The 72089-nt window shown below is 36.2% G+C and overlaps 3 protein-coding genes across 4 annotated transcripts; 2 read left to right on the top strand and 1 right to left on the bottom strand.

Annotated features, from left to right (window-relative positions):
- The first annotated feature begins 5227 nt into the window (after positions 1-5227).
- Positions 5228-7611, top strand: LOC132625979 (uncharacterized). Its single transcript, XM_060340674.1, has 2 exons — positions 5228-6719; positions 6953-7611. Exon 1 carries the CDS (start codon positions 5529-5531, stop codon positions 6651-6653), a length of 1125 nt encoding a protein of 374 aa, XP_060196657.1. The 5' UTR covers positions 5228-5528; the 3' UTR covers positions 6654-6719; positions 6953-7611.
- Positions 7612-36601: 28990 nt separating this feature from the next.
- On the top strand, positions 36602-51156 carry LOC132625977 (transcription factor IIIB 60 kDa subunit-like). 2 transcript variants are annotated; one of them, XM_060340672.1, is made up of 20 exons: positions 36602-36834; positions 38297-38370; positions 38489-38570; positions 39190-39265; positions 40513-40598; positions 40667-40743; positions 41984-42040; positions 42529-42641; positions 43330-43409; positions 43520-43606; positions 44139-44219; positions 45035-45202; positions 45284-45427; positions 46701-46773; positions 46863-46984; positions 47367-47444; positions 47829-47966; positions 48981-49070; positions 49595-49648; positions 50528-51156. In XM_060340672.1, exons 2-20 carry the CDS (start codon positions 38309-38311, stop codon positions 50738-50740), a joined length of 1881 nt encoding a protein of 626 aa, XP_060196655.1. In that variant the 5' UTR covers positions 36602-36834; positions 38297-38308; the 3' UTR covers positions 50741-51156. The 2 variants fall into 2 exon arrangements, with proteins under 2 accessions (XP_060196655.1, XP_060196654.1); XM_060340671.1 differs by having other exon boundaries at positions 38288-38370.
- Positions 51157-53358: 2202 nt separating this feature from the next.
- On the bottom strand, positions 53359-55280 carry LOC132625978 (UDP-glycosyltransferase 92A1-like). Its single transcript, XM_060340673.1, has one exon. It carries the CDS (start codon positions 55053-55055, stop codon positions 53559-53561), a length of 1497 nt encoding a protein of 498 aa, XP_060196656.1. The 5' UTR covers positions 55056-55280; the 3' UTR covers positions 53359-53558.
- Between the last annotated feature and the right edge of the window lie 16809 nt (positions 55281-72089).

Below are 72089 nucleotides of genomic sequence, written 5' to 3'. Positions count from 1 at the left end.
TTACTTATTTCTTTTCATAATCATAGTAATAACAATAATAAAACAACTATCTAAAAGGTCCACGAATTTTAAGTAATACCCATGTGGAATAGTTGAAATGTCAAAATTTTGATTGTGAATTTGGACAAGAAATTTTAAGTTTTTTTGTAATAAAAATTTATATATTTAGAGATTGCGTAAAAAAAAATATAAATGACAACAATTAACAACTTAAAATATTTACAAGACATATAAAAGAATTGGTCAACGAAAAATTTGGTTGACACTAAAAATCCAAAAGGTACCATTAAATTGGCAGAGGCAGTAATAGAAATAGGATTATCTATCTATCTATATAACTATAAAAGCATGAATATAAATGTTGGGTAACCAAAATATCCTTTAAATATTGAACGCCTTTTATACCCTTAAAGATAAATAATGTCTTGGTAAAATAATTTTATATTGGATAAAATTGTAATATTAAAACTTTTTCTAATGTGAATTCGTGCATTTCTAATTTTAATCAACTTACAACATGTTTTAGAATTAGTGTCCTACTAATGGTGAAGTTTTAAAGCAGCCCTACCAATTCAACGTGTACTAAGGCTTTTGATAATTTTGTTTCCTTGAAAATGAATTAAATTTGGTTTATTGTATTTCATCTAATATCATATTATCCAATATTTTCATTCCTTTGAAGAAGAGACCCACTGGCCACGTGTACGGATACTTAAGCTTATGATCTTTTTAAATCTTTGAAAATACATAATAAATTTCGTAATTAAAAAGTTGTAGTAATCATCAATTTTGAGAATTGGAAATCAATTGTTTTAAACAATAAATTTGGATGAACTCTTTTTCAGGATTTGGAATCTACTACTCTGAGTTTTTCACTTAGAGTAGTAGATTCATAAACGTGGCATTAATTCCAGTGTGGCAATTCATAAACGTGGCATTAATTCCTTAGGATAATTTTAACAATATTGTTGAGTTATACTTAACTTTAACAATATTGTTGAGTTATATTTGAAAGAGGGATAACTTTTTATTATTTTCTGTTTTAATCGCCGTAGGAATTTCAATCAATATTTTGTATCTATGATTCCGTGTTGGATAAACTGTGTTATTCTTTCATATAAGAAATGCTAAATAATACTCCCACTATTAAGTAAGTTTGTAAAATAACTAAATAAGCAAAAATTGTTCTGCTAAATAATCAGTGATTTGACTATTATTTGATTCAAGGTATTTCTTTTCAAGTTGCTTGTCAGCAGAGAAAAGAAAAGATTACTTTGTAGTATAAGATCCCATAATTAGAAAACGGAAAAGGCTCATAAATACCCCTAATCTATTGAAAAAGGCTCATAAATACCTCCTTCCACCTTTTGGTCTAAAAATATCCTTCCATCCACCTTTTAGGTCTAAAAATACCCTTAAGGTTTGTTTTTGGCTCAAATATACCCCTCAAACTAACAAGTTAAAATTAACTCTTTAAAAAAGCCAAATGGCATTTTGTAATTGGTCAATAATAAAGTTCCGTAATTTAAAAAAAATATGGATTTTTTTTTAAATTACGGAATTTTATTATTGACCAATTACGAAATTTTATTATTGACCAATTACGGAATTTTTAAAAAAATCTGATTTTTTTTAATCTGATTTTTTTTTTAAAATTACGGAATTTTATTATTGACCAATTACAAAATGTCATTTGGCTTTTTAAAAGAGTTAATTTTAACTTGTTAGTTTGAGGGATATATTTGAGCCAAAAACAAACCTTAAGGGTATTTTTAGACCAAAAGGTGGAAGGAGGGTATTTATGAATCTTTTTCAATAAGTTAGGGGTATTTATGAGACTTTTCCGATTAGAAAATTAGAGAAGTCAACTTTTAAGGTTCTAATATGCCAAATATATTAGATATTAGGTGATCACACCACATGTAAGTATTATTAGATATTAGGTGATCACACCACATGTAAGTAAACGATAAAGAATATTCGGACAAAACACTATTGAGAGACTAGTTTCCAAAAAAGAGCGAACTCGTTAAAATTTATGGCCCCTAGTGACTAAATAGATTTTTCGGTTCAGTGGTATTTGTTGTTGTTTCTAATCGATGAGGTATTGAAACTGGCTAGCAAGAGTCTTAATTAGTATTTTTAGTTTCTCATGTATTTATAGCTCTGGTAGATGAGATCATTGAGGATACTACACTAGATCCTGCTGCATTCTTATCTATGATTGGACAAGGACTAGAAATGAATGAAGAAGGCTCTATACTACGCCATGTTTCTGTGCATGCTATGAATGGAGTTCATGACTTTAGGACCATGGGAGTGACAGCTTCTGTTGTGTTAATTGATGCAAGAAGCACTCACAATCATAAAGAATAATTGTCTTCTCTTCTTACACACATGACCAAAAGAGTATATTTTCATCACAATTAAAGCAGAGCCCTTGTTTCCTCCTCCCATCCATTTCAGCAAGAGTGAGCATCTTAACATTCCTTAGGATGGTTTTCTGGTGGTGGTTTGGAGAATGAATTTGAGGTTCTAGTGTTTTGAGAATGAGAAATTTTGTCTAGTAACTAAAGGTGATGAGAAATTTTGGAATCTTGGATTGTTTTTTGGGTTAGGTAAGACGGTTCTAAAAAAACTTGTTTCTGTACTACTAATGTCTGCTCCTGGATTCTAGCTAGACTAACTGCTTTAGCTAAAGTTCTAGGCCCTAGCATCTTAACAATGAGTCCAATTTCTTGTTTCAATCCCCTCACAAAGCAGTTAACAATATATTCTTCAGTAAGAAGCAACTTATCAAATAGATCTACATAATCTTGGACAGAAGCTACCTATCTCAGTTCCTTAAAATCACCCATTGGATCTGAACCAAATCTTGCATACAAACATCTCACATATTCCCCCCAACGAGGCCAGTCTCTAGTCAACCTTTGTTTCATGAAAGACTGATGCCACTGAAGTGCCTTGCCTTCTAATTTGCAGGAAGCTAGTCTCACCTTGGATTTTTCAGGTGTTTCATTAACATCAAAGAATTGTTCTGCCTTGTACAGCCAATCCTTCAAAGCATAACCATCAAATTTTGGAAATTCGACTTAGTAACCCCTAGTAGGCAACTGATAATTCTCATTCCTTTGACACACACGAGCTGGAGCTACATTCTCCTCTAAATTCACCATCCGAGGACCAACTCTATTTGCAGTAGTGTTATCATGGTTAGGGTTTGTATCAGTGTTCATATTGTTTAATATCATCCTCTTAATCTCCTCCATAGCTTGTGCCACTCGACCATCGACTGCACCACGAATCTCAGTCACAGAATTCACCACACTTTCCAGTGAACCCTTGAGAGCATCAACCTCCTTGTGTTATGGTCTCCCATTGGTCAGAGAATCAGAGCTGACAGACTCCTTTCAATTGAATTACAAAATTGGGACAGAATTGACAACCTAAAGAACAATTTGTTCTTGAACAATTGCTCAAAAGTTCAGGTGAACTTGAATGGAACACAAGTGTAATGGATTTCTTATTGATCTTGATATTTTCTAGATAGCTATTACAATTGAGGATTGGAGGTATTTAATGGCACAATTCCCTCCAATTGCGCCAGTTTCCAGAAGTTAGTTAGTACAGTCTGTTAACAGAAAAGGGGACCACGTGCGTGTCATGTGCCCAACTAATTCTATCCTAATAAGCGAACTAACTGCTAATTAAGCTATTAACTGAAAAATGGAAAGTAAGGAACACTTAACTAATTAGGATCGTATAAATAGTGCCAAGTGACTTTTGATATTTTTAATTGATTCAATGAGACAATTAAAATAAAGGGAAAATTACGGTCAAATATCATTTGGTCATCACCTACAAGGGTGGCTCAGTTGGTTGAGCATGAGGCTTTCATAATGGAGGTCTCAGGTTCGAAACCTACGACAACAGGGGTTTTGTCTTGTGGGTCGAGCTCGTCACATGGGGCTTGCCTAGTGCTAGTTATCTCTCCTGTGTGGTTTGCGAGCTATTGTACAAGAGCTTGGTTTATCTTGTGTGCACCCGAAGGGTAGCGGCTGAGGGTTCCCATGTCATTAAAAAAAATATCATTCGGCCATCTATGTTACAGAATATGTACACAGTGTATAGATAGTGTTAGTGTATAGTTTATACTAAATATTCATATAATATACATACCTATGTGGTCCTACTTTGTTTTTAGTTTCTCATGTATAGATACCTCCTCCTAATTCTAGTTTTTAATTGATTTAGGATAAATTAGAATAAATTAAAAAGTGCCAACTGACTTTGATTTTTTTAATTGATTCAATGAGACAATTTAAAAAAAAATTGGAGGGGGGGGGGGGGGGTGAGAATTACAGTCAAATACTCATCTAGTTTTCAAAATATGTATATATGTAGTGTATATTTTATGCTAAATATACATATAATATGCATATCTATACCGTCGGCAGTATAGATAGTATATCCTTCAGCCATGTTTGGTAAATTAGATGACTGCAGGGTATATTTTTGTAAATTTCCCTTAAAAAAAAATAGGTTTATAGTCATAGATTAGATGTGGTGTGAGACAGTAAAATAAGTTTTAAAAAACAGAGAATGAGCACTTTACTGAATTGAGTTGTTTGTCACTTATACCTTTATAGCTTGTTTGGATGGTTGTTAAATAGGGTTTGATAATGTATAGTATTGATTGTATTGTATTGTTTCCTGTTGTATATTACAATATTACAAAGATGAAATAGGTTACGAGGTGGAGTTAGTTTAGAAGAAGGTAGGTTCCTTCTATTCCAAGAAACGTTCGAAACAACATGCTACAAAACTACCAAGCAGGAGTAAAATAACGATAAGTACATAATAGAATTATTCAATAATAACAAGGGCAAGATGAAAGAAATAACAACGTAACAGCGCGATTACACCAAAATTGATCATTATATAAAATTGCACTTTTCATTGTTACATAAGAATAAATTTGACAATACGATACAACAAAACTTAAGTAACAATCAAAATAAACAGTTGTAGGGAAGTAACAATACGGTATAAGGCTAGTAGGTAGTTGAGTGCTGCCCATGAAGTAATAATACGGTACAAGGCTAGTAGGCAGTTGAGTGCTGCCCCCTTACATATTAGTAGTGGTAGTACTACACTTGTAGTTTTTTAGTCCTTCATTTTCTATTATCGTCTCTCTTCTTGTACTTCGACTTTCGTATTATTCTGTTGTTGTTAGAATATGTAATAAGTAAAATATATTTTGTAATATTTTGTAATCTTCTATTTTAGGATAGCATATGTTAGTATTATTTAGTTCCTAATTTGTAGCCTACAATTAGGTTGTAAATCATGTATATCAACCCATTCATGGGAAAATATGATTCAGGGAAAACACTTTCTTACATGGTATCAGACTAGGTTATCCTAAAAACCCTAGCATCCTAAAACCCTACCCTTCAGCCGCCAACCCCCCTTGGCCGCCGACCCCCTCCCCCCCACCCTCTCTCTTCGTTTTCCTCCTATTCTCCATGGCTGACACCTCCAAGTTGCATCCTGCGACTACCGTCACCAATATCAAATCATGCATTCCTATTGTGCTTGACTACGAAGGAAGCCAATACAATAACTGGGCTACCCTCTTCAAGCTCCATTGTCGTGCCAACTTGATGATCGACCATATCCTACCTACTGCCTCTCCTGCCGTGCCACCACTGGCTACTGCAGCCGAGAAACTTGCTGCTAAGGCACTATGGGAACGGCTGGATGACATTGTTCGACAATGGATATATGGCACCATCTCCAATGATCTTCTTAACACGATCATTCATTCAGAGGACACCGCCGCCGAGGCTTGGGATCGCCTTGTTCATCTTTTTCAGGACAATAAATCGTCTAGGGCTCTCGCTCTTGATGCGAAGTTCACCAACACCAAATTGGTGGATTTTCCGAATGTGAAAGCATACTGCACCAGGCTGAAAGTTCTTGCAGACAACCTTGCCAACGTCGGTCACAAAGTTTCCGACGAACGACTTGTGCTTCGCCTTCTGCGTGGGTTGTCGGAGGAATATAAGACTTTTCGCACAACGGTGCAGCACCGTACTCCTCTCCCGTCTTTTGACGTTGTCCGGTCGATGCTTGAGCTTGAGGAAGATAGCCATGCTGAGGACGCCATTCATGACGCTGGCTCAACTGCTGCTCTTGTTTCCCACAATGTTACTCCTCCGCATTTCTCAGGTAATGGACAGCCCCATAATTCTGAAAGTAACGCCAACAATCGTGGAACTTCGCAAAATCGTGGCAAGAAAAATAACCGCGGTCGCAGCGGCGGCAACCGCAACAACCGCGGTGGCAGCGGCAATGGACAAAGCAGCGGCGGGGGCAGCCGCAGCAGCAGCAGCAAGGCCTCGCTGCCCCGTCGTGGTATTATCCACCATGGGCAGCTTGGGGGCCACAGCCGTGGGCCACCCCACCTTGTCCCTATCCTACGGCGGGCTGGCAGCAGCCCCGTGGCGGGCAGCATTCGCGTCCAGCTCACTCACAGCAGGGAATTCTTGGTCCTCGTCCTCCACAGTCGTTCTACTCGTCAGCCTCGTCATCACATGGCGGGTATGCACCCACAGATATTGATCAAGCTATGCACACAATGTCGTTGAATCCGCCCGATGACAGGAATTGGTACATGGACACCGGAGCCACATCTCATATGACCAACTCCCAAGGTACTCTCTCGTCTTATTATCAATTGAGTAAAAATAATGGCATTGTTGTTGGTGATGGTAGCATGATTCCAATTCGTGGTTATGGTCAGGCTTCCCTTCAAGTAAATCCCTCTTTAAAACTGAAAAATGTCTTACATGCACCTAAACTCATCAAAAACCTTATTTCTGTTCGTAAATTTACTATAGATAATATGGTTTCTGTTGAGTTTGATCCCTTTGGTTTTAATGTGAAGGATTTACAGACGGGGAGCAAACTCATGAGATGTGAGAGTTCGGGTGATCTTTATCCATTCTTCCCAATCAATCGAGCCATCTCGCCATTCGCTCCATCTGCCTTTAGTGTCATCTCTCCTCATATCTGGCACTCCCGTTTGGGTCATCCAGGGGATGTTATTCTTAGTTCTTTACGTAGTAGTAATTTGATTGAATGTAATAAGGCTCGAAACAATGTTTGTCATTCTTGCCCTTTGGGGAAATTAATTAAATTGCCTTTTTCTGACTCTCTTTCAACTACTACTATGCCCTTTGATATTGTTCACAGTGATGTATGGACTGCACCTGTTCTTAGCTCATCCAGTCACAGATATTATGTTTTATTTCTTGACAATTACACAAATTTTCTTTGGACTTTTCCACTCAAAACAAAGTCCCAGGTTTATGATGTTTTCTTGTCGTTCCGGAACTTCATTCGTACTCAGTTTGAAAAAGAAATCAAAACTTTTCAATGTGACAACGGGCGTGAATTTGACAATGGTCCTTTTCATAAATTTTGTGAACAAAACGGGATGTGTTTCCGCTTCTCTTGTCCCCACACTTCCCCCCAAAATGGTAAGGCAGAACGGACCATAAAATCGATCAATAATATTGTTCGTACACTCCTTGCTCATGCATCTATGCCCCCCTCCTTTTGGCATCACGCTTTGGCCATAGCCACGTACCTACACAATATTCTCCCTTCTAAACTCTTAGCATATAAGACACCCACTCACATTCTTTATCAAAAGAATCCATCCTACTCCCATCTTCGAGTTTTTGGTTGTCTATGCTTTCCTCTCTTTCCCTCCACACAAATTCATAAGCTACAATCTAGGTCCACTCCATGTGTCTTCCTAGGATACCCTTCCAACCATCGGGGGTACAAATGTTATGACTTATCGAGCCGAAAAATAATCATAGCTCGGCATGTGTGGTTTGATGAAAATTCCTTTCCTTTTTCACAAATGCATACTCTATCTCCTACCTCATATGATTTTTTGGATGATGATAATTCCCCATTGAGAATCCACTTGTTGCATGATCAGGACGCTGCTTCCCCAATACACCACCCGATCTCCCCTACCCCTTCTCCTTCATCGCCGACTGCCCAGCAGTCCGCCTCCACTGCCCCCACGGCAGTTCCCCCGCTGCCAGCCCTTCCCTCTCCCACACTGCCCCACCACGGCAGCAGCCCCCTCCCAGCCAACCATCCACCCATGCATCGCATGACTACACGTAGTCAACATGGGATTTTTAAGCCGAACTCAAAGTACCATAATCAAGCCTTAAGTGTCACCACCAATTCCATCTCCCCCATTCCTCGGAATCCCGTTGGTGCCCTTAATGATCCGAATTGGAAGAATGCTATGCAAGATGAATATAATGCTCTTATTGATAGTAAGACTTGGGAGTTGGTCCCTCGTCCTCCAAATGCTAATATTATTCGGTCTTTATGGATTTTTCGGCATAAAAAGAAATCTGATGGTTCTTTTGAGAGGCACAAAGCCCGTCTTGTAGGTGATGGCAGGTCTCAACGGGAGGGTGTTGATTGTGACGAGACGTTCAGTCCGGTGGTCAAGCCGGCAACTATCCGTGTGGTTCTTACTATTGCTTTATCTCGCTCTTGGCCCATTCACCAGATTGATGTAAAGAATGCTTTCTTGCATGGCAATTTGAATGAGATTGTCTATATGTATCAACCTTTGGGGTTCCGGGATCCAGCTCGTCCTGATCATGTTTGCCTCTTGCGTAAATCTCTTTATGGTTTGAAGCAGGCACCACGGGCTTGGTATCAGCGTTTTGCTGAATATGTGGCAACCATTGGTTTCTCCCATAGTACATCTGACAACTCTCTCTTCATCTTTTGTCGTGGGAAAGACATTGCTTATATTTTGTTATATGTGGATGATATTATTCTAACTGCATCTTCAGACTCTCTCAGACTCGGCATCATGTCCAAATTAGCTACGGAATTTGCAATGAAAGACTTGGGTCCGTTGAGCTATTTTTTGGGGATTGCAGTCTCCAGGGACAATAATAGCATCTTTATGTCTCAGAGTTCCTATGCAGAGGATATTCTTGACAGAGCCGGCATGTCACAGTGTAAGCCCTGCCCCACTCCAGTTGACTCAAAGGGCAAACTCAGCGCTTCTTCAAGCGCTCCGTATGAGGATCCTACGAAGTATCGTCGTCTGGCTGGTGCTTTGCAATACTTGACATTCACTCGGCCTGACATATCATACGCTGTCCAACAAGTTTGCTTGTTTATGCATGACCCCAAGGTCCAGCATATGGAAGCATTAAAACGCATTTTGCGTTACATTCGAGGTACGATTGACTTTGGCACACAGTTATACAAATCTCCTATACAATCACTCCTATCATATACAGATGCTGATTGGGGAGGATGTCCAGACACTCGACGCTCCACGTCGGGCTATTGTGTCTATCTTGGGGATAACTTGATTTCTTGGTCTTCCAAGCGCCAACCTACTCTATCTAAGTCCAGTGCTGAAGCAGAATACAGAGGGGTTGCTAATGTTGTCTCTGAGTCTTGTTGGATTCGTAATCTGTTGCTTGAACTCCATTGTCCTATTCGTAAAGCAACACTGGTCTATTGTGACAATGTAAGTGCCATTTACTTGTCTGGAAATCCGGTACAACATCAACGTACCAAGCATATCGAAATGGACATTCACTTTGTTCGCGAGAAGGTTAGACGTGGCGAAGTTCGTGTCCTACACGTTCCGTCCCGTTATCAGATTGCTGACATTTTCACCAAAGGTCTTCCGCGCGTACTATTTGATGATTTTCGCGACAGTCTAACCGTTCGTAAACCTCCCGCTTCGACTGCGGGGGTGTGTTAGAATATGTAATAAGTAAAATATATTTTGTAATATTTTGTAATCTTCTATTTTAGGATAGCATATGTTAGTATTATTTAGTTCCTAATTTGTAGCCTACAATTAGGTTGTAAATCATGTATATCAACCCATTCATGGGAAAAGATGATTCAGGGAAAACAATTTCTTACAGTTGTAGCTACTGTTCATTTTTTAGATTGCTTTGACATGCTTTTTTTTTCATTGTTGTTATCCATTTGCTTTTATTTTAGCCGAGGGTCTATCGGAAACAACCTCTCTACTTCCTAAGGTAGGGTAAGGTTTGCATACACTCTATCCTCTCCAGACCTTACTTTTGGGATTACACTGGGTATGTTATTGTTGTTGTAACAATACGGTACAATACAATAGGAAAAAACCATCCAAACAAGCTGTATAGGGAAATAAAGCGTCTTCTTCAAATAGATCAGAAAATATACGGAAAAGAATCAAAAGAAGTAGCTTATATATATTTAGAATATAACTTGTAAAAGAAAAGGAAACCCCCTTTATACTTCTAGCAGCTATGTTTGCATCTATTGTCATTTTAGCAGCCTCTAATTGGATTGTTATGGACTGTGTAGTGGATGAAGTGGTAATTAGCTCCTTCACGTGCTCTCAATGATCTCATCCTTTTAAGTCGATGACGAAACAGCCATGTTTAGTACATTCACTAATGACACTAATATTTCTCAGACACTTCACTCACTTTTGGACTCTGGTTCAACTGAACCAAAAGTACTTGGGACTGTCAAATTCCAGCATGTGGAAGATTATTACAAATAAAGCATTCACATCCACCTTCGTGCACATTGAACAAATTTGCAATGTCTTTTTATTTTATTTTAAGTCATCATACTTGGAATTATTTGCTAAAAATGCTTGCTGTAGACGATCAAAGTTAGAATTCTGTGGCAGTTTTCAACAAATTTTAACAAGATGAGATATTCTCTTAGTTGATTCAGGTTACTTTGAGCATGGTTAATGTTCAGCCTAAAATACATATATTTGCTATTAGCTGCTTCACATTGTAATGCTTTTAATCATCTTTTGAGTGTTATTATATTGTTTTGTGTTGAATATTTATTATATTTTACTGTGATTTCGATATGAAGATAAAGAAATTTAGAGCAAATTTGAATAAAAAGCTAATGAAAAATAAAAGAATAAAGATAGGGGGTTTGGGGGGGAGGGCGGGGCGGGGGGACCGGACAACTAAAGGAACACTATAATTTTTGAGTGCTATTATATTGTTTTGTATTGAATATTATATTTTATTGTGTAAAAATAAATTGTTATGATCATAAAGAGATTTAGAGCAAAATTGAATAAAAAGCAGATGAAAAACAAAGGAATAAAGATGGGGGACAACTAAAGGAACACTATAACTTTTGAGTGCTATTATATTATTTTGTGTTGAATATTATATTTTATTGTGTAAAAATAAATTGGTATGAACATAAAGAGATTTAGAGCAAAATTGAATAAAAAGCAGATGAAAAACAAAGGAATAAAGATGGGGGGACAACTAAAGGAACACTATAACTTTTGTGTCCCATAGGTTGAAGACAAAAATTAAAAGAGAAAAAAAGATAAAGGAAAGAAGGAATTAGCTGGCAGCATGGCATCCGCGGAAATAAGTGATGAGAATATTACCCATTGGAATTGTTGCTAGCTCAATTGGTAAGAGGCGCTTCCCTCCGTGGAAGACAAAGCCTCAGTGGTAGCGGGTTTGAACCTGGGCGAAGGCATGCTGCGGGCATGTGCTACCCAGGGCATGCTGCGGGCATGAGGTGTAAGACCGTTCGAATTGGCAGGCACTGCTGAGTGGACAATACCTTTGCGGAGGGGAGATCCTCACACCAATCCTTTCTGAAAGGATTTCCAGAAGTTTGCTGTAAACTGAGCACCACGATCTGAAATAATTGACACTGGTGTCCCATGAAATCTGACAATCTCATTAACATACAGCTTAGCATAATCTTCTGCTGAATATGTGGTCTTGACTGGCAAAAAGTGTGCTGACTTAGTAAGCCGGTCAATGATCACCCAAATAGAGTCATGTCTCCTAGCTGAACGAGGTAAACCTGATACAAAATCCATGTTGATCATTTCCCATTTCTAGACAGGAATATCAATATTCTGAGCCAAGCCACCAGGCCTCTGGTGTTAGGCTTTCACCTGCTGACAGTTCAGGCACTTAGCTACAAAATCTGCCACATTCTTCTTCATATCGTTCCACCAGTAAATCTCCTTGAGATCATGATACATCTTAGTAGAACCTGGGTGAATGGAATACCTGGAACTGTGAGCTTCTGACATGATTCGCTCTCTGAGTCCATCTACATCTGGGACACATAATCTGCCTTGTTACCTCAAGGTACCATCATCTCCCCCTTGTTCAAAAGCCGTCGTTTTATGCTTGTGAATCCCCTCCTTCAGCTACAATAAATAGGGATCACTAAATTGTTTCTCCTTGACTTCAATGACTAAGGAGGAAAGAGCATTATTCTGAACAACTACACCACCATCCTCGGAGTCCAAAAGTCGAACTCCTAGATTGGCCAAACGTTGAACTTCCTTTGTCATAACTCTCTTATCCACGTCCACGTGGGCTAAAATTCCCATAGAATGCCGACTAAGAGCATCAGCTACAACATTGGCTTTCCCCGGATGGTAGAGAATATCCACATCATAATCCTTAAGCAATTCGAGCCATCTCCTCTGTCTAAGATTTAGCTCCCTTTGCTTGATGATACACTGCAGGCTTTTATGATCTGTGAAAATATCAACGTGAACTCCATATAAATAATGACGCCATATCTTAAGTGCAAAAATTACAGCTGCCAACTCTAAGTCATGAGTCGGATAATTCTTTTCGTAAACCTTGAGCTGACGAGATGCATAAGCTACAACCTTGCCATGCTGCATTAAGACACATCCGAGACCAACTCTTGAAGCATCACAATAAACCACGAACCCTTCAGTTTCCTCTGGCAAAGTCAAAACTGGAGCAGAAGTCAATCTTTTCTTCAACTCTTCAAAGCTTCGCTCACAAGCATCTGACTATTGGAACTTAACTTTCTTCCATGTCAACTTAGTCAACGGAGCAGAGATAGAAAAAAATCCCTCTACGAAGCGTCGATAATAGCCTGCCAGACCCAAGAAACTTCTTATATCAGAAACTGAGGTGGGTCTGGGCCAACTCCTTACAGCGTCAATCTTTTGAGAATCAATTTTAACACCTTCACCCGAGGTCACATGGCCTAAGAATGCCACTAATTTAAGCCAAAACTCACACTTTGAGAATTTCGCAAAAAGTTCGCGATCTTTAAGAGTCTGCAATACTATTCTGAGATGTTCTGCATGATCAGCCTCATTACGGGAATACACCAAAATATCGTCAATGAAGACGATGACGAATAAATCGAGATAAGGCTTGAATACCCTATTCATAAGATCCATGAAAGCAGCTGGTGCATTTGTCAACCCAAATGACATAACAAGAAATTCAAAATGGCCATAACGGGTCCTAAAAGCTGTCTTCGGAATATCAACTTCCTTAACCTTCAACTGATGATAGCCTGTTCTGAGGTCAATCTTGAAATAACATTGGGCGCCCTGCAGCTGGTCAAATAAGTCATCTATTCTAGGAAGAGGATACTTGTTCTTAATGGTGACCATGTTCAGCTGACGGTAATCTATACACATACGTAAGGAACCATCCTTCTTTCGGACAAATAAGACTGGTGCACCCCAAGGCGAAACACTAGGCCTAATAAACCCCTTATCAAGTAGATCTTTCAACTAGGCTTTTAACTCTTTTAACTCTGCTGAAGCCATTCTGTATGGCGGAATAGATATCGGCTGAGTATCGGGAAGTAAATCAATTCCAAACTCAATCTCCCTGTCAGGAGGGACTACTGGAAGATCTTCTGGGAACACTTACGGAAAGTCATTTACAACTGGAACAGATTGAAGAGTTGGAGTCTGAGCATCTGAATCCTTGACTCGAACTAGGTGGTAGATATAGCCTTTGGAAATCATTTTTCTGGCTTTTAGGTAATAAATGAATCTACCCCTGGGTACTACTGAATTACCCTTCTATTCTATGACTGGCTCATTAGGAAACTCGAATATTACCGCCTTAGTTCTACAACATACTATGGCATAACATGAAGCTAACCAATCCATACCCATGATCACATCGAAGTCTACCATATCTAATTCAGCTACGGTTCTGCGGTGATAGACTAAAACTGGGCAACCCCTATACATCTGTCTAACTGTGAGTGATTCCCCAACTGGGGTGGACACCTCAAAGGGTTCATGTAACTTTTCTGTTTCAAACCCAAATTTTTTAGCAACAAATAGGGTCACATAAGATAAAGTGGACCTGGGTCAATAAGGGCATATACGTCGAAAGTGAAAACTGTTAGTGTACCTGTGACAACATCTGTACGAGCTTCTGTATCCTGACGGCCTGTCAATGCATACAAACGGTTTCGCCCACCACTTGTGTTTCTATACCTAGCTGCATTGTCCCCCCGCTGGGCCTGATTATTACGATGGACTGTTGGATTCGTGGGTTGCGCCATGTTACCTCCGGTACCTTGCCTAGATGACGGACAATCTTTCTGAAAATGGCCTCTCTGGCCACAACCATAACATATATTCATGCCCATGCGACACTCACCTGAGTGTCTCCTATTACACTTGCCGCATATCGGATGAGTATTAGTCGACTGACTCCCACTAGCTTGAGAGTACGAACTTGATGGCCTGAAATTCTGCTTTTTATCATTGCGAAACTTAGAAAGTGGGGCACTTGCTGTGGACGGAGCAGGTACTGCTGACCTGTTCTTAAAGAATTTCCTGTTTCGGTTCCCGCTGAACTGTCCGGTAGACTTGGCCCTCTTGTTGAACTCCCTGTCTTTCTCTTTTTGTAAGTTTTCGTTCTCCTTTAGCCTTGACTCTTTTCCCTATACAAAAGCAACCATCTTGGAAATAGTCATTGTCCCATTTTGCGCAACAATATTGGCTCCATTATACAAATGAGAATCAAGACCTCCAACGAATCTTCTCACTCTTACCCTCATATCGGGTAACATGTGTGGGGCATGCTTCGCCAGGCTAACGAACTCCAAATAATATTCTTGAACTGGTCTGCCATTTTGTTTGAGCTTCAGGAATTGTTCAGCCTTAGCCTCTCTGAGCTCTACTGGCATAAAGTGGTCTAGGAATGCACTAGCAAATTCATCCCATGTAGCATCAGGCGCATTCTCACCTCGGGACAATTCCCAAGATTCATACCACGTGTTAGCAATGCTCTGCAACTGATGAGCTCCAAAAGTAGCTGCTTCAGTTTCTGTAACTGTCATAATCCTGAAGATCTTTTGGAGAGCATCAATCTAGTCCTGAGGGTCTTCATCTTTCTTTGTCCCCGTAAAGACTGGGGGATTCATTCTGAGAAAATCCTTCGTCTTAGAAGACTCTCCATTACCTCCTGAACTTGACCCAGATTCATGACGTTGGGCCTGAGCTGCTACCAGCTGGGTGAGCACGTTGATAGCACTCCTAGCATCCTCGTCTGAAGCACTAGGAGGTATAACGGTAGAGGCGGTTGGAGTTGTTGCCTGAGTCGGAACAGTATCTTCGTGAGTTATTTCGGCGGCAGCCCTTTGGCTGGTGGCTGTGTTCTTCTTCTTGTAAGTTCTTTTGTAAGGCATTTTCTGAAAACACGTGCACGCACGAATTAGGAAGCCATCCTAAAAATACTGCTCTAACTGCACAATCTAGAATATGAAAGAAATGAGACAATCCTGAATGTCTTGGTGGTCAACTGTTTATATGTGTGGGGCCCTCACACATATAAAAGTGACCCCACTGGACACGGTTTCATAGACTCCCTAAAGACTCTTGAACCTAGGCTCTGATACCAAGTTTTGTCATGCCCCTAACCATGGCCTGGACGTAACACGGCACTCGGTGCCTGACTGCATGTGATCGAGCGAACCACATGACTTGCTGAACTATCATGAGGCATACATGAGCGGAAATATAACGTGAATGCATGATGAGCCTTTATAAAATGTAGTAAGTCATAATACTTAATAAAAACACTTGTTTAAACATGAATGTGGAAATAACATGAATGAGCCAAAATGGCTATACGACTCTGAATGTCTGACATAATATAACTGACTTGTCTAGTCTATGAAACCTCTATCATGATCTGACTGGAAAACATACTTACTGGGACAAGGCCCCCAACATACCTTTAATGCATAACTAATCATAAAACAAAAGCTTACTAAACCCCAAACGAGATGGGGCTCACCAATAAGCTGATACGAATGTTGTCCTACTGAGCAGATGGGTCATCCTATATATCAGTACCTGCATCGTAAAATGCAGTCCTGTTAGATCCCGTGTTTTTATGTGTTGGAAAGCGTGCGATTTAAATGATATTAGTAGCGGAAATAAGATTATCCGCCAAGCTTATAGGTGGTTAGAGTGATGGTACATATGTGTTGTAAATATTAGAAGTTAAACAAATCTAAGAAAATAAGTTTTGTCAAGGTTCGAAATTTATTTGCAGGAAATACGGTCCAAGCTATAATATCCTGTATTGTTGGACCAGGAAATTGAACCATCTGATATGAGCTAATTTTACCGAGGTCGTAGGATTCGGTAATATTCAAGGATGAAAATCGAGAGCTCGGTGTACAAACAGTTTGAGATCTCGAAATAATTTAGGACTTAATAAGTGTGTTCACGGTGATTGAAAATAATATTTCGTGTATGGAAAATGAGGCTATGGACTAATATTATATCACGTGAATCTCACAATGAGAATATGAAGTTTGTTAAAAGTGATTAATATTTAAATAAACTGGAATAAGGAATTAATTATCAATTTTAGTGGAAAACAAAGAAGTGTAATTAAAAAATAAAATGGATAAGTATTGAATTATCATTTCCACGTGGAGCCTTGCAAAGTAGTGTAACATATGATTAATGTTTTGGATAGAATTTGTTGGTGTACACGTGTGGGACAAGAATAATTATAATAATAATAATGAGTATAAAAATGAATAAATAGTGGGGTCAATGGTCCACAAAAGAAAGAATAATTGGGATCTTTATTCTCAGTACCTTTTATGAGCAAATCATTTATGTATATGCTGCAATTTATCCATATACAAAACGAGAGCAAATAAAATTCTACTTAAAAGATATGCTAAGATTCTACGCAAAAATACTACAAGGGTTGAGTCGGAGATTATGTCCACATCAGTTGCGTGATCTTACCATCGATTTCTCTTCGGATTATAGCAAATTGGAGGTTTCTTTATGATGAAGTAAGGTGAAAATGGACTTAGTTCTTGTCATCCAAGGTAAGAATTTTCCTATTCTTGATATATTTAAATTCATTGAAATCATAGCTAAATCGTGGGACTAGTTTTATATCACATGGTCATGGTAATGGGTATATGGAGTATGTTAAAGGTGATTTCTATTTAAGTGAATTGAGATAAGAAATTAATTATGTGTGTAATTTATTAAATGGGGGATTCTATTAGAATATTAGAATTAATTACGATTTTTTTTTGGGATAAATATTATAATCCACATAGAAGCTTGTTAATTGGGAAGCTGGGGTTTTAAATATACACATGGAACAGATGGGATGATAATGGCTATTGAGGTGTAAAGGTCCTAAAAGCCCCATGCGTCAAAAGGAATAGAGTGCATGCGTACCCTTTTTATTCCACTTTTGGAGAATTTACTTTATGGAACTAAGTACTGTATATATTTAAAAAGGAGCACAACGTAGCAATTCTTTCTTGGAAGTAACCTTTCAAGGTAAATCCGACAATTTCCTAGAAAAAAAAAATGGACAGTGACGTGAACTTCCAAATCAACCAGCAATGTCCTTCTTAAATGCATAGTAACAACCTTTCGTTTGTGCAACATAGCAGCTACTTTGTCCTAATAAATATCAAGTCAAGTTCAATTCCATTGACGTGATGATACTAATATCAATTTCCTCTGGTGTTGGCAAATTGAAGAATTTTTCGAAGTGAAGGTGGAAAAAGAATACTTCTTGGTATATAAGGCTAAAAGAGCGACGAGACGAACGGGTTACGAATAGCCGCTAACAGGTATGTAGAGCTTACCTTCCCTTCTTTTGGCATGACCTTTATGGAATGAACAAATAATGTATACGTATGCTTCTAAAAGAAAATTCTATTCTTAGCGCCACTAGGATGGCCGATGTCTTTGATTTCCGTAAATATTTCATGCGGTTTGACATGTATATATGATGTTCGAAAGTCCTCGTTGGTATATTTTCGAATGTGTTCGAAAGAAAATGGATATGACTTAAGTCTTTGATAAATATTTTGGTACGTATATATGGTTCCAAAGTCTCTATTTGGTTTGATCCATAATGATATTTGAAAGCTACCTAATATGTTTGTTACTTGAATTTCTAAATGTGGCTTGTGGAATAATTTTTAGAAGGTTCCGAACTTCAAAAGCTCGTAATTTTTGTATCCTAATTCTGATTGACCCGATACCTGTTTCTGAGCTTTCTGATATCGGTATATACATATTTATGTATCAAGTCTCTGAGTTTATTTACTTATATGCATATGATTTCCGCACTACTCTGCTCGTGCCTGCTATTATGACATCGTTCGCCGGTTCCCGGGCCGGTTTGTGATCGTGCGCACTATGATATATTCGGCCGTATGCTGTGTTACGGTTCCCGAGACCTCGCCATAGGGTCGGGTACCGTTTATGGAGTTATGCTGTGATATGGCTTATGATATGATTTGATGATGTGATATGTTATGTTCGGAGATGTACGGAGATTTGAAACCTTCTGGAGTTATGCTGTGTGTGGCACCAGCGTCGGAGTGGTGACCACGTTCCTGAGCCTTATGCATGATTTTTACTTGCATGATATATATATAAATATGCTTTCAGCACAGACTCTGATATACTGATTCGGTAATGTTTCTTTGTACCTTTTTATGTCAGTTGTGGTTGTATTTCTGTACTCTATGCTTTGCATACTCAGTACATCTTTCGTACTGACCCCTTTTCTTCGGGAGGCTGCGTTTCACGCCCGCAGGTATAGAGGTTCGTGATCTGCCAGTGTAGGCCACACATTCTGCTACTACAAAGTGCTCCATTTTGACTCGGAGCCCACGCTTTGGTATATGCCCTTTTTGTCATACATATGCTTCTGTATATTTGCCCAATGGGGTACGACGGGGCCCTGTCCTGTCATTTGATTTTGATATGGTTTGTAGAGGCCTGTAGTCATATATGTGGGTCATGGGTCACGTGTGTGTTTGTTTGCACATGATCTGCGTTTTAGTGCGGTCCCGTTTGCTATTATGGCCCAAGCGGCCCATTTGTCTGCACACGTATATGTATCTGGCGAGGTACATTCCGCCAACCTATCAGATTTGGATACGGCCAAGATGGCCTGTATATTTGTACATGTGCATATGTACGGCGATGTGTATTCTGCCGACCCTTTTGATTTGATATGATATTCTGTATACGCAACCGCTTAAGATATTATTTATTTTCAGTTTTGTTTAAGATGATGAATAAGAAATCTGAGTTAAGCCTTAATATGACAATTTGGCTTGTATGTCTGTCTGGGTGTCCAAGTAGGGCACCAGTCGCGGTCCACGGGGCTGGGTCGTGACAAGGCCCCCGGGCAATAAAAGGGGACGTCAGCACATTGAATGTACTGGTATGTAAAACAACTGAATGAAATAACATCGGACATGAAATAACATGATAAGAACTGAAACTGAAAACCTGGACATGAACATGAGCATGAGTACATAAACATGAAATTGAAACTGAAACTGAGTACTGGAATTGAACATGAACATGAGTACTGTAAGCATGAGATAATCTGTAATACCGACATGATCCACCACGGGGAGAAACGTGGAGTCTGATCTCTGCCCGATCAGCTAAGCTATCTCGTACCTTGCCGGGGCACGAGACATGAATCTGACATAAATGGATCCAAATCCCTCAATGGGGAAAATATGAAGGAATCGTCCTAACTGGGCAGAGCGATCCTTATCCTACGTTGGCATACGTAGTTTCAGGCTATCTGAGCCTTCTCGGTATTAATACAACTCCCGAACATGAAAATAATATAGTTGGCTAAGAAGCCCATGACTTTCGTGAATTAACTTGTACTTGTCGTATAATAATGATTTCATGAAATAACTTGTAAATATTGTTTCATGAAATAACTTGTAAATATGGTTTCATGAAATGGCTTGTAAACATATTCTTGATTCATGAGTAATAACAATAGTTCATAATCATATATGTGTAATTGACTTGAAAACATGCTTGTAACTTGTAAAATAAAATCATTAAGTTTCATATGAGCAAAATGAGAACACATGAGGAAAAATTCATGATTCATGGATTAAGCTAGGGTTCCTAATAACCGTAATGGAAGATTAGGAATACAATAACGAATATAGATACAAACTTCATGTACATAAATACGTAAATACGGGCTACCAATATGTTGGGTTTAATGCCCTAAGATTTGAATTTCATGATTTTCAAGGTAACGAAGCATGGGGAAGAACATAGAGATTCCCACATGTGGATGGAAGTTCTACATACCTTAGTTGTTCCAAAACGTGAATTAAAGACTTGGATTCTGAAGAAGATTTCCTAAATCTTGATTCTTGAATCTTGAGATGGGTTTTCTTGAAAATCCTAGATTAGGAATGATGATTTCTTGTTTAGATTACAAGGATATATGTTAGAATTGAGTTGGAATAATTAGAATGGACTTACCTTGGTGTTCTTGATGTTGGAGGAAAGTAGGAGGTTGTTCTAGGGTTTGAGGGAATGAAAAATAATGACTTGAACTGATATAAACGAACATATAATGTTCTGGAAAATGCAGTTTACGTCCAGCACTGTGCTGGCCGTATTTTAAGTTTACGGGTCGTAAACTGCAATGCGGTCCGTATTCTGCCATATGGACAGGACTACACTACATCTCTTCAGTAAAATGGCCATAACCTTTTGTACAGATGTCCGTTTGACCCCCGTAAGATACAGTTGGAAAGGTATTTCAATGATATACAACTTTCATCAAGGAAGTTTTCCCAAATTACAAACACGTTTTGAAATACGGGTCGTAAAGTGAAATACGGTCCGTATTTAACCATATGACCTCAAAATGTCAAATTTCAGAATGTTCAGAAATTCTTGGTTTCAGTTTACGGGCACTGTTCATGGTCGTAAATTGAAATACGACCACTGTTCATAGGGGTAAACCACCATATCACAACTTAACGGAACAAATTCAATTCCCACATTCTTTATACGATATTCTAAGTCTAGGATCGTGGTCAAAACTTTCGTTAAAGGTATGGGGTGTTACACATCCAAACAGAGGGTTAAAGACTAAATTAGATTATTAGTGGTTATATTCCTAGATCTATCTATTCTCCGATATAAATCCGCTCTTTCTTGATTGAAGTTCATTAATTATTTTATTTTATTTTTAGGATTTTTACAATTATATTTTAGGATTTTATTTCTTGTTTAGATAACTAGAATTAGTTTAATTTAGTAAATAGTTAATCACAAGTCCCTATGAGATCGATATCTGGACTTAAAAATCTTATATTACTTGTACGACCATGTATACTTGCTGGTGCGTTTGGGAGCAACAAGTTTTTGGCGCCGTTGTCGGGGACTTAGAAATTAACTGTTTTTCTATATTAGATTTTTCTTTTTGTCTATTCAAGTTTTTTTTAATTATTATTATTTTATTTTATCTTTAATTTAATATTTTGATTAGCTTTCTTGACATGGCATCTTGGAGTAAAACTTGATCGAATATTGGTTGTTCTTATTTTGGTGATCTTTGTCTGATTTGTGGAGGACCAACTTGTCGCGACACTGTCAAAATATTTCTAGAAATGGGTTGTGTGCACCTTTCCAATCTTTTGAGTGGAATATTTGTAATATATGTGGTGATCAAGACGGTCATAGCAATGGTTGTCCTAACTCTTATTCCCCATCCTCGAGCCCCTATTATGATTCTCCTGTTGTTTGTGATGTTAATAGGAGTAACGAAGTTGAGGGTGCAGAAAGTCTTGCTCAGGTTAGCGATATGATGAAAAAAAATAGTGGAGCAAATAATGGAGCACGATGCATTAATAAGAGAGCAAAACATAGAGATGTGAAAAGCCATAAAGAGGATTCGCGCCAAACTCACAGAGATATAGGTTGAGGCTGAAACTTGTAATGATTTGCAAGGTACAGACTTAGCCAATGCCCTAGATGAATCTCAAATAGAAGAAGAGAGCGAGTTCCCACAAGTAGATAGCTTTGGAGAAGTAGATATAATGAGTCAATCTTGGCTAACGGAACAAGCTCAACAAATGACATTCCATGGTTTTCTCCGTGATGGTCTTATAAACATGGCTACACAACTGATAGAGGGAAGAACTGAGCTCAGACAAGAGATAGACCAATTTGGCTCAGATATTCATGGCCTGCAGGCTCAAATGAATAAAAAGGTTGAGGCGTCTGATGCCCAACCACCAATTATTGTGGATACCGACCAACTTGTGGAGCAAATAGAGGAATTCCAGCCATTCAATCAAATCTTTGTTGACGATGTCATTGTCGAGGAAGTGTACAAAAGTGAGGATGTAAAAAATATTGCAGTTTTAGAGTTGGCGTGTGTTGGTCTTCATTCTAAGCATTTTTCTACATTATCTTTGGTTGGCTACATGGAAATCAAGCCCTTCATGCTGATGAAGAATTGTATAGATGAGGAACAAGAGCCTTACGTCCTGAAGTTTGCCACGCTGAAAAGGTAAAACGACATTCCTCACTTAAGGGCCAAGAAATGCAAGATATGACACCTATTACTTGGTTTCTTTATTTTTACACCACTGCTCTAGGAGCGGAGCAGAAAATTTGATGCAAAAATAGAGGCGCAATTCATATCCTCAAAGTGGAGGGAAAAATGGTGAAGTTGATTCACGTCGTGCCACGACGGTAACTAAGGCGTTTATTGAGAGGCAACCCAATGTGTAATAATTTTAGATTTTAATTTTTCTAGTGTCACATTTTCTTATATTTTTGTTTTGCAGAGGGGAAGTCTGAGTACTCGAAGTTGAAAGCTAAGGAGCATGTTTGGGCTTAAGTGTGGGGTCGTCCCGACCCTTAATGTTGAGAATTAAGCTGCTAGCTAGACACTAGAGGGTCTCAGAGAGTATTTCTCACCCTTGTTTTAACTCTACTATACATGCATCGAGGACAATGCATATTTTTAAGTGTGGGGTGGGTAATTTCGATTTTTGAGGTCAAGGATGATTATGTCATAGGATTTTTTTTTATTTCTTAGCCTTATATATTTATTAAAAAAAAATTACTTTGTTCTTTTATTTTTCTTTTATAGTTTTTTTTTTTTCCATTAGTGGCATAGATCATCCACCCCTTTGATTTTCTTATGGCCTCGGTTCTTTCTCGAGAGGGGCCTTTTAACCGGTTTTTTTAGGATTATTTTTTTGAGTAGTAAAGGAGAGAGAAGAAAGACCGTTTTGACTTGTTTGATGCTAGCATATCTAGGCCTGAGCTTGTGTAGCACTTTCGTATGAGTGCTTGAGTAATGAAAAAGATAGCAGACTTTCTGACACCTAGCTCATGGCATGACTCTATATATAGCTTATTCTTATTTTTAGTTCGTCATGATCCTCTCTGTCCTATAGTAGAATTGATCTATCTTAATTGAGACTTGTGCCATGTGTGGTGAGGATTTTCTACATTTATTTCATGTTTTGCATCTTAGTCTAGAACTTGTCCTGCATGTTATTGAAACCAAATAAAAAGTGTTGCTCTGTCTAGAAGATGATAATAGGCTTTCTTTCATATGTCTTGTAAATTTTTAGCCTTTTCAGAAATTGTACCACTAGTTAGCCCTTTGAGCCTATTGCCTTTCGTTTGGTAGCCGTATTTTTTGCCTTGATCCTTTTGTTTGAATCCCTTATTTTTGCACTCTGATTCCTTGAGCACTGTATCGTAGACTGTGATAATAATTGATAAATCTGAAGAACAGGGATAGTCAAGTGAAAAAAAAAATGGTGACCAATGATAGCTGCAAAGTGATGAAAGGCCCTCTTAAAAAGAATGTGACATGAAAAAAAAATATTTGGAAAAAAATGAATTGTTCTTGATATGATGAGAAATACTTGTGAAATAATTAATAAAGAGAGGGTTGGAAAATAAAGTGAAAAGATGAAATAATGGGTGATGAAGTCTAAAAAGTGCAAAGTGCTTAGAGTAGTGTAAGTCACTATTATATAGTTTTCCTACCCTTCACCTCGCCAACATTACAACCCGTTAAAATCCTATTTGATTTTATTCGAGCACACCTAATTAGTAGAGATGTACATAATGGACAAGCCTATGGTTCTTTGTGCATACATGTGAATTTTTTTGTGAGTTCGAGAGGTATGCTTTGATGCTAAGTCCTTAATTGACATTCGATTATTTGATTTGAGTGTATGGACTATTTCTTCTTGTGAGGGCACTTGTTTCATGATAGATAGGTGATGTTATCAGATTTCTTTGACAAAGTAGGTGACCGAGCTTAAATTTGATGAGTTAGAGTCTCTCTCTAAGATTAGAAGGTTAGAAGTTTGTTGTTTGTTTGTTGACTTGTAACTATTGCATGATGATCAAGAAGTAGATATTTGATGCTTTGAGTTGCTAGAAGGCCTAATTATTGGTATCAACCAAAGTGTTTTTAGGCTTGAGTTATTGAGAGTGATTTTAGTGCTTATTCGAGGACGAGCAAAAATTTAAATATGAGGTGGTAATATTCAGCCTAAAATGCATATATTTAGCTATTAGTTATCTCATATTGTAATACTTTTAATCATCTTTTGAGTATTATTATATTATTTTGTTTTAAATATTATATTTTATTGTGTAGAAATAAAATGATGTGAAAATGAAGAGATTTAAAATAAAATTGAATAAAAAGTAGATGAAAAATAAAGGAATAAAGATGGGGAGACAACTAAAGGAACACTATAACTTTTGTGTCCAATAGGTTGAAGACAAAAATTAAAAGAGAAAAAAAGATGAAGGAAAGAAGGAATTACCTGGCAGCATGGCATCCGTGGAAATAAGTGATGAGAATATTACCCACTGGAATTGCTGCTGTATGTGCCGCCTGGGGCGACGCCCAGGGCGTCTCACCAGGCCAAGTTTCGCGATGTGTTTCACTATCCGAGTTGGATTTGTTTTTTAAAAGCTCAAATTTTTTGGTACTTTATAAATATATATTTTATATAATTTTTACGTAACTTTAGATAACTTGAAACCCTTAGTTCAAAACTTTGAATTTAGAAAAAGCTTGGAGCCGTCGTGGTAGCCGTAGTTATAGGGCTTTACCTTCTCTTCTCTGTAATACTCATTTTTTATATTTTTATTCGGATGATTTGTTATTTTTCCTTCATGTCTACGTGGAGCTAAACTCTTTAGTTCTAGGATTTTGACACTAACATGAAAGTTGACATTTGATTATCGTTTATATCTACTGATTTTTCATCTTTGAGTTATTTATTTATTCTTGGTCTTAATTATTTGATTATTTGATGAAATAGTTGAGCACTATCTGTGGCATGTAAATTGAACTAGGGATAGGGAATTTGCATGTGTAATAAGAATAAATAGAATTTGTTCGATTAATTGAGAATAAAAATATACCCTTTAGTCTTGCTTAGTTGAATACGGAGAAATAAATGCGTTCTTATTACCTCTGGCAACCATAGAAATATAGGCATTATAGTAGCATTTATAGATTTGTAAGCAACTCAGAAGATACTCATAAAGTTAACATCAACCCGTTAACTAGTAAACCATAGATAGGACGATTTAAAGACTAAACTGGATTGTTAGTAGTCATAGCCTTAGATTTATCTCTTCTCCGATAAAAATCCGCTCTTTCTTAGTTGAAGTTCATTATTTATTTTATTTTATTTTTAGTTAGTTAACAATTATATTTTGGAATTTTATTTCTTGTTTAGATAACTAGAATTAGTTTAATTTAGTAAATAGTTAATCACAAGTCCATGTAGGATCGATATATGGACTTAAAAATTTCATATTACTTGTACGACCACATATACTTGCGTGCGCGTTTGGGAGCAACAATGGTATATTTCGGTTTTTGTACAGAGAGCATCACTCGACCCGACTACGTGGATGGCAGAATGTGACAACTTCATCTCCCAATGTTGTTCTTTCTTCTACATTATAATACCCCTCTCGTTCATTTTATTTTATACATGTTGTTCATTCGTTCTAAGATGTTTCATTTCGTTACATTATAGATGTTGCCCCTTATGTGGAAGAGTTCTTGAAGAAGATAATTTTTCAAATGAGCCCGCTTTTGTTAAGAATGCTGCTGGGCAGGTTAATTCTTTGTTTCATATTCTTTTTAATGCATATTTGATTGATATATTTTGGACAGTTTGTTTTTCTTCAATTTCAATCCTATCTAGTTTGAATGGATTGAGATCCTGTCCAGTTTGGACGGTGTGCTTAATCAGGGTTAATATCAACAACAATATGCCCAATGTAATCAGGCTTAATGTCATTTTTATTATTTGTAAAAGGAGTTTTTATGGTGCAAAGCAAGAAGTGATTAGAAAGTTAATAAAAAGGCGTGGTGCAGCGGTCCATAAAGCTGGTGAAAACCATGGTAAAACAGGATTCAAATCCCAGGGGAGACCAAAAAGCGCTTATTGATTGTTCCCATCGTCCTATCCTAAGCCTTGGTGGGTGAAGTTTCTGGTATATGTGTTATTCGTGGGAGGTAACAGGTACACAGTAAATTAGATAAGATCGCACAAGCTTGCCGGACATCACAATTATATGCTCAAATGAGGAGATAAATAATACTAAAATGAAACTGAGGAACGTGATAAGCTTAGGTTTAAGGGGCAGTTATTGAAAAAGTTGTATATGTGGTGTCTTGTAAAGTATATTAGTCAATATGTATTCTATCAAGACTAACTTAAATCATGTGCAGAGCCAAGTGGAAGGAAAGCGTGTGAAGACTGTCCGAAGTGTTGATTCAGCATCACGGCAAAGAACAATAAATGAAGGTATCTTGCATACCTTCGATTGTCATTTTCTCACAATGACTTTACGATCACTGGTGGACTGTTCAATCCTCACCAGTAGCGTAGTATCCCCTTCCCCTTTCTCCCTTCCCTGATGTAATAAAAGACTTTATGCTCCTTGTACCCATTTATATAATTTCTATCATTATTTTTTCCTTTATAGAAAAAGGTTCTATCATGTTTTTTTCAGCTTAATGATGCCTAGATGTTTGTTCATATTACGGAAAACAAAAATAAAAATGTTGATCGACTTCTCGATGTTGTTATGTCTTTCTAGAATACAATTGCATTTGCTTTGCTTCTAATGGGTGTAAATCACTAACATAAAAAATGCTATACCCATGTTTAGTTGGTACCTTTGTCTTATGTGAGCTTTTGAATTTAGCTTCCTGAATGTTTTTTGCAAAGGTCCTCGTTTCTTTGCATGTTTACGGTTAAAAAATGAGCCCCAAATGATGATAGTGATAGAATAGGTAAATTGTTAGATTTTCCCTTATTAGTTGATGGAAAGAGTTGTTGTCTCTTGTATGGTCTTGGACAATCCTCACCTCATAAACTAGTTTTTGAGATTGAGTTAAGTCCGAGATTCATGTTGTAACATGGTATCAGAGTCAAACTCATTCCTCTTCTTTGTTTACCCAACAATGGACCCCATGTTATGTTGTCCATCCTCCAGTTAACTAGGCATCAGTTTGCTAGACGTTGTTAGATTTTGAGAGAATGGATTGTTGTCCCCTTATATAATTTTGGACAATTCTCATACTTGAGCTAACTTTTGGGGTTGAGCAAGGCTTAAGATCCATTTTCTTAAATATTCCAATTAACAATACATACAAAAAAAAAAAAAAAAAATAGTCATCACACAGTCCATTTAGGAGAAGCAATTAAAAAGCCCAACACTCTTCTGATTTTTTTAGATGCAAAAAAAAAAAAAACTATAAATTTATTCTTTCAAGAGTTAATTCATTGAAACGTTTCTTTTAGTGGACAAGCAAAAACAATTGATTTATAAAATTGAGTTTAAAACTGAATACAAAATTGTCTTAAATAAATAATAAGAAAATTTATGCATTAGATAGAATTAAATATCATTTTCAAGTTTTTTTTAATATAAAAATTCATAATTTTTTTGTATAGTGACATACAAATGCGTTCAATTTTCTTTCCATATTTTCAAGTTATTATTTCAATCTCTTAAGTTACAATTATTTTTAATTTTTCAACAAAAGCCTTCTTATAACTACTAGAAAAATACTATATGTATCAAAAAGTTACAATTAATATTTAGAGAAATTCATTATTTCCTTATCCAATCATCACATTAGGAATGTAGTAAACTTTCTTTTCATAGTTTAAAGTTTTTCGTTAAATGACAATAGAACTATATCTAATAATTTAGAACTTTGAATGAAGCTACTTACATATTCATGATAGAGCTGTCAGTGCAAGGGCCCGTGATTTCATTACTCTAAACCCTCCGGAATTCATTGGGTCAAAGCCGGAGGAGGATCCTCAGGATTTCATTGATGGTATGCTAAGGACGCTTCGGTTGATACATGCTTCGGACACCGAATCGGTAGAGCTAGCGTCATATAGGTTGAGAGATGTCTCGATTCAGTGGTACACGGTATGGATGGCTTCACGGGGGGCCAATGCATCTACCAACAAAATTTTTTACAACCAGAATCAAGGTATTGTATTGCAACAAACGGCAAATACTTTATTAGCTTGAAAGAACCTTTCTCATGTTATATACTAGGACATGTTATACTAAATTTTTTCATACAGAGCTATTAACTATAAACACGTACTAGTAAGACGTGCCATACTAACTTTTTGGAGTATAAATCGTACTTTTAATATTTCTTTCTAATCTAGTTCACTTCCTGTATTTTATGCCTATTTCATTAAGATAACTATTGTTAATCAAATGCTATAAACTGCAATGCAGAGGACAACCTTCCCTTAGCTTTTGCAAGTATACTAAAGACTCTGAAAATAGGCAGATCATCTTTTAAATGCACATCATCCCTGTCATCAATGACTTCCGTTAGAAAAGGTGTATTGTCCAAGATTCATGGGATTCTTTATGGACAATACACCTTTTGTAACAAAAGTCATTTGTCAGGACAGTAAGGCGTCATTTCTCAGGGACAGTAAGACGTCATTTCTCAGAGACAGTAAGTATTAATGGATTATACATCCTTTTTTGTCCATTCTATTAATTTTCAATATAATAATTAATTCTCTAAGTTTTTTTCTTTTTCTAATGTCATTCCTGTTTGCATGACTACTGGGCATTAATGGATGATTCTTACTGCAAGCGTGTACCGTTGCCACTGTTCTGGTTCCATACTACGGTATTTTGATGGCCTTCTGGGTCTTTGGGATGGTGCCTATTGATTACCTTAATCCACCCAAATTTGCAGTCCTTGTGGTAAATTAATATTAGTTCATAAAACAGTTTTGTTTGCAATTAATGGGTTAAGTAATAACGAAAGGCCTCACATAACTAATTTTGATTTTATTAGGTTATCGATGATGTCCGTCACTTTAGAGGGAATCTTGTCCTAACTACATAAAATGTCACTTATGATTTTCATGGATTTGTCATTAGGCACGAGACCCATTGTGAGCTTCTACCCTTTCAAGTTCTATGACGAGAATAGGTGGGCCGCAGAGGTGGCAGAGTTGGTTGAGGATAAGTAAAAACAAGCCGTGGAGGATCATGAACGGGTGAGGATGATGGGGAATGAAAGATGATGTCATGATTTGATTTGTATGTTCTTAGTTAAGTAAAAGTATCTAGTTTTAATACGCTCTTTTTTGTAATGGAACTTGCCATGGTTTGTCAGGTAATAGATTAGCCTGTGCAAGTACGAATCCTACATTTTATGTTTTGAGGTAGTGAACTCTTTTTGTTTTCTTTTTCATCAGGCCTGAATTGCTTTGTATCAGGCTGACACATATACTTCAGCATGTTGTTGATTTTGCTAATGCATATTCTGATAGGATTGGTTATTGCTCTCAACATACTCTCGTAACAATAAACAAAGGTGATTTCTTATGTGATTTTTAACTTTTCCTCGTATGAGTAAATGTTGAACCGCTCTTGTGTGTAAAAAACATAATGCCAGTAGATAATTGAAAAGAAACAAAAAAGGCTTACCTACATGTTCAATGACTGAAATGGAGAAACTATGTTGGTGCTGAGAAATGTCTTATTGATGGATGATGATATCATCTCGGAAACAGCCATCCTACCTTGGTAGGAGTAAGGTCTGCGTACATTATACCCTCCCCAGACCCCAAGATGTGGGATTTCACTGGGCTGTTGTTGTTGTTGTATATATATATATATATATAAGATGTTGATATCATAAAGATTATCATAAAAGTTTTTTTTTTTTTGTTTTAGGAAAGTGTGTTTTTTGAATAAATGAACATGATTCTCAATCAGTATATTATATATACTTTATAGGTTTCATAGAGCGCTGATAAGTGTTTTTGAAGAAATGAAAGAAGTACTCTGTGATACCATCATGCTATATAAAAGATGGGTGTTAACACGTTGGTATCATAATTTTGGGGCATTTCGGATAAATAGTTTTGGGAGCATGAAAGTATAAAGGATGGGCGGGTAATTATTTTGTTTTCAAGGGGCATCGACGTTCTTTCCCATTTAATAATACCCTAATTAATTAAGATCCAATGCATAACCCCAATAGCGAATTAAAAGACTCATACCCATACCTATACGCATACCCAAGAAAGTCTATGGAAGCTTCAAAAAGCTTATTCAATGGTTGTTCCCAATCTCCAGACGATTCGCCATTCACAGTCATGGCCAGACTTTCAAATCTTCCCCCGACTGAAGTTCATCACATGTAGGGGTGTACATGAACCGGGTTGGTTCGGATTTTTTAAACACCAAACCAAATCAATTGTGTCGGGTTTTTAAATTTATACACCAAACCAAACCAATAAAATTCGGGTTTTTCAATCTCGGATTTTCTCGGGTTATTCGGTTTTCTCGGGTTTTTTTTGGGAATAGTCTTGATACAAAACATATAATTTTTACTTAAAATATTTCTTTAGTCTTAGTAAAATATAACTATGTAATTAAGGTGTTTCATAAGAAAATAACACAAAATGTGAGAAGAGTGATGATATTGTATTAAAATATTCAACAAAAGATAATAAAATCGGTTAAAATAAATATTGCTAATTAATAAGCCATAAAGAAAATGACCATAATCTAAAAATACTAAGTCATGCTAAAATAAGTACGGCTAATAAGTATTAATTACATGACAAGAAAAAAAACTTAAGTTATGTATTTTCACTCTCTAAACCAATTATGCAAAACTAAAGAATAGAAATCCAACATTATTGTCATTCCTAGTGGTAAATTGAATTTCTTTTTTTAGTATTAGTGTTGAGTTGGTTTTTGTTTGGACTTTATATGAGTTACTAACATCCATAGGATATAAAACATATTCACATTCAAAATTCTAAGTTCAAGCTTGAATAATATGATAATAGATAAAAAAAACTACGAAAAAATTTAAGAAATATTTATAAATTACATTACAAATAAATATTTTTATGTATAAATATTTTTAAAATTGAATACATGTAATGTCGGGTTGGTTTGGTTCGGTTTGACTTTTTTTAGCTAAAATCAAACCAAACCAATTATGATCGGGTTTTTTTTTTCAACACCAAACCAAGTCAAACCAAACCACTAGTCGGGTTTTTTTTTCGGTTTGACTCGGTTTATCGGTTTGGTGCGGTTTGTCGGTTTACTTTGTACACCCCTAATCACATGTATTCGCAAATGAAGCATTCTCGCAATTGCTTTTAATGCTGCTTGGATTTGGATATGGGCATGCGTCTTTTAATCAAATATCGTGTTATGAGTTTGATTTTAATTAATTAAGAGACAGTTAAAATAGATCCATAGGATGATGACACATATCCATCCGTTAACATGATAGATATATTTGTGTCCAAATATAACGGAAAGGGGTATACTTAGGCCAAAAGTATAATGAGAGATATATTTAAACTATATCTGATAGTACAAGGTTATATTTGACCCTTTTCCGTATAAAGTACGGGGTCCAATAACTTTTGTCCAGATATATTTGTATTAGAAAATCTATTAAACTAGGTGGAATTATTGGTGCTTATGGCTCGGTTCGGTTCGGTTCGATTTTGTGAATTATCGGTTCGGTTTATCAGTTTTCAGTTTGTAAATATGCTAAACCAAAACCAAACCGATAAGATAATCGTTATTGATTTTCGATTTATTGGTTTTTGGTACTTAACAGTTCGGTTTTCGGTTTAACCAATAAGAAAATGCTCCGCTAATTTATTTATTTATTTATTTACTTTTTCTTGTTTTCATTTGTTCATATATACACACACTACTTTCATGCATAAAGTCTACACAAATTACAAGACAAAAATTATAAAATGCACCGTAACAATCTTTCAAAAACAAAATAAGGCTAGTTCGCAGTTCATTTGTTCATAAACAAGGCCTACCCCAACTTCTTCAGAAAGAAAACACCACCAGTAAAACAAAAACTATAAAATGCAAAAAAAAAACAGTAAACAGCAGCAATACCAAGCCAGCAGCTTCAAAGATCCAAAAGGTTTGTATTTAAAAAATTAAATTTAGAGCCACTAATATATAATTAGGGATAAAAAGGTAATTTTAATATAAATTTATTGGGTTATCGATTTAACCATTAACTAAATCCTTAAAATCGAAAACCGAACCAATAACCCAATAAAAAATTTTGCAAAACCGTTAACCTGATATCGATAAACCAATAGCTTTTTTATTGGTTCGGTTTACATTTTTGCACACCCCTAGATGGAATGTTGGGAACAAACTTAGGGGTCACCTGGTATGTTGTACAAGCATAAATGGTGCAACAACAAAAGCATACCTAGTGAAATCTCACAAGTACAAACATAAGTATTCCTCGAATAAAAATTTAATATTGTGTTATCCCTTATTTAGTTACTAATTGTGGGATACGTTATACCAGGATTAGATATAGTACCAGGATAAGTTATCCTTGCCAGATGGTAAATAATAGTACAAGAATTAGTTATCCCTAGATAAAGCAATGAAAATGACAAAAATACCTCTAAGGTCCCTCAAACCTCTTTTTTACTAAATAAGGTGGAGAATATTTTTTTTTTATAAATAAACAACTTCTTCTTAGAAATTATGTAATGCATTTTATCTTGGCTGAAGTGGTGAAAACACCCCTAAACTTGGCACGTTTTCTTACTTTAGTCCTTGAACTATTGACCATTTTAAAAACACCCCTAATCTTGGCCAACTCAATTTAAATTCACCCTCGTGTTAGGACACCTCAGCACTGTGAATCCACGCGTTGTCCACTTGGCATTTTCTCGCTGTGCCATGTGGCGACATAGGGTGAATTTAAATTTAGCTTGCCAATATTATGGGTGTTGTCACGCCCCGAACCATGGCCTGGACATAACACGACACTCGGTGCCTGACTGCATGTGACCGAGCGAACCACATGGCTTGTTGAATCATCATGATACATAACATAAGCGGAATATAACGTGAATGCATGATGAGCCTTTATAAAACGTAGTAAGTCATAATACTTAATAAAGTACTTGTTTAAACATGAGTGAGCCAAAATGGCTATACGACTCCAAATATCTGACATGACATAACTGACTTGTCTAGTCTATGAAACCTCTATCATGAGTCTGACTGGAAAACATACTTACTGGGACAAGGCCCCTAGCATACCTTAGATGCATAAGTAAGCATAAAACAAAAGTTGACTAAACCCCGAATGAGATGGGGCTCACCAATAAGCTGATACGAATGTTGTCTTACTGAGCAGATGTGTCGTCCTGTATATCAGTACCTGCATCGTGAAATGCAGGCCCCCGGGCAATAAAAGGGGACGTCAGCACATTGAATGTACTGGTATGTAAAGCAACCGAAAGAAATAACATAGGACATGGAATAGCATGATAAGAACTGAAACTGAAAACCTGGACATGAACATGAGCATGAGTACATAAACATGAAATTGAAACTGAAACTGAGTACTGGAACTGAACATGAACATGAGTACTGTAAGCATGAGATAATCTGTAATACCGACATGATCCACCACGGGGAGAAACGTGGAGTCTGATCTCTGCCCGATCAGCTAAGCTATCTCGTACCTTGCCGGGGCACGAGACATGAATCTGACATAAATGGATCCAAATCCCTCAATGGGGAAAATATGAAGGAATCGTCCTATCTGGGCGGAGCGATCCTTATCCTACGTTGGCATACGTAGTTTCAGGCTATCTGAGCCTTCTCGGTATTAATACAACTCTCGAACATGAAAATAATATAGTTGGCTAAGAAGCCCATGACTTTCGTGAATTAACTTGTACTTGTCTTATAATCATGATTTCACGAAATAATTTGTAAACATGGTTTCATGAAATAACTTGTAAACATGTTCTTGATTTATGGGTAATACAATAGTTCATAATCATATATTTGAAATTGACTTGAAAACATGCTTGTAACTTGCAAAATAAAATCATAAAGTTTCATATGAACATGATGAGAACGCATGAGGAAGAATTCATGATTCATGGATTAAGCTAGGGTTCCTAATAACCGTAATGGAAGATTAGGAATACAACAACGAATATAGATACAAAATTCATGTACATAAATACTTAAATACGGGCTACCAATATGTTGGGTTTAATGCCCTAAGATTTGAACTTCATGAATATCAAGAAAACGAAGCATGGGGAAGAACATAGAGATTCCCTCATGTGGATGGAAGTTCTACATACCTTAATTGCTCCAAAACTTGAATTAAAGGCTTGGATTTTGGAGAAGATTTCCTAAATCTTGATTCTTGAATCTTGAGATGGGTTTTCTTGAAAACCCTAGATTAGGAATGATGATTTATTGTTTAGATTACAAGGATATATGTTAGAATTGAGTTGGAATAATTAGAATGGACTTACCTTGGTGTTCTTGATGTTGGAGGAGAGTAGGAGGTCGTTCTAGGGTTTGAGGGAGTGAAAAATAATGAGTTGAACTGATATGGACGAATATATAGTGTCCTGTGAAATTGCAATTTACGACCTGAACAGTGCTGGTCGTATTTTCAGTTTACGGGTCATAAACTGCAATACGGGCCGTATTTTGCAATACGGACTGCACTGCGTCTCTTCAGTAAAATGGTCATAACTCTTTGCACAGATGTCCCTTTGACCCCCGTAAGATACCGTTGGAAAGGTATTTCAATGCTCTACAATTTTAATCAAGGAAGTTTTCCCAAATTCCAAACACGTTTTGAAATACGGGCCGTAAAGTACAATACGGTCGTATTTAACCATATGACCTCAAAATGTCAAATTCCAGAATGTTCAGAAATTCTTGGTTTCAGTTTACGGGCACTGTTCATGGTCGTAAATTGGTATACGACCACTGTTCATGGGCGTAAACCACCATATCACAACTGAACGGAAAAATTTCAATTCCCACATTCTTTATCTGATGTTCTAAGTCTAGGATCGTGGTCAAAACTTTCGTTAAAGGTACGGGGTGTTACAGGTGTTTTTAAGTGTGGCAATAGTTTAGGGACTAAATTAATAATTCATGTCAAGTTTAGGGGTGTTTTCACCACTTCAGCCTTTTATCTTTAATACAACAAACTAAACACTGTAAATGAAAAATAATACTCCTCTGTCCCAATTATGTGGCACAATTAAAATTTCGAGATTCAAACTTCTAAACTTTGAACATGAATATAGAAATAGAAGCTTTAAATTTACTGAAATAAATTCATATATTTGTAAATTATGTAAAAAGTATTTCGAGAGTCAACCAAGCCTTTCTTTGATCGGAATTTCATTATATGTCTTTTAAATATTTTAAATTGTTAATTATTATGATTTATATATTTTTTACATACAACAACAAAAACGCAATGTAATCCTATAAGTGGGGTTCGTGGGTAGTGTGCCTTAGCCCAACCTCTACATACACACTACCCTCCTAAGACCGCACTTGTGGGATTACACGCATATGTTGTTGTAGTTTTACAAATATATTCCCTCTGTTGATATACTTTCCTTTATAGTCTGTTAAAAAATAATGATACATTTCTATATTTAAAAATAATTTAATTTGAAACTTTTCCTTTTACCTTTAATGAAAGGATTTACAACCACACATATATCTATAGCTTGTTTTAGACCACAAGTTTCAAAAGTTTTTCTTTCTTTCTTAAACACCGTACCTAGTCAAAATATATCACATAAATTGGAACGGGACGACCAGATTAATAATTAAAAACTTAAATATTTAAAAAGAATACAAAAAAAAATCGAAAAAAAAAACTCAAAATTTTAATTGTGTGACATAAATTGAAACCGCTGTAACTTGTGTTCAAACGAAACGACATGTCAGTAACTAAAACGAGTCGTGGTTCAGTGGCTAGTAATGGGCCAGTTATTAACTAATGTTTCTAAGTTGACGTGGTTTCGAGTCTCGCTAGCAAATTCCTTTACTTATTATTTCTTTTAATAACAGAACAGAACCAGGGTTTACACTGTGTAACATCTTTCTCTATCGCCGGCGCCGGAAACCTAACTGATCGGAACTCTTTCTCGCCGTCCGATTAGGCCATCGGAAAAGCAGTTTATTGTGTAAGTGTCTGTTTCTCATAATTGACTATTTGGTGCGAAAATTACATTGTATATATGTATATTAACTGTGCGCTCTATCTCTCTTCCTGTCTTGCTATATGTTGGTATAAGTGTTTGTATATTTTGGGCTATTTTTTGTAATGTTAGTTTTGGACTATTTTTTTGTAATGTAAGTGACTAATTTGTATATTTCTGAAATTTTCTCTAATTTAATTCTATTTATAAATTGATTTAAGATAAAGTAGAAAGTCTCTAAGTGATTTTGATTTGTTCTTGAAGAATATAAACACATTCTTCAAACGCCTCAATTATGGAGGGATATTATGATTGTACAAATAACGATAAGGGAGTAAAATAGTTAAAAGAAAAAGGGATAATTTTAATAATATACAATTCAGCATAAAATATTAAATCCATGTAGCCATATTTTTAATTTACATATGCATAGCTATTTTTTTTTTTTTTTTTTTTTTTGCAATGGTTGTTTATGCACACGATATAAAACATTATACATTTATAGCCTGTTTGGCCAAGCTTATTTTTCCTCAAAAGTGCTTATTTTTTTTTCTCAATAAGTGTTTTTTTCTTAAAAAGTGAGATGTTTGGCCAAGCTTTTGAGAGAAAATAAGTTCTCCTAGAAGATGTTTTTCAGCAACTAAAAAGAAATAGCTTTTGCCCAAAACCATTTTTTTGAAAAACACTTTTGAGAAAACTACGCGTATAAGCACTTTTTAAAAGTTTAGTCAACACTAATTGCTGCTCAAATGTGCTTTTTAAATTAATTGGCCAAACAGAATGTTTTTTTGCTGAAAGTACCTTTTTAAAAAGTACTTTTGAAAATAAGTTGATTTTAGAAGCTTGGCCAAACAGGCTATACTGTAGATAATGTATAAACCTTGTATAAAAGTGTATAAAAGGGTCATTTCGGGTAATATTAGAAATATGGGGCATTTTCGAGTTAATATTTTCTCCAAATAGACATCGAGTGTTATTTTCCCAAAACACGCTCCTAATTAATGTTTTTTAAGGGGTGTGCAAAAGAGAATCACCACAAATAATTTTGAGTAGTGGATGGTTATGGATGAAATAATAGTTAGCTGCTTGACGTGCTGTCAAAGATCTCGTTCTCTTAAGTAGATGGATTGTTGACGAAACAACCATGTTTAGTGTATTCACTAATGACATTTGTCAGACATTTCACTCACTTTTTGACTCTGATTCAAGTGAACCAAAAGTACTTAGGACTGTCAAATTCCAGCATGTAGAAGATTATTACAAATAAAGCATTCACATCCACCCTTGTGTACATTGAACAAATTTGCAGTGTCTTTTTATTTTATTTTAACTCATCAAACTTGGAATTATTTGCTAAAAAATGCTTGCTGTAGACGATCAAAGTTAGAATTCTGTGGCAGTTTTCAACAAATTTTAACAAGATGGGATATCCTCTTAGTTGATTCAGGTTACTTCGAGCATGGTATATTGCGGTTTTTGTGCAGAGAGTACCACTCGACCCGACTATGTGGATGGCAGAATGTGAGAACTTCATCTCCCAATGTTGTTCTTTCTTCTACATTATAATACTCCTCTCGTTCATTTTATTTTATACATGTTGTTCATTCGTTCTAAGATGCTTCATTTCGTTACATTATAGATGTTGCCCCTTATGTGGAAGAGTTCTTGAAGAAGATAATTTTTCAAATGAGCCCACTTTTGTTAAGAATGCTGCTGGGCAGGTTAATTCTTTGTTTCATATTCTTTTTAATGCATATTAGATTGATATATTTTGGACAGTTTGTTTTTCTTCAATTTCAATCCTATCTAGTTTGAATGGATTGAGATCCTGTCCAGTTTGGACGGTTGCTTAATCAGGGTTAATATCAACAACAACATACCCAGTGTAATCAGGGCTAATGTCATTTTTATTATTTGTTTGTAAAAGGAGTTTTTAAGGTGCAAAGCAAGAAGTGGTTAGAAAGTTAATAAAATTCCATAAAAAGATGTGGGCGTAGCGGTCCATAAAGCTGGTGAAAACCATGGTAAACGAGGGTTCAAATCCCAGGGGAGACCAAAAAGCGCTTGGTGATTTGTTCTCATCGTCCTAAGCCTTGGTGGGTGGAGTTTCTGGTATATGTGTTATTTGTGGGAGGTAACAGGTACACGGTAAATTAGACGAGATCGCACAAGCTTGCCGGACACCACCATTATATGCTCAAATGAGGAGATAAATAATACTAAAATGAAACCAAGGAACATGATAAGAAGTTTAAGGGGAAGCTATTGAAAAAGTTGTATGTGTGGTGTCTTGTAAAAGTCAATAGGTATTCTATCAAGACTAACTTAAATCATGTGCAGAGCCAAGTGGAAGGAAAGCGTGTGAAGACTGTCCAAAGTGTTGATTCAGCTTCACGGCAAAGAACAATAAATGAAGGTATCTTATATACCTTCGATTATTATTTTCTCACAATGACTTTATGATCACTGGTGGAGGCTTCAATCCTCATCAGTAGCATAGCATCCCCTTCCCCTTTCTCCCTTCCCTGATGTAACAGAAGACTTTATGCTCCTTGTACCTATTAATATAATGTCTATCATTCTTTTTCCTTTATAGAAAAAGGTTCTATCATGTATTTTTCAGCTTAATGATGTCTAGATGTTTGTTTCTATTAGGGAAAACAAACAAAAAATGTTGATCGAGTTCTCGATTTTCAATAGAAGTTGTTATGTCTTTCTAGAGTACAATTGCATTTGCTTTCTTCAAATTGGTGTGAACTACTATCATCAAAAATGCTATACCCATGTTTAGTTGGTATCTTTGTCTAATGTGAGCTTTTGAATTTAGCTTCCTGAAAGAGGAGTGCCTGCTATTCGTGGTCAATATAGGCATTCAAGTAGAACTATTTTTGAAAATCTTGTAGTAGAGGAACACCCTATTTTGTGTCAAAATCAACTAACTGTGGTCAACAAGCTTTTATACAATTATAAGGTTAACCTTTCATCTACAAGATAACTTCCGGTTTCTATGAAATGTACTCATCCAAACTTTAATTGTGAAGTATATATGAATGTTTTTCTCAAAGGTCCTCGTTTCTTTTCATGTTAATGGTTAAAAAAGGAGCCCCAAATGATGATAGTGATAGAATATGTAAATTGTTAGATTTTCCCTTAGCGGTTGATGGAAAGAGTTGTTGTCTTTTGTATGGTCTTGGACAATCCTCACCTCATGAACTAGTATTTGGGGTTGAGTTAGGTTTGCGGTTCATTTCTTTACATGGTATCAGAGTCAAACTCATTCCTCTTCTTGGTTTACCCAATAATGGACCCCATGTTATGTTGTCCACCCTCCAGTTAACTATGCATGGGTGTGCCAGACATTGTTAGATGTTGAGAGAATGGACTGTTGTCTCCTTATATGATTTTGGACAATTCTCACCCTTGAACTAGCTTTGGGGGTTGAGCGAGGCCCAAGGTCCATTTTCTTAACATCAATAAAGTAACTGATTTATCTTGTTAATATGATGAGAGTAACACCATACTTAGAGGTGCACAAGCTATCTAACAATGTGCGTATATATCACCAATTTGGTTTGAGAATATATTAAATCACTATTTGATATCAATATAATTTTTAAGTATGAACTTCTTTCTGGTACATTTATTAACTCCCCCTTCCTGCAGCATATTATGGTATAGAGAGTATAATGAATGCATTAGGAATTGGCGGTGGCGATTCGATAGCTAATCCAGCTAAGGCCTTCTATGAGGTATGATTTGGCTTATGCGTACCTCTACTAGCATGATATCATTCTATGGCTGAATATATTGCTTTCAGATAGCACTTGAGAGGAATTTCACGAAGGGGCGTAGGAAAGAGCAAGTTCAGGCTGCTTGTCTTTACATTGCATGTAGGTGAGAGATTGTGCTTTATGATATTCTTTTTCAGCATATCTCTGTTCCCTAAGAGAAAAAGAATGGGGATAATGTGTAATGACGCTTAAGATGTTAACAGGTTGACGACGTAAATTATGTCAGCCATACATCTGTGGTTTGAGAGTAAAACAAAACATATGCTCCTTCCGTTTTAATTTATTTGTCTTCGTTTGACTTGGCACAGAATTTAAGAAAATAACGAAGACTTTTAAATCTTGCAATCTTAAACTAAAGATGGCTGTAATATACCAAAATGCCTACGAACTACTATTACCAGTAAAGGCTTTCGACATATCATCCATACTTATACCACAAGCATAGAGATGAGAAATAGGAAAAAGGGCGCCCCTGAATCTTGTTGGGTGTAAAGAGTTACATAGAAAGTGACATTCTTTCTGAAACAAACTAAAAGGAAAGTAACACAAACAAATTGAAATGGAGGGAGTACCTAGGTTTTCTAAAACACATAAGCAAAACCTCCTGCGTCCCTAGGGCTCTGATCTAGTGCTCTACAAAGTTGTATGTTTTTTTTAACCCGAGTTGGTCTATCAGATGCAATAGTATCAGTATGGTTTTTGGACTTGTGATCTTCATATCCTTGAACTACAAACCACAGTTCTACAGAAGCAACCAAGAAGTATAATTGCTATTACCATCTAACTTTCTGCAGTAATCATAGGTGATGGTGTAGAAGAAAATATAAGAAAGGAGAGTGCAAAATGCAAAGATGTTCAGAAACAGGCAGCAACAGGGAAGAGGACAGAGAACTTGAGAAACAAATTGAAATATAGAGAAAGAAGAGAAGGGTCATCAAAAGTTGCTTTATTATTCCCTCAAGCTGTGGGGTTTAAATAACCATTATAAGAAATACAAACAAGGGAAAAAAAAGACAATAATTACATTCCTACAAAATCTTCTAATTTCCTAATCAAGGGAATTTGCCAATCTTTCCATATTTACATAGTATAGGTTTTTCCATATCTAACAGGGGGTAAACTGATAAATTATAAATCTTGCTCTGGTTAATTGCGGATGAAACTACTAACTGTATTATGCAGCACAGAGGGATACCAAAGCGGCAAAGTTTTGCCATTATACATATATTGAAAGAGTAATGAGGAATATTATAGTTTTAATTCAATCTTTCAATGTAATTTTCTTGGTCCAAGCTACTATCTAGTGACAAATTGAGGTATCTTTTTGTTTATTTTTCTTGCAGGGAAAGCAAAAAGCCATTCCTACTCATTGACTTCTCTGAGCACTTGAGGATAAATGTGTATGTGAGCTTACTTCTACAAACATCTTAGAAGTCTTTCTCTTTCATTCTTCTTCTGATATAACACTTTGCATCAATAATCTTGAGCAAGAGCTTAATGATTCCCCTTCAGGTCAGGAGTTCTTATCATCCTGTTCAGTGTTATGATATTCTATATAGCCCTTAGATCCTTCTTGTGGTTATATTGTGAACCAAATCTTATGTGTGAATTTTTTGTGGTTAGAGTAGATTAGAATAATCTTGCTTCATCTTTAGCTAGAAATGAAAGCAGCCTTATGTGAAGTAGTATTTGTGTTGGATTTGAGAAACATAGAGTTACAATATCGTCTCTTGTTTGGGAAGGAAATTTAGGACAGAAGAAAGAGATGACCTTTGTCATACATGAAATGTTATACCTGAAGTTGGACAGTTTGGGAAAACATTTACCTAATCACTATCTTTATTATGGTAATTGAAGCCTGTTCAACCTTCTTCTCTTTGAAATGCAGGTATGTTTTAGGTGCTGTATTCTTACAGCTTTGCAAACTTCTAAGCCTTGAAAGCCAACCATTTATTCAAAACCCTGTGGATCCTAGCCTTTTCATTCATCGATTCACTGATCGTAAGTATTTATCTAGATTTGGTTTATGGTTAATTTTAATCTTTGCTTCTTTTTGCCCACCTTTCCCCAGGTACCAATGTCGTGGCGGAAGTACATATATTTTTTAATTTCCACTTTGCTTTCTTGATTACATTTTGGATTTTCACTTTAAAGATCTTGATTCATAAGGATTTTATTGTGCAAGTGTAATTTTTCTGCCCATTCCTCTGGCAAGTACTTTAATGTGGATGCCTATTAGATGGTACCTGGTTGCATCCTCTTTTCCCCTTATTTTGAGCCAATGATATAGCATCATTTAAGTAGCAGAACATTTAATATTTAAGAGCAAAAGGGGGAAAAGAGGATGCAACCATGTACCAGGTACCCTTATTTAATGTTTTTGCTCTTAACAACTGCATACCCAGTATAATCCCACATGTTACCTCAATTTTCCTGCACAATAATGTTCAGCTCTTTATTTTATTGGTATGTGCAAAAACATTCTCTTTTTTTTTTTTCCCCTTCCTGTTCCATCCAGAAACTTATTTGTTGTACCTGTGGACACCTTCACAATTTCACCTTACTTACTATGTTGCCTTAAGCTCTACTTTTTCCTTTCCTTTCTGTATTTCTTTTCTTTTTCAGTCGATATAATATTGCTGTTAGCTTGTTGGGGTCCACCTGTGAAGACTATCAATTTATAATGTAGGTTTATTTGGGGGAAGGAAGCCAAATATTTCTAGAGCTGCACTTCAGATTGTGGCCAGCATGAAGCGTGATTGGATGCAGGTAATACATGATTTTTCTTTGCGTATAATTTATGTGAAAGTTACTGGAGTAATTCTACAACTAGATAAAAATCACTTACACTTTTGCACTAATCCATAAATTGTTTATAGACAGGGAGAAAGCCAAGTGGATTATGTGGAGCTGCACTGTACATAGCTGCTCTTTCACATGGACTGAGTTGTTCTAAATCAAAAATTGTAAGTGGTCTTTGTAGATTTTCCTTTATGTTGATGGCCAGAATTCAGATTTTCTTCCTAGATTTCCTTTATATTGATGGTCAGAATTCAGATTTCTTTATAGTCATGCTTCATGTTGTAAGTTTTATTCTGCTTACAAACTATGTGTATCTTGAAGTAAGTTTATGTGTTAAAGTAAGATTTCCTAGTATCTTGTATATCTGAGCTAACCTAATCTCACTTTTGTAAGCTTTGCATCTGCTTGATGCATTTTAATGAAAACATCTTTTACTTCATCAAAAAAAAACTTTTATTTTGCTTTGTGAAACTCTTACGCGTTTTAGCTAGTTTTTCAACTACTTATTCTTGGTCATAAAGTTTGGACTTTTTCTTGTCGTTGGACTTTACAACTATTCTCGTCCTACTTTCTTGACTTATTTCATGTTCAAGCCTATGAAGCACAAACACTGGCTCGACTTGCGCATTTATTTTTTCATGCCACAGGGAACATAATATCTCCTTTTCTCATTTTCTTTATTCTTTTGGTCAACAGATCAAAGTCGTACATATTTGTGAAGCAACATTGACCAAGCGTTTGATTGAATTTGAAAACACAGAATCTGGGAGTTTAACGGTATGTACCATCAAAGCTGATAGCATGAGCACTGTTTATACTTTAATATTCTCTGTTATGTAGCTGATAGCATGACACTGCTGATACTTTACTATTCTCTGTTTGAAAAGTTTCACGTGCATCTATTTAAGCATGTCTACTTCATCAAAAAATGTATTTAAGCATGTCTGCAGGTTCATATTTTTGTTGGGAGGGTCCCAGCTATTAAATTTGAGTCTTAAAAAGCAATATAGCCACGGACAAGGTGTATAACGTAATTTGTTACCAATGCTGGAACAAATATTGTAAAACTTGTGTTAGTGCATACACATCAAGTACAGGGAGATGCGTGCTAATGTCGTTCAGTGAGAGATTGACTTTTGTTCTACTAATGTGTATTTATGTTTCTTAATGATCTTCATAGAAAAACTCCTCTGTTAACAAAAGACCCCAAAAAAGGAGCAAATAAAAGATCTCATCTAGTCCCTAACTCCTCCTTCCTTCTTTTTTCCCCCTCTTGTTCAACTAGTGGAATCATAAACTGAACTTGTCCATGGGCTCGGCGCCTCAGGCTTCAGGGCAGTTTGATGCTCATGTCCAGGAGAAATCATCACCTAGTGATGTGCTATTTTTATGAGCCTGATGTGCTTGATGACATATATATAATTGTTGACAGTCAAAATAAATTTGCCTGGGAATCTAAATATTTTAACTCCCTCCTTTTTTCTTGACACATTAATGTTGGAGTTTGATGCAAGTTGCCTCTGTGGTGATAGCTTGTTAAGCCAAAAATTTTGTTTCCGAGTTTCATTGTATTACTTCTTACTTGCAACTAGATTGAGGAGTTCTATAAAAGAGCTGAGGACCTTGAGAAAGAAGAGAGACTGGCCCCGCAATTTTATTCGGGGTCAAAAGGATCTGGGATCACAGAAGTGCTATGTGAACACAAAGGAAGTGTGGAGCTGCCCTTTGCCCATGGTCTTTGTGAGAGTTGTTACAGTGATGTAATTACTTGGTACCCTGACTTTTTTAAGTTTTCAATAGTATTGCTAAATCATATGTAATGCTCGTGAATGTGTTTGCAGTTTGTAAAACTTTCAGGTGGGCTTGATGGAGGAGCTGAACCTCCAGCCTTCCAACGTGCTGAGAGGGAAAGATTAGTGGCGAAAGAAGCTGCTGAGGATCCAAAACTTTCCATGTCCAATCAGGTGGAAAACAATGGCGCTGAGGTACTCATTGGAGCTGCTACTTATCCAAAGCATTATTTCCTTGTAGTTGTAACGTAGAATTATATGCTTTCACGAAAGCATTTGACTGTTAGAAAGGACACGAGTCAGGTTCTGAAAATTTTGTGAGATGGAAAGATAGATTTGGAAGAAAAGAATTGTCATCTATAAGAAAAAAGAGCAAGTGTAGGGAGAATAGGATTTCATGTTAAGACGCTAGATTTTCTTTGGATTAAATTCCTAAATATGATGTTGCATCAAGCTAAACAGAGCTTAAACCTGCAGAAAGCTAAACTGTATGTTACAGCATCCTCTTACCAAAGTTAAGACAAGCCCTAATAGTTTCCTAATGTATCCTTCCCAAGCGTGAATGTTCATTTCCTGCCACTTACATTTATGATGATGATCGACTTTTTATTAAAAAACCCTTTTATCTTACTATAATCTTATTTCAGTGATCTTGACAATACTGCAGAATAAAATGAGTTTCAATTGAATGAAGAAGTTCCATTTATGAAATCTAAAAAATGCTCTCCAACACAGATACCAAGGTAAGTCAATAAACCTTTTCCGACATTCTCTGTCATCAAAACACCCTCTCTTTCTAATCTAGAAACCCCTTTTCCAGCATTCTTTCTCCTCAAAACGCTTTTTCGATATCACTTGAGAATGTACCCTACTCTTTCTGTTCACTTGAGAGATCTGCCCTCCTCCTTTTTTAAGAATGGTAAAAGTATATGAAATGTGCCCTATTCATTCTGGCTAATAGGCACAGTTTATCTCGAGCTCAGGTGTTCAATAGGTACAACTCTTAATTCATGTGTCTAAGTGAAAAAATCAGGCAAGTTTGAGGGGCTGCATATGCATTCAGCCTTTAATATATTACTAAGTAATGTAAGCATTAGTGCTTTGGGAAAAGATCATTTCGATAGACTCATATTTATTTCCGCTGTTGCAGGATTTCTGAATGTATGAAGAACTTAATAAATTACGGAACATCTCTTTACCTAAATATAGAATCCAAAACTATATTGACTAGACGATTCATCAATGCAAAAAAGGATAGAAAATCTTGAGGATCTTTGGGTTGTCGTTGGCATTTCATGTGATTTCTTCTTAAGAAATCTTTCCTTAGGCAATGCCATACTGCCACTAGTGCCAAATTGTTGAATCTAGTTGGTGTTTACTGTTTTACTGGAAATATGTAGCCATTTTCTTGCTTTCTGAATTGTGCCTTTATTTATTCTCTTTTTGTGTTCTTTTGGTTTATGAACAGTCTGAAAAGGAAGAGAACACTCAGAGTGTGACCGGGAGTACAAATGTGCAGATATCAGGGTCTGAGCAAATAGGTAACTGTTTTATTTTCTTCCGGAGTTAGCATGTTGGAGAGATTTCTGGATCAAGACCATAAAATAAGTTATTTTTCTCTCAATTGCAGGGGCATTCTCAGGAGTTAAAACTGGGCATAATGTGACTTGTGATACAGTACATGGCACAGGTTGTATGGGTCTTGATGATCATGATGAATCAGGGAACTTTTCTGATATTGATGATGCAGAGGTGTGCTACTTCTTCTACCTTGGTCTTCATTTAGTAGGGGGTAACTCCACTGGTCACGATCCTTGAAAGTTTTATTTAAAAATCTATGGCAGCCTAGATGCAAAAGCTGTGATTTTTGACGGATTTCATCCTGCCATACCTCATCGCATGATACTTAGCAAATTATTATATTAGCTGATCCTACTTTTCATCCTTTGCTTAGAAAGAAGCATCGTCCATAATAAGTGAACCTTGTATTATAACAGTTTGTTAGCTAACTCATGAAAAACTATTCTGCCTCCACAGAATGTTTACCTGTGGCAACTGGATTTAGTGGCACATTATGTATTTCTTGGTTCACTAACCTGCCGTGGCTGTTACTCTGTGCCTGCATTTCTATCAGATTGACGGTTATTTTCTCGACGAGGAGGCGAAGCAATGTAAGAAGATCATCTGGGAAAAAATGAACCCGGAATATGAGGTGATTCTGTTAATTTTCTTTGCAAATCACCATGTAAAGTCGGAATGCATATCGCAAGGTCCTATATTGGGCTTAGGATTTATAAATACATTAACAAGTACTTCAATGAATATACTGTTGGTTCATGAAATTACTACTAGCAGTTATAATAGAGGTCTTGTTATGCTAGATCAATTTGGTTTTGTTTTTCTTAACTATGGATTTTTGGTGATTCTTTGGTCTTTTCAATTAAGTTGACTGTGGTTAAGCAACGAGCGTTTTGCTACACTTTTTCTCCCTCTGGTCCATCTTCACGACGAGTTTTCATCACAAAACTCTGCACGCACTTCCTCACCTGCCTTTCCGTTCCTTCTTCTGAGTGAGCGTGTTGATCAATATTTATAGGAAAAAGCAGCTAAGGAAGCAGCTGAATTAGCTGCAAACAAGGCTAAAGAGTCCAGTTTAGCTAACTGTTCGGAGGATGTTCAAGCTACACGGAAGATTTATGCTGCTGCTAATAATAATGTTGCAGAATCAAGAAAGGTTGTACTCTGTGCTTATCTTGAGTTTGTTGCCTGTTGAAAATTGATATTCAATGTGTCATATTTAGGAACTAAGAAACTATAGAGAAGGGTAACTTTATTGTTGTCAATGGATGTTAAAAAGTCGATGCTTGTTAATACATGCAACCACAACAAATATGTCAAAATGATAAACCAAAAAGCATTTAGTACTTCTATAATATATTTTCCTAAAACTTAGTAAGTTCGTATATGTTAGTTGCCTACTTTTGTCTGTTTTGATCTTTCGTTAGTGATGCATCATTTCTTCAATATAAAAAGAAGGGACAGAATGATCTATGCTTGTGATTCCTTCTTCGTTCTGATAAATCAAACCATTTATTGCACTAAGATGATGCCAACAACAACAACAACATGCCCAGTGTAATCCCACAAGTGGGGTCTGGGAAGGATGGTGTGTACGTAGCTTTGCGGACCTTGTGAAGGTAGAGAGACTGTTTCTGATAGACCCTGTCACCCTGGGCTAAGATGGTAATAAAATTTGAAATTCCATCTGAAGGATTGGCCTTCCAAAATGTCTACCAACTGTCTTCAATATCATCTTTACACCTAAAGTATTCATATCAAAGAACTCTTAGTTGTCCATTATAACTTTTCAACTACTTCAAATAATCTCTTCTTCCTCTCTTTACAAACGATCTTAATTAGGCACAATGGTGCGATCTACCTGATGCCTTTCCTTCTCCCAGTAGTGCTCCTCTTCCAACTTGTTTGGCCTTTTTATTAAATCTTATCAAATACCAATTCTATGTTGAAGGACGATAAACAAAACTCTCACAAGCTGGTAAAAGTAAGTGTTATTTGTGTCTTTCCCTGACCCACCCTTCTTAAACATACAACACCAACTGACTACTACGTGTCCTCTCTTCCTTAAGTTACAATAGAAATAGCACATATGTGAAATATCTTATACACAATAAGTTCTTTAGAGATCTCCTGGAATTAGCTTACAGTTTGCTTATGATATCATCTGCAGGAAAAACGACAGAAAAGAGCTGCAGAACTGAAAAATTCTCTTCCTCCTAAAACCCCTGCCGAAGCAGCAAAGCAAATGTTAACTAGAAAGGTATGTATGATAGAGGAGAAGGAACTTACAATCTTTGGCACTCTGTTTGCGGGGATCTTTGTGTTATGGAAATTTCTTACCTTTTCCTTGAGTTTTAATAGTCTTGATGAATGGTCAAGCATGTTCCCGTTTTTCGTGTTTGAGTGTTAGTTTTGCTCAATTTCAACATATCTATCACTTTTTGGCCTAAATTTGGATGATTAGAAGGATTACAAATGAGCTTGCAAGTCCAGTTTAACTGTAAGAGTATGTAACTACGTGGTGGTAGGTACCCCGTAGAATTAGTCGAGGTGCGCACAAGCTAGCCCGGACACCACGATTATCCAAAAAAAAAAAAATATGTAATTACATGGAATACATAAAAAAAATCTAGTTTCTTCCCATTGGTCTTAATCATTTCTTTTTCCTCTTTTTATTACGTTTGCATTGCATGGTATATCTTCCTCTTTTGCATGAAACAATATTTATCAGATATATCGATTGTGCTGTTTGTATCTTACCTTGCTTTATATCACGTGATGCAGAGGCTATGCGCTAAGATCAACTATGATGCGCTAGAAAAGCTTTTTGATGATCCTGTATGTGCTTCTCCAACTCTGAAATTTCTTCAGAATCCCATTATACCTGCTTTTAATTTCAATATTTACTCAGATATCAATTCCTTTAGCAGAGTATGGTTTTCTTTATTGAAAAGAATCTTCGGGTTTGCCCTTACTGAAAGAACATAAGCAGAACGTTCAGTATTGGTGGTGGAAAGGAGATAACTGGTGTTTGAGACGCTATTGTGCGTAATATTTTGACATTCAAGAAATGGGAGGAAAATTTAAAAAAACTAAATAATGTGGCATCAAAAGATTGTAGATTTATCAGAATTTTCCATTGCCACTACTGTTCATCTTATGATCTCTGCTATTAAAGTTCTGGGAGATGCATCTGACAACTCTCTAATATACTCATCTGTCGCGATATATAAATTGTTCTATACCGTTCAGCGGATACTGAATCAATAGTTTCTTGGAAAGGAGTAAGGGGTGGTTAATCTTTCGATCCAAAGGCGGAGTCAGGATTTTCAGTTATGGGTACTAAACCACAATTCTTTTTTGCTTATTGGGTTCTGAACAGATTATTTGTACATATCAAAAGCATTTTTTAATATGGATATAGGGTTTGAGCCAAAGTTACTGGATTCCACTGAACTCGGAAGTTTCACTGTGCCTCCGAGCTGATTGGATCTGATCTTAGTTCAGCTTCTTGATTTCCCTATTATTAACATTGGAGGATTATAAAAAGACCGACAACCTCGAAATCACTCCAACTCCTAGGGATCTCAACTTGATAAGGATTCCAGGAGCAACCTGAAATTTTGAACATCTGCAGGACAAATTACACAAATCTAAAGCATTTGTTGCTCTCATCTCGATAAATATGTTTAACTCTTGATCATGTTATTCATACAGGAAATTCCAGAGAACCTAAAGAAGAGTCGAAATGTGGACGATTCAACAAATTATAACGTGGTAAAGAGCAGCAAAATTGATTCGGAAGTAGACGAGACTTATGAAGAATCATTTATGCAGTATGATGAGGGTATGCATTATGATGAGGTTATGCATTACGATGAGGATGGTGGAGGATATGGCTATGATCAATACTATGATTATGATGAATAGTGAAATAATCTGCATTCCTTAAGATTGATTTCCCCTTGCAAAAGAGGACATGAGAAATCAGGTAACACATTTTCCTTGTTCATGGTAGCCAATTGAAGTCCCACATTTGGGAGGCAAAGTGTTCCCTACTAAAGGAGACTATTTCGAATCCGAGACTTCTGGTTAAGGATGAATAGTACTTACCACTCCGCCACAAATTTTGGTGATAAAATTTATTTTGTTTTAGTTATCACATTGATTAATTTATTAGGGTTACCTCTCTCTGTACTGGCATGTGAGATCTTATTCCATTATTTCCTGCTTATTACTGAAGTTTGCGTAATTGAAATTGAAATACTTCCCTTTCCATGAATGACAAGAGATGTATGTAAATAGACTGTGTACTGATATCTTCAACGATATAACAAATATATAAAAATAACTTCAAGGGCGGATGCATGTTCAGCCAAGTCGGAAACTAGTTATTATATGTATATAAATAGCAAGGATAATTCTAGAGATCTCTCTTCAGGTTTCACTTTGTAATACTAACCTCCCTTGTGGGTTACGATTTTACACTAGTCTCCCTTGTTTCAATTGTTGTTATAACGGTTCTTTAACCTATTTATATTTATAGTCAATAATAACTTGGTTAAAAGAATTGTTACCAAAAAATTAAATATAAGGAAATTTTGCGTAATATCGTAAACCGCAAGGGAGATTGTTAGGAAGTCAAACCTAAGTGTGGGTAGGTGGGGAGTGGGGGGGAAGGGTTTCAGAATAATATGCAAAATGATATAATTATATAAATTAAGGGGACCAAATTCAACCAGCTAGTGCTTGTGGCTCATTGGTCAAGCAGCTTTTGTCAAGGTCGGGTGATTTGAGTCTCAAGTTATGGCTTTTTCTGTGTATTTCTCGAATCTACCTTGCTATATTATTTCAAAAAGTTGCTTCAATTTCAAGAAATAAGTATTTCTTTGTTTATGTGACGGTATTTTCTTTTTAGTTTGCAAAAAAAAAATAAAAAATGCTGATTTCTATTTTCGTGAACAAGTTAACTTAAACCTCACTTATCCTTAATGACAAGCTTTTTATAGACGCATATGGCATGTTTAAAACTATATGTCAAAGTTTAATAAGATACATAAATGTTATGACATAGATTACAAGTTTCAAAACTCTTTTTATTCATTCTTAAACTCCGATCAGTTAATAAGTTCACATAACAAATGGTTTTTAGTATTACTCTTACAAAGGCAGTTATGGATATTGTTAGAATAGTCAAGTCGTATATATCTAGGCTTAGTGTTACAATCCCCCATTCATTTTTTTGCACGGATTGTTCTTCAAAGGCGCTGGTCTTTAATTTTTGTCTCTCAAATTGCTGGTCTTTAATAAAAGCCTTTGCCTTAAAAAGTAGCCGAAAATACCCTGAGGCTTTGGATTTGAACCCCTGCTCAGTCAAGGCAAGGCTTCGCGAAAAATCTACCTTATAAGACAGAATTTTCCTTAAGGCAGATTTTTTGCCTTCTGCCTTGAGGCAAAAGAAAAAAAAAATTACTCTGCTGAAATTCTCCAAAAGTTAGGCCTTAAGACCTAATTTTGCATCAAAATTCTGTCTTGCGAATTTTTTTTTCTTTTCAGTTGGTGTTAGATCATTGGCAAAAAATATTTGGGAAGAAGAGATAATTTGACAGTCATATGTGCCTTCAAGTTTTGGTGACTGTTTTTGGACTAATTTATGTTACCTTTATGTATTTAAGTATTTTGCGAAAACAAACACCATCACACTCCATTAAAGAGCATTTTCATGTGATAGGACCTCCTCAAGGAAATCACAATCTCCTTTATTTAAGCTTGAGACAAACAATATAAGAAAGCTCGTACATGCAGGGCTAACTAGAATTGAGGTAAAAAAAGAAAAAGAAAAAAAAAACTAGAATTGAGGTGTAACTTAAAAAGTTTGCCCAACAATAGAAGTACATGTCTACTTATAGACAACAAAAATGAGGAATTTTTTAAGAAAGGGGCAAGCTGTGTTTACGATAGTGAACCTATAACCTAAAAATGAACTCAATATATTGTTACAAGCTCAATATTCATTGGCTATGCTAACAAAGTTTCATATTAATAGTTGTAAAGAAAAGAAAATTATATATGAGGTGGTGATACTTTTAATGGTGTGGAACCATTTGAATAAAGCTGCTGGGGCTTGGTTTGAAACGAACAATGTCCCACCATGTCAAAATTATCTTGGATAGTTTAGCCCAACAACTAGTACTCTGCGAGACAATTATGAAAATGGGGAAGTGATGGCGTCAAACCCGACATACTGCCTTTGCGCGGGATAGTTTACAACATTTACTCGTAACTTTAAAAAGTCATATACAAAAAAGGAAGCAATTGGGCTTCAGTTGCCATAAATATGAATTGATGTGTGTGAAATACAATTAAATCTCCAAATAAGCATGAGGTAATGGGTCATGTGAAACTTAGTTTCGAGAATAAATTATTGGCATATTGATAGCTGAGAAAGAAATAAAAACTACACAGTATAAGATATAGTGATACTCTTCATTGTGTAAGGGTTTTTGAGGAAAACCGTATGAAATGAGTCAATACTGATAACATCACGACATACCAAGTGTATCTTTGCATTATTTTAACCCAACCATTCCAACTCACTTTTAACTTTTTGTACAAATTTTCTTTTCCGTCGACATTACTTTTTCAAAAGTAAACAAAATCTTGAAACATCCAAAAAACTTATATAAAGTAAAGAAAGTTGTACTTCTCTTCTAGATTTCTCTTTTTCTTTGTTAACAAAAGAGGTCAATTATAATGACCCAATCTCTGTCCTTTCATTCATCAGCAAATTAAAAAAATCATCCATAGCTCTAACAGAGGACCCTTTGTAATCATCCTCATCTCTAGCAGCATCTTTAATCATTTCTTTAACTTCACAAACTTTACCCCTTAATCTTTTCCCCTTTTCACTTTCAGTACCCATAACTAACTCAATCTTTTCAATTATGTCCCCATAACTTACATCAAATGTTGTCCCTCTAGCCATTTCCACACAAACACCAACTTCTTCTTCCAAGAACTTAGCATTAAAAAACTGATCAGCTGCCATTGGCCATCCAATTAATGGTACCCCATTAATTAGTGATTCAAGAACTGAATTCCAACCACAATTACTTAAAAATCCACCTGTTGATTCATGAATCAAGATTTCAACTTGTGGAGCCCAATTTAACACTATTAGTCCTCTTTGTTCATTTTCTTGATTTTTTTGAATAAACCCTTCTGGTAACCATTCTTCTGGTTTAAAATCAGCATTTACATCAAATCCTAAAGGTGGTCTAACTACCCAAATGAAATTTATTTCAAGACCATCCAATGCTTTTGCTAATTGCACCATTTGGGATGCTGAGATTGTGTTTTGTGAACCAAAACATATGTAAAGAACTGATTTTTCTTCTTTTCTATCTAACCATTCTTTACATTTTTCTAAAGGAAGTCCTGGTTCTTTCCTAGGAGTACTTACTCTGTCATTTTCTTGAAAAAGTATTGGTCCTATTGCCCAAATAGGTATACATAATTTCCTTCTAAAATACATCAACCCCATTTTTTCAAACTCTTCAACTGTATTAAAAAGAACCCCATCTGAATTTTCCCAAGTTGGAAGATTTTTCAACTGAAAATGTGAATAAGGGTCATTTCCATCAGCTATAGCTAAACTAGGTGACAATTGTGTAACATGAAATTTTCCAGCTTCTTGAAAATCAGGCAATAGAAACTCAAGTTTATCTGTATGTCTATGAGGTAAATTTAACCACATAGAGTAATAACAAGCTACTCCAAATCCACCAGCAGCACAAAATATAGCATGAAAAATACCAAATTCATGAGTTACCTTAGCTGACCATCCAAAAAAGAAATCTGCTATAACACAAATTGGTGGTTTCTTGAAAAAACCAATCTTTACATCAACAAGATCACTAAGAATTTTTCTAAAGTTTGGTTCAAGTGAAGGAGAAACTTCAAGAAGTTTGAAAGCAAGATTGTAAGGTAAAGAATCAGTTATTTCAGTATCTGGTGGAAGACCATGTTCAGTACTGTTAAAAGGTATTTCAAGAAACTGAATTGAATGGTTTTTTTGGAGTGATGATTTGAGTTTCTTGATGTTTAATGATGTGCTTATGAAGGTGATTTGATAACCCTTTTGAATAATCTTGAAAGCTAAGGCTAAGAAAGGGATTATGTGACCTTGTGCCATGAAAGGGAAAAGGACTATGTGGCCTTTTTTTTCTTTCATGGTTTGTAGCATGGAAAGAAGTAGAAGATGGAATTTGGAGGAAAAGGAGAATGAATTCTTGTCTACTTGTAAGGTGTGAAGTTTTATACAAGAGAATTAAACGTATCGGTTAGACTGAATTTGGACAGATTAACATAAATTGATTAATAAATGAGCGAGTTAAATAATCTGTCCAAAGATTATTTGTTGACCAATTAGATTGGATCAAAATGAATGAAAGAACGAGTCATATTTTAATCCATTCAACTCTTATTAAATTTTATTTTATTTTGTTTGTTTGTTTAGAGGGTCGCTTATGTATTTGGCCATAGTTTTAATTGGTGTTGGATTATTGATTGAATTCTTATAGAGGTTTTTGACTTTTCATGCATCATTGGACCATCAAACCTTGTAATTTAGTGACATTAGGAGAAAAATAAGTGTATTTAAGTAGTAGTAATAGGAGAATGATGTTTTTTAAAAGTTGAAAAATATAAGCTTCAGAAGCACTTTTTATACTTCGTCTAAGCACAAACTATTGCTTTGACATTGATAAAAGTACTTTTTAAATTGATAAATTAAATAATCTACTCCCTCTGTTTCATTTTAAGTGTCTTACTTTCGTCTTTAATCTAATTCATGGCAAGTTTATAATCACAAAATTTAAAAGACATTTTAATACATTGTATACATTTTTAATTTAAAATCACAAAATTTAAAATCTCATTTTATTTCTTAAATTTTGTACCTAATGAAACTAAAACACTTAAATTGAAACGAAGGGAGTACTATTCTCCAAAAATACTTTTTTCTAAAAGTTGCCACAACAAAAAATATTTTTTTGAGTAATAAAATTTTGAAGTTTGGTGAGATAAGCTGCTAGTGAGTCATTCCATCATTATATCTTGGTGATCCAAGTTAATGATTAATGGGGTCTCCTCAGTTCTGGACTTCTCCTGATAGTTGGGGTAATAACAGATATCAACATCATTAATTAAAGGACAACGAGACATAATTGCCAAGTCACGTTTTGTGATTTATTGGACTCAAAATTAGACCCAAATAAAATAGTTAGTGCAAAAGGAGTATTAAATGCAAGGGTTCGGTCAAAATTTACTTCGGATACCTTTTCAACTCCTAAACGATGATCCGAACGCTTACGTATCCTTGATGTATTGAGTCAATATTATAGTACGCAGAAAAAAATATCAGGTTCTATATAAAATATTGACGTTTCGGAGTCTTGACACACGACTAATCGTCGGTCAAAGTATAGGAAAAGCACTAAGCGCTGCAAAGAAAATATTTATTAAAATAAGATGTTGCGATCTTTTTATGGAAAAAAAAAACATTAAGTGTTCTTTAAGTGTGTTATTTTTTAATGCGTAACTTTATCTCGAATATGTTGCAAAAAAAAATCGCGTAAATCGGACGTCCGAGCGCAAAAAATCGTGTATATTCGAAAAAAAGTTACGCTTTAAAAAATAACACAGATAAGCTAATGATAACAAGTCTTCAAACAAAAATGAACGTCTATGTATATAGAACACTTAAACTAAAGTTTACAAACAAAATTTACTTCGAGCACCTTTTCAACCCCTAAAATCATTATCCGAACGTTTACGTATCCTTGATGTATTGAGCCTACATCGAAAAAAAATCAGGCTCTATATAAAATATTGACGTTTCAGAGTCTTGACGCACGACTAATCATTGGTCAAAGTATGGAAAAAAACACTAAGTGTTGCAAAAAATAAAGTTGGCCAATTTTTTTTGGTACTATTTCTATAACGCAGTATTTTACTGTGTTATAATTTTTTTTTTTAACTGCTTCTATAACGCAATAAAATACTGCGCTAAAACAGTTAACGGCTCTGTCTCTGTGAACTGCTTTAGCGCAATAAATTACTGCGTTAAAGGTACTTTTGTAAAAAAAAAATTATTAGGATATTTTGGTTCAAAGTGATTTTTTTGGGGGCATTTTGGTTCCGGACTCTTCCCCCACCGGGGGCGGCTTGAGCTTTGGGCCCCAATTTTTTTTTAATATATATCATAATTTAAATTGAGAGTTGGTACTTTGTGAGACGACCGGTTGTTGTATAAATGTTGAACTATTCTAGCCGCAATTTATGTAACACTCTTGTATAAATGCTGTACTCTTTCCACCACAATTTATGTAACACTTTTCTTTCTTTAAAAGTCAAACAAGAAAAAAAATTATCTGAATTTATTTGGATTCTCTTTAAATATTTTAAATTATTAATTATTGTGACTTAAAATACTTTTTATGCAATTTTCGAATATCTAAATTATTTTTCAGAAAACTTAAAGATTGTATGTCTTAATACACAATCAAAATAAAGAAGTTTGACTCTTGAAATCCGAAGTGTATTACATAAATCGAGACAGAGGGAGTCTAATTTCTTAAGAGTGGTACAACTATATATTTACTATTTTCTTCTTTTAATAAACGACGGGAGATTTTAAAAGATAGCGTACTCAACCTAACTCTTAAATCATTGTCACAAACATGTTAGAAGAGTGCCACATAAATTGGGACAGAGGGAGTATTACTTACCCTTTTTTATTTTAAACCGAGGTAGTATTATTTACCTTATAAGAAAAGGATTGAATTTTGAGTTCTGTCAGAGTGTCAGTATACTATCTGAGATTTCTCGAGAATGATTTTATGAAAAATTTATTTATTTTCCTCATTACATTGCTTAGTCCCAAGTGTAAATGACAAATTATGATTAGGGAAACGTGGATGCATCTTCTGTAGTATTTTTTTTTTTTGGGTGGGGGACTGTATGTCAGAGCCCATTTGCATTTGTATATGTAGGATTTTGTTTTGCCTGTCTTTTATTATAGCGAACAAATAATTTTGTTGTACCGAACTACTTCTGAAGAATTGGGTGATTGATCAGCTGGTTCAGAGTTTTAGATAATCAAAGCGTTTTTTGTGTATGCTTTCTTTCTCCTATATTCTGCAGCTTTGTGAGACTCAATTCTTGGTAGATGTCCTTTTATGTGATCGGACTTGTTTCAAGCATTTGTTTCATGCAGACTACAGTGGTTTTGCAAGCATGTGTTTAACAAATTTCTTCATACACAGACACATTTACAGCCAGGAGCAGAAGAGCATAAACATATTTGCAGATGATAGTAGTTCAACTGTCAAATCCTTCCTATATAAGGTCTTGACTAGACCTTTTATCTACAACACCTCGAGTGGCACCTTTTCTTTCAAAAAACTACCCGGTTATTAAGGCACTGGAGAAGGTATTTTAGTTGCATGTTACGCTTAAATATTCTAATTAGTTAATTTTTTATATTTTTTCCTTTTAAATATCCTCATAATGTCTTGGTGTGTATAATATAATGGACATCTTTGTGCATATCACTATCCCTTGTCATAATGGCTTGGCTAGGTCATTCTTCTTTGGCAATTAATGTTGTAAAAGAGAGCAGAATGGAAATTTAATTTTACCTATTAAGCTATTACTTGGTCACAGACTAGCTGGTCTATCAGTTTTATGCAGTGTTTTAAAAGGCAGGGGCGTAAGGCGGGGCGTTTTACATACGCCTCGACGAGGCGTAAGCCTCGAGGCACGGGGCGTAAGCCCCATGGGTATTTAATTTTTAGTAAATCTTACAATAATATAATTACAATAAATATTTTTAAATAGGTAAAATTACATAAAAAAATAAAAGAAAACTGTAAATAAATGAAATATATATATATATCTGTGTGTGTGTGTGTGTGTGTGAGCGCGCGCGCTTGATCCTCACAAAAAAATGATCAAAGCCCATTATACACCGCTTATAACTTGTAATTATATATAACATAATTTTACAAGTATAAACAATACAATGAAATAAAAGCTATTATGAAATGCAAAACAATTCTAACATTTTAACTTTCAAACACGAAAAAAAAAACACAGTTTTTTAAAACACTATTACTATCATAATATTCATTTTATCTCCCTATAAGCAAATAATCAATAAAATTTATCAATATTACAATTAAAACATAACTTCTTCATGAACAAAAAATAAAATTATATGATAATTCTGATACATAGGACTTATGACCAATGACAAGTGAAAATGTACAATTCCGCTATGTGTTTTTTTTAAATAAAAATAAGTGATATTCAGCCTCACGACGTTCTCAAATAGTAAATATCCAATACTACGACTTGTTATATGAGTTACACCCAATCTTCTATTTCTATAGATGAAAAACTATTAAGTATCATTATTTTGTTAAACAATTATGAGGGTGAATGATTCTAATTAAGGAATTTAAAATATAATTTGTATAAGAACTGTTAGGCGAGCCCTGGGCGTTGGGCGTTGGGCGTTAGGCGTGTTTAGGGCGTATGGTTGGGCGCTTAGGGTGTAAGCCTCATAGGAACTAAGCCCCTCACGTTAGCCCCAGGGCGTTTTGCTACTGCCCTGCCCTGAGGCGAGCCCCGGGGCGAGTCTTGACACTGCCTTTTAAAACAATGGTTTTATGCCTCTATTACTTGGTCACAAACTAGATGGTCTATCAGTTTTATGCCTAACTTTAACCTATAATGGTGTTCCATGCTACTGGTGAACATGGAGATGTTTGGTTGGACCAGATTAGCTCTTCAGGCTTTCTTTTGAGCACCGACATACTTCAATTTGAGCTCCTTAAGGTATTTGTACCTTTTGGTTTCTTGTTTTGACCAACATGTGCTTTCAATACTTTAGGAATTAGTTGATCATACTGCAGAGGTGAACGTACAGCATGAGACTCTAGATGGAACATTCACTTTTTACGATTCAACTAGTGGCAAGTTGCATATATATCAGGTGTGTAAATAACTCTATCCCATCTGTTAGCCTTGCCCGTGGTCCCTAACATCACGCAAATAATAGTATAAATCTTTAGAAGTTTGAAATACAACCAACTACATATATATGAGCTTGTAAAATACAACAAGATTACTAAACCTGACCTTACCTTGAGATCTCTTCAGCTAACATGCAGAAAAACCAGGGAATGCAGGAACAATTGTGAAGCTTGGTTTTAGTGGAGCCAGTTGTTACAGTAGTACACGCATGTTTGAATAGTTCACTCTATATTTTCAAACATGAAAAATTTATTATATGGACAGAAGGGGTCATACCATGCCTCATGGGTGATGAATATGAGAATTTCCGACCACTTATTTTCATCAAAAAAAAAAAAAAAAAAAGTATCTCTGACCACTGTGATTTCAACATTTCAGACCTATTTTGTAACTAAAGTTTTCCTCTTTCACTGCTTACTGATTTAAGCTTGAGTGGCCCATTTCTTTTGTTTTAAGCCAATATTTATATTTATATTGTCAACTGCATTTGCTTGTTAATTATATGCAGTTAAATCTTTCTCCATTTATTTACTTGTGCAATTAACTGCTTAAAATGTTCTCTTTACAGGTTGCCAGCTTGACATTCAACCTGCTTTCGTTGTTGGTTCTAAGATCATACTTGATTATACTTTTCAGTTTTCTTTTTATCACCCCCAGGGTATGTCTTCCGGTTTACAATCCTGATTCCCTCATTTTGGTTTACAAATTCTACCGTTCCCAAACACTACCAATTTATACCAAACTGAGACTAAAACATCCTTGATTTGTCTACCAATCAAAATATAGTGAACTCATCTAGCCAATCTGATGGTATTGTTCGACATGGTCTTGACGATCTTATTAGTCTATTCCGTCGTCCCCCATCACGGAAAGTAAAAACCGCTTGATTCCTGAAACAGGACATTTCTGCATCAGGGGCTTGTGAATCAAGAAGCAGGCGTTACTTTTTGTAACCTTAAGGAAGCTCATCTTAGCCAAGTTGTTTCGTATTGGTCAATGGTTCAATGTGTCGTAGCCTAAACGTTTAGCACTTGATGGAAAAGTTCAACATATTTTGCTTCGGTTGGTATCCTGTAGTCCTTTTTTAAACTGAGATAAGAATTTAATTCTTGCAGCCGGCCTTTGTCATAGAATTATGAGTTCTAAACTTGTAATCGAGCTGACACAAGGCGTCAATTTTAACGGATCGAGTGTATTTATGTTTCGAGAAAGATGCAGGAATTCTGCTTTGTTACAGAGTCTTTTCAAATACTAGTAAGTTCATGTTAGAGTTCACTTACAAAAGTAGATTATTTGTAGTAATTGTCTTGCTTTCAAATGGTTCCTTCCATGTTCAAAGTTTACATATTTCATATTGAAAGGCCATATTTCAAATCGAAACAACGAAACAAGTAAACAGGTGAACTAGTTTGTCCCATACCCCAATACTATCCCAACTCAATATTATATTACTACGGTGTCATGCCGATGTCTTTATTAGGAAATTGAAGTTAAGTCTTTTGATTAAGAGGGTGACAACCGAGGCTTTTAATCAAGAAAGTTTGATGGGATAGATCAGAGGAATCACAATGAAAACATATTGGTCTTGTTATAGCAGGGCAACCAACCCCTTTCAACATCGCCCATAATGCATTTCACTCTTAGCAGCAACTCCTATGTTGGTTCTTCAACAACGGGGACTTTGAGAACAAAGTATGGTTGACTAAAAAAAAAAAGAAATAAAAGTGTGACATGATAATTTTTACGTGGGAACCACCCGGCTCACAAGGGCAATAAAACCATGGCCTACCTTTACTCGTTAACAAATTCTACAAATAGAATTTGGGGATGATTTCTGTCACACCCCAAAACCATGGTCTGGAAGTAACACGGTACTCGGTGCCTGACTGCATGTGACCGAGCGAACCACATGGCTTGCTGAACTATCATGAGGCATACATGAGCGGAAATATAACGTGAATGCATGATGAGCCTTTATAAAACGTGATAGGTCATAATACTTAATAAAAATACTTGTTTAAACATGAGTGCAGAAATAACATGAATGCGCCAAAAATGGCTATACGACTCCGAATGTCTGACATAACATAATTGACTTGTCTAGTTTATGAAACCTCTATCATGAGTCTGACTAAAATACATACTTACTGGGACAAGGCCCCCAGCATACCTTTAGATGCAAAACTAAATAAGGAAATACAATGTCTAAACCCCGAATGAGATGGGGCTCACCAATAAGCTGATACGAATGTTGTCTTACTGAGCAGATGTGTCGTCCTGTATATCAGTACCTGCATCGTGAAATGCAGGCCCCCGGGCAATAAAAAGGGGACGTCAGCACATTGAATGTACTGGTATGTAAAATAACTGAAAGAAATAACATGGGACATGGAATAACATGATAAGAACTGAAACTGAAAACCTGGACATGAACATGAGCATGAGCATGAGTACATATATATATATAGCATAAGTAAAAACATGATAAGTAGGGAGAACATTTCATAAACCAACATGTGATATCACCACGTGGATATGTGGAGTCTGGTACCTCGCCGGACCAGCAGAGCCCCTATACCTTGCCAGGGTATAAGGTGGTAACGTACCTGATCGATCCATTCAGTAAAAAAATTAAGGTATCGTCCTAACTGGCGGAGCGATCCTTGTCCTATGGTGGCTACATAGTTTCAGGCTATCTGAGCCTTCTCATTAATTCGTGCAACTCCCAAAAACATGAACATAATATAGTTGGCTAAGAAGCCCATGATTTTTCGTGAATTAACTTGTAATCATGATTCCACGAATTAACTTGTAACATGGTTTCGTGAATTAACTTGTATTTGTCTTGAAATCATGATTTCACGAAATAACTTGTAAACATGGTTTCATGAAATAACTTGTAAACATGGTTTTAATGAAATTGCTTGTAAATATGGTTTCATGAAATAGCTTATAAATATATTCTTGATTCATGAGTAATAACAATAGTTCATAATCATATATATGTAATTGACTTGAAAACATGCTTGTAACTTGCAAAATAACATCATTAAGTTTCATATGAACATAATGAGAACACATGAGGAAGAATTCATGATTCATGGATTCAGCTAGGGTTCCTAATAACCGTAATGGAAGATTAGGAATACAACAACGAATATAGATACAAAATTTATGTACATAAATACGTGAATACGGGCTACCAATATGTTGGGCTTAATGCCCTAAGATTTGAACTTCATGATTATCAAGGAAACGAAGCATGGGGAAGAACATAGAGATTCCCACATGTGGATGGAAGTTCTACATACCTTAGTTGTTCCAAAACTTGAATTAAAGACTTGGATTTTGAAGAAGATTTCCTAAATCTTGATTCTTGAATCTTGAGATGGGTTTTCTTGAAAACCCTAGATTAGGAATGATGATTTCTTGCTTAGATTAGAAGGATATATGTTAGAATTGAGTTGGAATAATTGGAATGGACTTACCTTGGTGTTCTTGATGTTGGAGGAGAGTAGGAGGTCGTTCTAGGGTTTGAAGGAATGAAAAATAATGAGTTAAACTAATATGGATGAATATATACTGTCCTGTGAAATTGCAAATTACGACCTGAACAGTGTTGGTCGTATTTTCAGTTTACGGGTCGTAAACTGCAATACGGGCCGTATTTTGCAATACGGACTGCACTGCGTCTCTTCAGTAAAATGGCCATAACTCTTTGCACAGATGTCCGTTTGACCCCCGTAAGATACCGTTGGAAAGTTATTTCAATGATCTACAACTTTCATCAAGGAAGTTATCCCAAATTCCAAACAAGTTTTGAAATACGGGCCATAAAGTAAAATACGGGCCGTATTTAACCATATGACCTCAAAATGTCAAATTCCAGAATGTTCAGAAATTCTTGGTTTCAGTTTACGGGCACTATTCATGGTCGTAAATTGAAATACGACCATTGTTCATGGGCGTAAACCACCATATCACAACTGAACAGAAAAATTTCAATTCCCACATTCTTTATCTGATGTTCTAAGTCTAGGATCGTGGTCAAAACTTTCGTTAAAGGTACGGGGTGTTACAATATCTCCCCCTTGGGATCATTCGTCCTCGAATGATGGGTCATGGTTAAGGATATGGCTGGACATGGCTTGAATACATGAACATGAATGAAAGATGACATAAAACATAAGGGCTTGACATGGTTACGTGGGAGCATGATCATGGATCATGAGAACTGAATGTGTGATTACATGGAAACATGGATACTGAAGCATGAGACATGAAACATGAGCGCTGGATACATGACATGAGCGTGAAACATGACATGGGGCATGGAAACTGACATGACATAGTTTCATGAAAACGTCAGTGCCTAAACATGAGACCTGAATAGCGAATACATGAACTTGAACGTGAAACGTGAGGCATGAATACATAAGGGACATTATAACTCTTCTCCAAAATGTAATTAAGCCATCATTAATTCGATACTCGTAATTTTTGCCCGACATACAACATATACCTTGCTTTCCTTAACAACTTTCGTCTCCTACCTCCAATGTCTTTAAAATCTCATTTAGAATCATTAAATATTACTTCTTACTCGTCAACATGTCGTATACGGCATACCGTTCGTGGGTCTATTCGTGGTACGCTAACGGGGAAATTTCCAAGGTGTAACATTCTCCCCCTCTTTTGGAACATTCGTTCTTGAATGTTAACATTCGGGATTCTACAAAAATTTCGCCAGAGTTTCCCCTGTAATATGGCACTACCAACCTGTCACAACAGCCCATAATATCATTGCCTCACAGGGCTACATCACAATAGCACTATAAATTGGCCACACACGACCAAAAGCATGAAAAGAAAGTTTACATACCTCAAAATCTTGGTGTTTCATCATAAATCTCTTCTGCGGGCTGAAATAAGTGCGGGTACATGGATTTCATATCCTCCTCGGCTTCCCATGTAGCTTCATCAACTTTCTGACTCCTCCACAGGACTTTCACTGAGGCTACTTCCTTAGTTCTCAACTTGTGAACTTGACGGTCAAGAATGGCTACGGGAATCTCCTCATAGGTCAAATCATCCTTAACTGTTATAGTCTAAATAGGAACAACAAACGACGGGTCTCCTACACACTTTCTCAACATGGACACATGAAACACTAGATGCACAATAATTAAGTCATGTGGAAACTCCAGCTCATAAGCCAATTGACCAACCTTTCATTGGATTCTGTATGGTCTAATATGGAGGGACTATGCTTCCCCTTCTTATCAAATCTCATGCCACTCTTCATAGGTGAGAGCTTAAGGAATACCCAGTCGTTAGCTTCAAACTCTAAATCTCTCTATCTCACATTTGTGTAAAACTTCTGGCAATTCTGAGTCGTTTTCAAACGCTCCTTTATTAACTTAACTTTCTCCATAGCCTGGTAAACCAAATCTGATCTTAACAACTCCGCTTCACCAACTTCGAACCAACCAATTGGTAATCTACACCTTCGCTCAAAAAGGGTTTCAAACAGTATCATCCCAATACTAGCATGGTAGTTATTTTTGTAAGTAAACTCAATAAGAGACAGGTGGTCATCCAATTACCATTGAAATAAAGGACACATGGTTACTGAACTGAATGAATATAAGATTACTAAACTGCTGAGATACTAAACTGAATGTCTATTGTACTGACTGAAGACTGGGCTGACTGAATACTGGATTAGCTGAATATTGAGTTGACTGAATACTGAATTAGTTGAATACTGAGCTGACTGAATACTGGATTAGCTGAATACTAGACTGGCATGAATACGTGAGTACTAAGCTGACATAAATATCCGAGTATTGAACTAACATGAATATCATAACATGAGATCTTAATAGCGTATCTGTCTGCCATTTGTCTGAGGATGACAAGCTGTGCTAAGGTTCACCTTGGTACCCAATCCTTTCTGAAAGGATTTTCAGAAGTTCGCTGTGAACTGAGCACCATAATCTGAAATAATAGACAAGGGTCCCATACAATCTGGCAATTTCATTAGCATATGACTTGGCATAATCTTCTGTTCAATCTGTGGTCTTAACTGGCAAGAAGTGTGCTGACTTCGTAAGTCTGTCCACAATCACTCAAATTAAATCATGCCTCATAGCTGAACAAGGTAGACCTGATACAAAGTCCATATTGATCATTTCCCATTTTCATACAGGAATATCAATATTCTGAGCCAAGCCACCAGGCCCCTGGTGTTCGGCTTTCACTTGCTGACAATTCAGACACTCAGCTACGAACTCTGCTACATTCTTATTCATATCATTCCACCAATAAATCTCCTTAAGATCATGATACATCTTAGTGGAACCTGGGTGAATGGAATACCTAGAGTTGTGAGCTTCTGACATGATTCGCTCTCTGAGCCCATCTACATCTAGAACGCGTAATCTGCCTCGATACCTCAAGGTACCATTATCTCCCCCTTGTTCAAAATCTAAGGCTTTCTATTCTTGAATCCCCTCTTTCATCTGCAGCAAGTAGGAATCACCAAACTGCTTCTCTCTAACTTCGATGACTAAGGAGGAATAAGCATGTTCTAGGCAACAACTCCACCTACTTTGGAGCCTGAAATTCGAATTCCTAGCTTGGATAAGCAGTGAACTTCTTTCACCATAGTTCTCTTGTCTGCCTAAATCATGAGCCGTACTTCCTAAAATACTCATAGTACTGTTGTGCGCTAAGTCTATGACTAGCACCTTAAAGATTAGAGTCTTGTGCAATGGCACTACCCTTTGACACATATCTGGGCATGGTCTTATAGCTTTTCTGTGATCGCCTAATCTATAGTAATTGAACTTGACACGATCCGTTCGACGATCATTCTACTCACTTCTGGTTTTCTCTAAAACGAGGCATATTCCCTTATGAAGACTATCTCATTATGCCAACCTAACTGAACTGAGGTTCTTCATATCTCATACTAACCCTTCGGGTCTTCAATTATCTCACTGGACTTACTGGCGATTTATGCATCTCCCCCTTAGACCAAGGCTAACATCTTATACTTACAATTTCTTCTCTTTTGATGGGATTCAATTAACATTCCTTATCTTCTGTAATTCCTTTGTACTCTACAACATTGATGAATCTTTCGATTCCCATCTGAGCAATTTCTCATGGGAAAAACTAAATTTACTTACATGAACGGTTTCTATTGTATTCATAACTGGCATACTCCATCTTAATGACTTTACTCTGCTCACATTGTAAATCTTAGGTCAACCCCCTTTTGACAACTCTTAAAGGCTATTCGTTTATAGTTTGCTTTCTTACGGTTCAGCTGATTTCTTCTTCCACTAATCACTCTACTCCACGCTTAACGTAAGCCCTTGGTTTCTAACACACATTCGGATGTATCCGAACTGTCACCCACTCAAGGTGTTCATCTGAATAGGAAATCAAATCATATTTCTCAAAGTCAGCTGTACTCATAACTTAGTCAAATCTTATCATTACTATTGACATGGCTTTTCCAGAAATATTACGAACTTATATCTCATTCTCCTTCTATTTCTAGGAATATTTTGGCAGAGTTTCCTCTGTATTTCTTACTATCTCAAAAACCTGCACGCAGAAAATACCAATAATGCCTCACAAGGCCAACATGTATACATATATATCATATCATATCATATCATAGCCACACAGGGCTCCCAATTTCAACAACAGTATAAAAATGATAAACTTACCTCATATGTCCAACTCAAATTGTACCTGTTACAATTTCCTGTTTATTTTCCTCTTTCAATCTTTAACTGCAGATGGAGTGGGTCCTGATGACCTCCGGTAGAAAACTGTCTACCACCACTTCCTTGAGATCCTCCATGATTTACCTTTTTCCTGTTGACTTAGCTCATTTTCCAATTTCTCTGATATCCTCTCCCTGTTGTATTCCATTCTCCTTTCTCAAGAACATCATTATCATTCAACATACCATTCATTCCACTACACCCCTTCTCGGGCAACTTACATTGTATTCCACTTTCAATAGCACTTGAAGTCTCATTTGTTACCAGTAAGTACTGCACAATTGTACCCCCTATGGGTAAACATCCTTACTTGGACCTTAAATTACCTATGCATCTCCTGCGCATTCGAAACGTACGTAATTCGAGAGGAAGAGAAGTTACTTATTGCTCTAAGCTTCATGGCACGATCTAGAGTAGAAAGAAATGAGACAATCCTGAATGTCTTGGTGGTCAACTGTTTATATGTATGGGGCCCTCACACATATAAAAGTGACCCCACTTGAACCTAGGCTCTGATACCAAGTTTTGTCACGCCCCGAACCATGGCCTGGACGTAACACGACACTCGGTGCCTGACTGCATGTGACCGAGCGAACCACATGGATTGCTGAACTATCATGAGGCATACATGAGCGGAAATATAACGTGAATGCATGATGAGCCTTTATAAAACGTGATAAGTCATAATACTTAATAAAAATACTTGTTTAAACATGAGTGCAGAAATAACATGAATGAGCCAAAAATGGCTATACGACTCCGAATGTCTGACATAACATAATTGACTTGTCTAGTCTATGAAACCTCTATCATGAGTCTGACTGAAATACATACTTACTGGGACAAGGCCCCCAGCATACCTTTATATGCAAAACTAAATAAGGAAATACAATGTCTAAACCCCGAATGAGATGGGGCTCACCAATAAGCTGATACGAATGTTGTCTTACTGAGCAGATGTGTCGTCCTGTATATCAGTACCTGCATCGTGAAATGTAGGCCCCCGGGCAATAAAAAGGGGACGTCAGCACATTGAATGTACTGGTATGTAAAATAACTGAAAGAAATAACATGGGACATGGAATAACATGATAAGAACTGAAACTGAAAACCAGGACATGAACATGAGCATGAGCATGAGTACATATATATATATATATATATAACATAAGTAAAAACATGATAAGTAGGGAGATCATTTCATAAACTGACATGTGATATCACCACGTGGATACGTGGAATCTGGTACCTCGCCGGACCAGCAGAGCCCCTATACCTTGCCAGGGTATAAGGTGGTAACGTACCTGATGGATCCATTCAGTAAAAAAATTAAGGTATCGTCCTAACTGGCGGAGCGATCCTTGTCCTATGGTGGCTACATAGTTTCAGGCTATCTGAGCCTTCTCGGTAATTCGTGCAACTCCTAAAAATATGAACATAATATAATTGGCTAAGAAGCCCATGATTTTTCGTGAATTAACTTGTAATCATGATTCCACGAAATAACTTGTAACATGGTTTCGTGAATTAACTTGTATTTGTCTTGAAATCATGATTTCACGAAATAACTTGTAAACATGATTTCATGAAATAACTTGTAAACATGGTTTTAATGAAATAGCTTGTAAATATGGTTTCATGAAATAGCTTATAAATATATTCTTGATTCATGAGTAATAACAATAGTTCATAATCATATATATGTAATTGACTTGAAAACATGCTTGTAACTTGCAAAATAACATCATTAAGTTTCATATGAACATAATGAGAACACATGAGGAAGAATTCATGATTCATGGATTCAGCTAGGGTTCCAAATAACTGTAATGGAAGATTAGGAATACAACAACGAATATAGATACAAAATTTATGTACATAAATACGTGAATACGGGCTACCAATATGTTGGGTTTAATGCCCTAAGATTTGAACTTCATGATTATCAAGGAAACGAAGCATGGGGAAGAACATAGAGATTCCCACATGTGGATGGAAGTTCTACATACCTTAGTTGTTCCAAAACTTGAATTAAAGACTTGGATTTTGAAGAAGATTTCCTAAATCTTGATTCTTGAATCTTGAGATGGGTTTTCTTGAAAACCCTAGATTAGGAATGATGATTTCTTGCTTAGATTAGAAGGATATATGTTAGAATTGAATTGGAATAATTGGAATGGACTTACCTTGGTGTTCTTGATGTTGGAGGAGAGTAGGAGGTCGTTCTAGGGTTTGAAGGAACGAAAAATAATGAGTTGAACTAATATGGATGAATATATACTGTCCTGTGAAATTGCAAATTACGACCTGAACAGTGCTGGTCGTATTTTCAGTTTACGGGTCGTAAACTGCAATACGGGCTGTATTTTGCAATACGGACTGCACTGCGTCTCTTCAGTAAAATGGCCATAATGTTTTCCACAGATGTCCGTTTGACCCTCGTAAGATACCGTTGGAAAGGTATTTAAATGATCTACAACTTTAATCAAGGAAGTTTTCCCAAATTCCAAACAAGTTTTGAAATACGGGCCGTAAATGTAAAATACGGTCCATATTTAACCATATGACCTCAAAATGTCAAATTACAGAATGTTCAGAAATTCTTGGTTTCAGTTTACGGGAACTATTCATGGTCGTAAATTGAAATACGACCATTGTTCATGGGCGTAAACCACCATATCACAACTGAACAGAAAAATTTCAATTCCCACATTCTTTATCTGATGTTCTAAGTCTAGGATCGTGGTCAAAACTTTCGTTAAAGGTACGGGGTGTTACAATTTCATCATGATACAACCCATAAATATATATTGCAGCATAATGACCCAAATACAACATTGCAAGATTTTTTTTTTTTAAAAAAAAGAGGATGTTTGTAATCTCTGTTCGTACACCACCAACAACAACAACATACCCAGTAAAATTCCACAATGTGGAGTCTGGGGAGGGTAGAGTGTACGCAGACCTTACCCCCATCTTGAAAGGTAGAGAGGTTGTGTTTGAAAGACCCTTGGATTAAGAGAGAACAAGACAAAAGGTCAGATAGGGACAAGCATATCAAAACAATATGAAAACGAGAATTAAAGCGAGAAATTGATGATAAAGCATTCTGGAAAGAAAGGAGCAACAACTATCATAGATAAATAAGATAATCGAAGTGCAAGACCCAACAAATATATGCAGAGATCAAATGACAATACACGAATGAGCAAAACTACAACTACTAGGACGAGAGAAAAAACGGGACAACCTCCTAGCCTTCTATCCTAATCTGGGTCCTCCACAACCTCCTATCTAAGATCATGTACTCGGTAAGCTGAAAACATGCCATGTCCTATCTAATCCCTCTCCCCAATACTTCTTTGGTCCACTTCTACCTCTCCTGAAACTGTCCAAAGCCAACTTGTCACACCTCCGCACTGGAGTATCTGTATCTCTGCTCTTCACATGCCCAAACCATCTCAGCCTCGCTTCTCGCATCTTGTCCCCCACCGATGCCACTCCCGTCCCGGATATCTTCATTCCCAATCCTATCCCTCCTAGTGTGCCCACACATCCACCGCAGCATTCACATTTCCGCGACTTTCATCTTCTGAACGTGGGAGTTATTGACTGACCAGCACTTCACCCCGTATAATAAAGTCAGTCTAATCTCTGTTCGAACACCACTAATTAAAAATTAACTAAACACAAGACGCCATAATCCTAACAGATATGAGTTTTCCATTTCCATTTTGTTTTCCTCTATCAGTCTCCAAAAAATTCCTCAATATTCACCATAAACAAAGTCTCCAATCCTTGGATTCCCATTTCCATTACATGCCAATTGTTTTTAATAATATACACAATGATACAGATTTATACAATATATATAGACTTGTATATCAAATATTTAAATAATGTATCTCCATTGTATAAATGTGTATAAACAAGGATAATACACATTTACAGGAGAAAATATCTTTTAGTCACCATTACACCTCAATTTCAACATTAAATTTACCATATTGAATAAGTCCTACCAATGGAGCTTCACAGGTTTCCTCTTCTAAAATTTAACTCAAATTCTGCTTGAAATCACTTGAAATTACTATAAGAAGAAGAAGAAGAAGAAGAAGAAGAAGAAGAAGAAGAAGAAGAAAGAAGTCTTATCATTGGAGCTTCACAGGTTCTCCTCTTCTAAAATTTAACTCAAATTCTACTCGAAATCACTTGAAATTACTACAAGTTTTCAACTCCTCTTGATGTTTCCAATTAATAGGAACAACATCCAATGATGTTTCCAAGCAAACCCAATAATTACTTATTTTGAAATTAATCTCAAATTTCATATCGGTGAACATTCCATCGAAGTCAAGCAAAATCTTCGTTCC

Source organism: Lycium barbarum, chromosome 2 (genome assembly GCF_019175385.1).
Source record: "Lycium barbarum isolate Lr01 chromosome 2, ASM1917538v2, whole genome shotgun sequence".
Classification (NCBI taxonomy): domain Eukaryota; kingdom Viridiplantae; phylum Streptophyta; class Magnoliopsida; order Solanales; family Solanaceae; genus Lycium; species Lycium barbarum.
The sequence above is the reverse complement of the archived record's forward strand: the minus strand, read 5'-3'. Positions and strand labels throughout refer to the sequence as shown.

Coding starts and splice junctions, on each gene's coding strand:
- LOC132625979 (XM_060340674.1), top strand. CDS start 5,529: ATGGCTGACACCTCCAAGTTGCATCCTGCGACTACCGTCACCAATATC.
- LOC132625977 (XM_060340672.1), top strand. CDS start 38,309: ATGGTATATTGCGGTTTTTGTGCAGAGAGTACCACTCGACCCGACTAT. Junction 42,642..43,329: donor CATTCATCGATTCACTGATC/GTAAGTATTTAT, acceptor TTTATAATGTAG/GTTTATTTGGGGGAAGGAAG. Junction 46,774..46,862: donor ATCAGGGTCTGAGCAAATAG/GTAACTGTTTTA, acceptor TCTCAATTGCAG/GGGCATTCTCAGGAGTTAAA.
- LOC132625978 (XM_060340673.1), bottom strand. CDS start 55,055: ATGCTACAAACCATGAAAGAAAAAAAAGGCCACATAGTCCTTTTCCCT.